Source organism: Megalops cyprinoides, chromosome 5 (assembly GCF_013368585.1).
Source record: "Megalops cyprinoides isolate fMegCyp1 chromosome 5, fMegCyp1.pri, whole genome shotgun sequence".
Taxonomy (NCBI): Eukaryota; Metazoa; Chordata; class Actinopteri; order Elopiformes; family Megalopidae; genus Megalops; species Megalops cyprinoides.
This window is the reverse complement of record NC_050587.1, coordinates 34,301,987-34,362,934: the sequence shown is the minus strand read 5'-3', so window position 1 is coordinate 34,362,934 and position 60,948 is coordinate 34,301,987. Positions and strand designations below refer to the sequence as shown.

Here is a 60,948-nt window from a genome sequence, read left to right as displayed (position 1 = left end):
TACAAATTGTTCTAATGAGCTCTCCATGAACGTGCCCACATTGTAAGCTTTGTGTCATTTCTCAGTGCCATATGATATTCACTATATGGCCAAAAGTATGTGGACACCTGACCATCACACCTATATGACCTTATTGGAAATCCCATTCCAAAACCATGGGCATTAATATGGAGTTGCTCCCCCCTTTTGGTAGCTATAACAGCCTCCACTCTTCTGGGAAGGCTTTCCACAAGATTTTGGAGTGTTTCTGTGGGAATTTGTGCCCATTCAGCCAAAAGAGCATTTGTGAGGTCAGGCACTGATGTTGGACGAGAAGGCCTGGCCTTCATCCCAAAGGTGTTCAATGAGGTTGAGGTCAACAGGAACGGACCTTCCCTAAACTGTTGCCACAAAGTTGGAAGCATACAATTGTCTAAAGTGTCTTTGTATGCTGTAGCATTAATGTTACCCTTCACTAGAACTAAGGGGCCTAGCCCAAACCCTGAAAAACAGCCCCAGATCATTAACCCTCCTCCACCAAACTTTACAGTGGGCACTGTGCATTCCGGTAGGTAGCGCTCTCCTGGCATCCGCCAAACCCAGCTTCGTCCATCAGACTGCCAGATAGTGAAGCGTGATTCATCACTCCAGACAACGCGTGTCCACTGCTCCAGAGTCCAGTGGTGTATTGTGCATAGTGATGTTGGGCTTGTGTGCTGCTGCTCGGCCATGGAAAGCTCCCGACGCACAGTTCTTGTGCTGATGTTGCAGCCAGAGACAGTTTGGAACTCTGTAGTGAGTGATTCAACAGAGGATAGGCGTTTTTTATGTGCTACGCGCTTCAGCACTCGGCGGCCCTGAGTGGTCTACTACTTCGTGGCTGAGCTATTGTTGCTCTTAGACGCTTCCACTTTACAATAATAGCACTTACAGTTGACCGGGGCAGATCTAGCAGGGCAGAAATTTCACAAACTGACTTGTGACCAAGATGGTATCCTATGACACTGCCATGTTTAATGTCACTGAGCTCTCCAGTACAACCCGTTCTACTTCCAAGGTTTGTCTATGGAGATTGCATGGCTATGTGCTTGATTTTATACACCTGTTAACAATTAATGTGGCTGAAACACCTGAACTCAATAATTAGGAGGGGTATCCACATACATTTGGCCATATAGTGTATAATATATTTAGATGTATGACATATTTTAGTAAAAAAAATACACCTCAATCAAGAGAATGGGCTGATGCTGAATATCTCCAAATGCAAATAATCAATATTGTATATCCTCCAATTATAATGATAATCTTATGAAATGGTATGTCGTTTTTTTCTGTGTCTACCTTCTTTACCTAAATGTTGGATCAGGGATAAGTCAGCACCTGCATATTACTTTGGTGTACAAACCTCCAGTACTGCTAGTTGTACAGCACTACAGAAGATTGTAGAAGATTGAGATTGTGTAATTTTTGTGTTTTTGAGATGGTTATAAATTATGTTTTGTTGTGAATAAGGGGGATAAGTTACTTATGTCATAAGTTAAATTTATAGATGAGTTTGGGGTTTGAGTGATAGCTTGAATTCTGTGCCTCTAAATACTACAGTCCTTCTATGCACTATAATAACCGCCATATTGATAGTCAGTGTTTTGTGCAGCATGGAAACATTTTCCTAAATGTATGAAGAGATATATGTTGCTGCTAAGATGATACACAAGAGATTGGTTTTACTTTTATCATCTCCGAGTGAGATCTGGTCAATGTCAATTTGATGTCTCTGTCAGTATGCAGAAAGAGAGTGTCTGCCATTAATTACGCCAGCCTACAAGCTCGAGCACACTGAATTGGTACAATTCACATTTTTTCCTTGTGGGTGTATCATTTGAAAAAACCTGAAGGCTCAAAAGTCATATATTAGCTTGAAGATCATTTCACTCATTATCTAAAATAACCCACCAGATTTCTAAATATGTTAATTGCAGAGATGTGTAAGTCACCCTTAAGCTGGCAATTATGGTGATCCCGTACGCGCGTGTGTACAGTGTAATTAAATGCTGGAGTTTTAAATGTCTCCCAGGGGGACGGAGCCTAGAGTAAACACAGGCATTTTGTATGCCGTGCCACATCCCCATTAGTGTGTGTTCTCCTTTGATGAGAAGCGATGGATAAAGGAAGGCTGAACAAAAAGAGCGAGAGAGAGAGAGAGAGAGTGAGTGAGTGTGTGTGTGTGTGTTAGCTGTCTCTGGGTCTTTGAACTCCTGTGTACCGGCGATGGTAAGGAGACACAAGGTCACACCCCATCACTGCAGATAAGATTCATCCGTTGGGGCTAGGACGAAACAGACTCCACTCCGGCAATATGCTGACGCCGGTTCCTCGCAGAGCGAGCCGCCACCACCGCCACCAGGCGCCGCGTCTCACATCTCGACCTTTCGCTGTCCGATCCGGTGAGCGGCCCCTTCCACCTGACACGGCTCCAGATTTCATCTGAAGCGCTCGAGCGGCTTGTGTTTTAGATTACGGGTGTTATTCGTCTGTGCACACGGATGCATGCTGAATGGAATGTTTACTGGGCAGTAAGCTCTACCCTCTGAGCAAAATCAGGATTTGAGCAAATGAAGCCCGCCTTAGTTTGTTGACATGGGCTTGGCATACCTGTCATGCTGTCTCTGACGAATCACAGTCTTGTCATTTTTCACACTTGGGTATACCACTGCTGCCTGCAAGTTTTGAGCGATTGGGCTGTCACTGTGGTCACATGTATTGTTTTTAAGCAGACAGTGGCGGTGCTCAGTGTTTTTTTTTTTCTATTTTATCTGATATTTCACTAGAATTCTATATTTTTAAGGCTTTCAGAGGAGACTCCCTGTGGACCTCCTTAGAGAGAGAGGTTTGTATGGGCTGTTGAATTCAGATCAGACAGTGCCAAAAACAATAAATATCAACATTAGCGTTAAGGCTTCAGAAATGCATTTAGCAAAACTTTGACCGCAATAAGTGTCAACCTTATCAACAGCAATACATTAGGAGTTTTACGCATTTTACGCATTTCATTAATTTCAGTCAGTGATGAACTGAAAAGTGATGATACATGAAAAAAAACATTTCTTTGACTCTGCTCAAAACAAAAAGCACAGATACAGATAAATATAAGCAATTACACAAACTAAAGCATTTCAAAAGTCATATACACTGCAGACAGAGAGAATACCTCTCCAATGGAGGTGGAGTTCCACCTTGAACAGCTGGGTATCTGCACTAAGCAACACCACAACTGCTAAAAAAGCAGGAGCCAGAAATAGGAAGTGACCTTGAAATGTGTACAATTATCTCACAGTTCAAGACACAGGACAACAGGAAGTGAGCTATACATATATGGGGGGGGGGGGGGGGGGGGGGGCAAAGAGCGGCACATTGGAGACACAACAAGCAGGAAAGAAATGCCCTTGTAGCTGAGTTCAAATGGGCATGTATAATTTTGTCTGAGTTGTCCTTGTTTAGCTCTGGCTTGTTGAGTTTCTTTTGCTCTCTCTGTAGGTGTAGTTCTGAAGCAATCTTATTCTTTCTTTTCCTTACAGAGTCAGAGCCGAAAATAATTGGCGACTCAACTGGAATACTTATGGAACCACCCTTAAACTGAAATAAATTCAGCATTAAAAAAATAGCTTAAGATAAATTTCAACCAAAGGTAAAATAATGCTTAAAAAATGTATTCATGATGTGATGTTACATTCAAGAAGGATTTACCCAAACTCTGCAAATCCTGTCAGAGAATAAAACAGAAAATCCTCACAGAAGCAATGTCAGAAAGGCAAATCGATCAATAAAGGTGGAAACTCTATCGATTTTTTTAACCACTCCAGACGTTATTCTAAATTGTATGTACTGTGACGGCTTGCATCAAATCTCTCTTCTGCACTGTCAGTGTTTCTTAGGTGCAAACTATATTTAAAAAATGTTGGGTTTTGTTTTTACTTTATCAGCACAGGCCTTATAGAAAATGAAAGAAAGTAGAATTATAAGTATCATCATCCTGGATCATCATCATCAACTGTATTAACACAAAGATATATTAACTGTTAAAAATGGCATGCACTACCTGCATACATAATTCAAAAGAAACAATTTGTCTTTTTCACCGCACATTTTTGTGTCCAATTAGCAATCAAACAAAATTTTTTTGCATTTTCATAAACTCAGTTTGCGATGAAGCATGTTGCAATGATCAAAAATGCAAGAAGCAACGCTAGTGGAGGATTGCTGATGAGCAACACCCACGAAATGCTGTCCTTACCCGGGGAAGCATTATTGTGCATTTGAAGTGTGGGGGGGGGGGGGGGGGCAGGCTTGATAACTTTCCTGGGCTGATTGTACCATTAATGCAGAAGGAGCAGCCTTGTTGCTTTGCCAGAGAATGTCATAGATCAAGTTGAATAATTTATTTGCAATGTTTAATATGTATAACCCAGAGTTTCTACCCACTGCTAGGGTGTATGGAAGCAGCCACTGACGGGTCTTTTATCTTCGGTTGTTGAACTACAGTGGATCAGATAGCGCTCTGAAGTGCGTGCTCTCTTAAAGGCAACAGAGGGACCGGGCGTTTGGAAGAGACTTTCTTTCATTGTGCGTTAGATCTTGTTTCCTGACTTTTTTTTTTTTTTTACATCCAACCGCAAAGGATGGAAATTCTCACCCCACGGCAAAGTAACGAGGAGCACAACCCACATCGCAACATAGAACATAAATCACGCCAAGGATCAATACCAGACCACCCCCCCCACACACACCCTCCCCACCATAAAAAAAACAACCTCTCTCTGAAATATCTTCTTCTGAAAAGGGTTTCTAATTTTGAAGGAACATCTAATCAAAATTATAGACTTCATCCTCTTTCCGCTGCCGAGGGAGCTAGCTAGGAGGGCTCCCCCCGTATGGCAACATGATAGAGAATGGCAAATTCGAACCATTCATACGAACACGATAAATGACATCCCTGGGACCTCCAGGAGAAGCACGGGTATCAATAATTGAGAAAGCAGGCAGTGGGAGGCTGGGATGTGTATCCTGCGCAGTTTGTCGCGGAGCCAGCGGCCCTCCCAGGCCCCTCCAGCTGTCTACCTTGTCTAAAGGTTCCGCCGGGTGCACCGTCCCGCTAAAAATGAAGAGCGACAGGACGGCTTCTGGGACGAGACGCCCGGGAGGGAACGGTTTGACCGCGCCTTAATAGACTACTGCCACAGCCTGGGCCCCTTCCCCTGCCAGCGGTGGTGCTTTCACCTCCACAGCCTTAATCTAAAGGATTTCAAACCAATTGATAGAATTCACTTACGATAACCTGTAACCCATTTTGTTCATTATTTTGTTCACTGGTGACATGACAATGAAATGTAAGCAAGCACCATCTTTAAACAGATATTACATTACATTACATTACATTACATACAGTATTACCCTGTATAGATGGTGTGTGCTGTATCACCATGACACCCCCCCCTTTCCTGGAATCCTGTTTCTACACAGTTTTCTCTGGCACAGTCTGGCCTGGTCTGGGTGAACTGAACCACTAAAAAAGAGCCCTAGCTCATTTTTATGAGGCAAAACCTTCCTCCAAGCCTTTTTGTTCCTATTTAGTTTCACCACCGACAAAAAAGAAGAGAAAATCAATAAGCAAAACAACACGCACGAATCCCCGGGATTGTGCCACGCGCTGAACACCCCCGGGGCAGGCCCCCGGATTTTTTTTTTTTTTTTATCTCTCATCTCTCCTGGATCCTTGCGCTCTGATGCAATCTTTTTTAGTGACCTTCACATTATGAAATGGGGAATTTTCCAGCAGTCAAAATCTGCCATAATGTCCCTGACACAAAAAGCTGCGACAGCAGATTACTCCAAAAGCGTTTTTTTTTTTTACCTGATGCACCTTAAAGTGGGGTGAGAGTTGGCCTGGCAAAGTGAGGGGGGCACGGGCAGAGGTGCTTTTTGACCGGCATGCAGCAGAGTCATGGCGGAGCAGCTGAGCAGTCTTAATGAAATGTTCTCAGGCTTCCTTTCTGCTGCAGCATTCAGACGGGTCCCATCTGGGGTGGCGAGAGTGAGACTTCACACCCCGGTGGATCTTATGCTTAATGCCACGCCTCTGGGCAGCGGAGGGTATGTGTGGGAAGGACGTGCATGGAGAGCACTGCGAGGAATGTCCCATGGTGCACCGGGGGAGACAGCAGCTTTGATGCCGGGACCAAAGGCCTCAGGATTTCCGACATCTGTCAAAATTTCCACCACGCCAAAGTGGCTTTTGAGGTTTTGCATTGAGCAAAATGGATGTATTTGTATGTTAAAACTGTTTTTCAGGGTCAAAATTGTGTGTGTGTGTGTGTGTGTGTGTGTGTGTGTGTGTGTGTGTGTGTGTGTGAATAAGTGTGCTTACATCTGTGAGTGTGTGTATGTGTGTGTTTATGTCTGTGATTATGCGAATATATGTGCGTTTGTGTGTGTGTGATTATTTCTGTGAGTGTGTGTTTGTTTGTGTGTGTGTGTGTGTGTGTGCGTGTGTGTGTATGTATGTCTGTGAGTGTTTGTGTGTGTGTGTGTGTGTGTGTGGGCAGCACCCTAAGGGTAGGAATGTGACATTAAGGTACTGATTGACAGCTGTAATGAAGTTTTTAACATAACTCAGCTGGCAGCTTCCTTTCTACTGAAACTAACACTCTCCAAAGCACAAAGTGTCCTGTGTTTGTGCTTTCATCTGATTTTATGGAAGGCTTGTCTGAACCGCATTGGCTCATACGGTAGGAAGCAGCTTGAATGAGTTTACTACCTGGATAGGACGTCTGTCCCTTACTTGGCAAATACTCCAATAAATCCCCAATAACCAGGCATGGATGCAACAAGTACTGCATCATTGTTACAGTGTGTGCTATAGCTGACCTGACGCTGGGGACTGAACCCACAACTTTTCCTGTGTCAGACTAGACACTAATAACAACGCGCTTAATTTGTTGAAAGCACCTGGATCATTTGGCCCGTGCCTGTATCTGAATGATTTTCAATTACTGAGCCACACTTCACGCTCATTGTTAAAAATTGGCTTTGGAAAAAAAAAAAGCAAGACAAACAAACATCGGCTCTCCCCGTGAACACCAACCACCTGCTCCCGCACAATTGAATGAGGACCACCTGCCTTCTGTAGCCCATTAAGGTGGCGGCGGAAAAAGCCTCTACCAGCAGTAGTCTGCCCAGCACCTGCTGCTTGTTCCCCACAGCAAGCCGCCCACAGAGCGGGGATGAATTTGGGTGTGGTGCAGAGCGCCCGTTGCCTCTCGCCGATATTCTCTGGTTAGACTGGTCCCTCTAGTGGCATCGACACAGCGACTCCCCTCTTATGTTGAGCCAGCAACAATAACAGATGAAATGTTGGCGATGGCAACGAAAATCACATTCTGGTTTTGAGAAAACACATTGCGGAGCTTGGGGGTGGGGAGGGGTGGGGTGCGGGGGAGAATCTGTGATAGGTGGCACGCTGAAGCCTCAGAGTAATCAACTGATATGAGGTATAGGCCATATTTGGTTTGGAAATGATATCACAGCAGTGATAGCCTCGCCTGTCCATTTACAAAAGAATATATTTTGAAATGCACTTTTTTGCCATAGATGTGCTGCCATATTATTTGCTCCACCATATATCAATGGAATTTATAAAATGAATATTTTAGAATATATTAAACGCTTTTGGGAATGTTACAGAAAATATATTACATTTGTTATATTTTGACATGAGCCAAATATGAAAATATTTATAATAAATCAGTACATTGTATTGACAATCCCACAATCCTTTATTCAATGTTGATGCTGTGTTCATTGTTCAAATGCAGTGGAGTATATCAAGTCTAAGGGACTTCCTTCATTAAATCCCTCTGTCGCAGGCATTAACTAACAGTTGAGCCGTGAATAGGATTATATTAGTTATTCCGAGACAAGTACTCCATATTAGAGAGTGTGTGATGGACGGTTTCATGCAAACGTTACAGATCTGCCCCCTAATCCACAATACGGTAAAACTGAACAAATTGGTAAGAAAATCAATTCGCAAAGAACGCGCTGACAGACTGTAGACACATCCACTGCACAAACACTGTGAGCAATCATACCAGAAATAAATACACACGAGTTCATAATTCAATCTATATAGGCAAACAACCATCCAACATTTTCGCCGTGTCGCTCCACTGATACAAAAGCCCCTGCCATCAGATCAATAAGGGGGGCTGTTGCCAGAAAAATCGACATCAAAACGAAACCCCGACGAACGGCATAATGCGGGAGGGGCGCTTCCCTGACCGTGTGGTGATGGTATAGGAGGCGCGTGGAGGGAATGCCCGGTATTCCAACTCCTGTGGAATCCTGATGCTTACGGGCTGCTTCGCCGTGCCGCGTCTCTCCTCTCCTCACAGCTGCGTCGATCCCCACACACACACATACACTCACACACACACACACACACACACTCACGCACAGGAGGCGCCAGGCGCAACTGTGTGCGCTGAGCTCTGGGACTCTCGTTTTAATTGCTCACGTTCCGTAATTTTTTTTTGTTTGTTTGTTTGTTTGATTTGAGTTAGCGTACGCGATTGCAGCCGCTGTCAATCCTTAGAAGGACAAGTGCAACATTTTAGCTTGCATTTTCTTTTTTTTTCGTCCTAGTCGTGCTCGCTGTGTCTATGCTTCTGCTGAGGTGGAGGGGAGAAGGTAGAATGGGCGAAACCCTCAGGTTTTCTCTGTAACTCTGGAAATGGATTCGACGTTCTCGCGGGGAGACAAAGGTATGCGCCATGCATTTTCACTTTTCTTAAACAGCTTTCGCCTGTGTCGTGTGTGGCTAACACACCCTTTTGGTTAGCTCTTGTGCTTCTAAAATAGGGGATAGAAAGACGTCCCCTTCAATGAGACCAACATCGCATGTGACAGTTCCGTGTTCACCGGCTGCTCGGCGTAATTGCACTTGTTGAGCTGACACAGGAATTACCTTGTGTTTACGATGAATGTTGTCGGTGCGCCACAAAATGGCTATATTTATCATACCCTCTTCGTTTAGATGATGCCATCTTTTTATAACACTGAATCAAACTTGTGTGATTAATGAAAGTGGGATGTGGGTGATTGCGTTATAACGGCATAACTTGACAAGAGAGGAGAGATCAAATGTTTTAGATGTTCACGAATGTACCAGTGATCGCGAGAGAATCGTACCTTTGAAAGAGATTAAAATAAGGCGTGCTGTATTTTGTATGCATCTGTACAATATGTTACGGGGACATTGAAATGCTTTTGGTTTTATTGTACACGTTAAACGACTCGGTAGTTCTTCAAGTACCACGTCCCTTATATCTATCTAGTTTATAGTTGACATTATGCAGCCCTGTGACTTTTTAAATTACTTTCTTTTTTTACTCGTAGAAAGCATTATTTTCTGTGACATAATTGCGCCATTTGAGCAACCTGTGGACTCTGTCGCCGCTGAAAGAACACACTGGACAGTCTTTTTTATCGAATCGGAACATAGACGACAGACATTACTAGTATTCTTTTTACGTAACTGAACGCATCTTATCCTTATGGTTTCATGTTGTCAATAAAGCCAATGGGGTTATAGATGTCTTATTCATATGACTAATGAGGATTGGGGCATTTCACCGAAATCATATTTGGCTACATATATTGTTCCTTACCTTTTTATATATTCGATGTCATATTTCAGATTGATTCTAGTAATGCTGAACCGAGTCCCACAGCGTCTATATCATCTAGACCTTAGTTTAGGAGAACCAGTAAGGGCTGGAACCGCTGAACAGTCTTGAAAATAATTTTAGATGGAGAGGACACCTCCTGGTTTTGCCCGTGCGGGTTTGCGCAATTCCACAGCAGTTAGGCGACCAAAATTGTATTTACCGTTTTTTTGCCTTGTAAAATTTCTCAGACATAACAAAATATAGCATTTAATATGATGTAATATAACAGAATTGTTGAATTAATCAGATATCCAATAGAATGTGATGACATTTTCGATTTTGACAGTTATTAGGCGGGGGACTGACTTTGAGCATGTATGGTTGATTTGTCAGGTATGGACTGACGAGGCTACGTACTGCTTCAGAGCCTTCAACGGGCAACACATTCAGAGACATTTCGTTCAAAAATATTTTAAGAAATAAAATTCCCTCGCTCTTAAAACCAGATTGAAAGGCCGCTTAGGTGTGATAGACCCTCAAAGCATTCTTGTTTTACCCCACTTTCAGATTTTCTTGACATGGAATCCTTTTAGGTTCACGTAAACAGTTTTAGACATGAAAGACCACGTAATGAAACGATAGTGTTACCGAATGGGAAGTACGACATGTTTGTGGAGTGCTTCTTAAATTCGGTTACCAAGCAACACCAAAAAGTATGCATTGCAAGGAGCCCCCTTCATAAGTTTTCATGATTTCAGTTTCACACATAACCAAAACAGATTTTACGTTATTTTCCACTCTGAGACAAAATTCATGTGACCCCTATCACGTAACTAAACCGTCCTCAGTATAAACATTTGCACAACAACCTGTCGAACAGCCAAACATGAAAATTCTGTTAACGTTAAACAATTTTACTGCAATTGTGATTTCTCATGATGGCTTCAAACACATAGCACTAGTCTCTAGTAATGTCACCTCAACATACCATTACCCATTACATTACACTACAGTGGCCTAGTAGCCAGTTTTTTCCAGAGAACTGTAAATTGTTTACAATTTTTAAGTTATCCATTTACACAGCAGTGCATTAGGGAATCAAAGCAGCAACTTTTGGGTTACAAGCCCTGTTATTTACCACTATACTACACTGCCTCCCACTGATGTCAATGATTAAATTCAGTTTTGCTGGGATCAGACACAGGGCGGGGGAGCTGAAATCCAGATGGCTGAGTAACAGTTTAGCAAAGATGAGAGGGCAAAAAAAATGCAGGTGTTTTGGGAAGGGCACTTCCACTCCTGGCAGGTCTCATACTTGCGCTTGGCAGAGAGTTACTGTCCCATAACCACAGAGCACTGCCCACCGGTACTGCAGACTCACTGACCTCTTATCCCATGAAAGGGGACTGCATTTGTTTAGGAGGGTGAGCAAAGGGGGCAGGCCTCTCGACAGAGAACCTGAGCCGAAGTACAGATCACCCTCAAAATAGACCACCGTTTCAGCCCCCCATGATTAAAGCGCGATCCGTGACCTTGAGACTGTTTTTAACGTTTGAAACCATATCCACCGGGGAGGTGTGTAGCTCGCACTTACAATAACGATGAGCCTTTATTCACAGACTTTAGATTTTCCGGAAGGAATTGTCTCATTGTTAAAGTGTTTTCTGATACTGGAGCATGTGGGTGCTGATACAGGAGACAAGGAGCCACATTTTTCAGGTTTTCTGTGATGAATTTGCATATAAATCCTATCAGCTTTTTTGTATCTTGAATGCAGTGCAACCCAATATGTCCTTCACTCATAAAAAAAAAAAAAAAAAGCCTTGGCCCTGCTATGTAGTCAAGTCCACCCCTTCTCGTCCTCCTTCTTGTTGGCGTCTCACGCCTGCCATTTCACAGCTTCATGGACGGATGAACTTATTCACGCACAATTAATATTTGTCTCTTAGCCCTCTGGATCTAGCGCTTCGGTGTATAATCTGCATGGCAAATGCAACGCTCACAATGCTCACGGTCATGATGAACACTTATGTCTTTTCGCGGACTACACCTTCTGCTTATTTAACACCATGCTGCATAGCCGTGTCATCTGTGGTACAAAAGAGCAAAGAAAATAATGTCTTGCTCTTAGTGGCCACATCTGGATGTATGTCAGCTCAGGGCTGTTCCAAACACGTGCGTTCTGTGTGTTCACTCACAGATGCAGCTTTTAAGGTGCGCCATGCAATCTCAGGCTGCCAGGGATACATCATTCATCACTGTGTGACTCTTGATTGATCAAAAGAGTAGTCATCTATTGTATTTTCCATACATTTACCCTCCGTGTGTAACATTTCTCACAGTAATGCAGTGGAATACAAAGCACATTAATGCTACGCTAAATCTGAGAAGGTTGCGCATTCTAAAAGCATCCTGAATTCCTCATTTTACAGTGTCACGATAAGCGCACGATAAGCACACCCACTTCTGCTGGTCTACTTTAGGACACTGTAAGTATAATAACCCAAAGTGATCCGAGGTTTGACCTGGCCCGGGCTGAAGTGAACCATGTTGAGACATACCAGCACAGGCTAGTGTAAACACCATACTGAATATGGCTAAAAAGATTAGGTGTGGACTCAAGAGAGTGATACTGTGTTGTGAGAACTTGTACACACACTTATCTTTGTATAGACACTGTTTTCATTTTTGATGTGTTATTTGTGGCATTAATAGCCATCTGCAATACGCTAAGATGGTTTCATATCTAGCTCAGAAAACACATTCTGTTTTGAAGATAGCTATTCTGCAGCATGAAATTTTTTAGGACAAATGGGCTTACAGAAAGCCTTTCAATATAGTGATAAAACATAGCCATGTGACTTGCAGGACAATGTTTTGGAGAGTGTTGCTTCCTTTTTGTTCTTCCAGAAAGTTGTTCCACAGATTTGTCTTTGTAGTGTGCTAAATCCCCATCAATTCAAATTTTTTTTAGCAACAAGTCATGTACAGTAAGTAGGAGTGAGGATTTACCAGAGATGCTACAGTTGCTTATAGTCTTAGTTAAAGCACCCCAAAACAAGTTGTGTCTCCTAAAAAGCTTAACATTTCCAGAAGCATTTCCAAAATTCAATAAAGAAAAATGAATGGATGGAGAAGATACTGGAGGTGAAGGTCAGGTATTTTTTAGAGGTTACTGTATTATGCACTTTCCTTAATACAGACATATAGTACTGCTGTGTGGTAATACCCCCATGTTTCAACCTGCAGTCCACTACCTTTATAGTTTTACTAGCTGTACTTTCCACATAAGCCCAATAACCATAAGAAGAAAGCAAAAACTATTAATGAGACCACTCGGTGCGAAGACATTGAAGGATGGAGCAGATAGAACTTTCTACATCAGCAATGCAGAGTTGCTATATAAATCATGGCTAAATAATTGAGTAATCAGGTGTCCGTTCAGGGACAAGATTAGATGGGAAAAATGCAGAGACCAAGATACAATAAAGAGCTAGAGCAAGAACTGGCTGCACAGTGGGAACACATTGCAAACAGGATCAAAGGGTGCATGGCTGTGTGGCATGGCATTTATAATGTAGCGTTGGCAAGCATGTGATCTTTGTGGTTCAAATGGATTTCTGACTGTGTGTGTATTCTGATCTCGGTTTCAAATGGCTGGAAGACGAGATGTCATTTTTGATTGGCTGAAGCCATTCATATCTTGAATTTAACAGCCTTAAGCTGTTGATATCTCCCTTCTAACAAGTCATTTAATATCTGCATTTCAGTAGGTTGAGTCAGCTGATATCTTGATTTTAATGTACTGAACCAGTTGCTGTCTGGATTGTAATTGGCTGAACCAGTTGATATCCTGATTTTAATGGTATGAAGCAATGCCTATTTTTTGGTGGAAATGACACAGGCACTGACACAGAACTTATTCTAATTACCGGTCTAATGAGGCGGAACGCTCACGTTAATAACGTTTTGTTATAATTTACGACTGTGAGAAGGAGGAGGTGCGCGCATTTGCATTAAAACTCCTCTCCAGGTGCGCGTGTGCGAGTTGTGGGAGTGTCTGATATGCGTATCCGATGTACTTCTAAAAATGGCACGCACACTGCACTTGCATTGTGTTGTACCACCACTCGCAGAAAATGAGTTCATCTGAAATCAGTTTGCTGGCATCGAGGTTTTTGGCAAAAACCAAACCGGTCATAGACAGACCATCTATCATGCTTACACACCCGGTGACACAGTCCACAGTCTTGTGCTCTTCAGTGAAAGACAAGACCAGAGAGCAACGGAGGACTGTGCTGACGCAATAAACAGTAAGGAATGAGCACAATTAAGGTTGTACAGTCTGAGTAATTAGATGTTAGAGTGTTCTGTGGCCGCCAAGGTCGAACGTTCGGGCGATCCACCCCACACCCTTTTCTTCCGAGCTCTGTGTGAAACCGTAGAGCGCTTGCCGTTGGTAATGACTCACTGCTCAGGGATATGCATACACTTACACTTTCAGACAAGGAAATTAATCACATTTCATAATAATTAAATAATATTTACAATGTACAACTTTAATGTTACTTTCTTATGGTCTCCTACGTACCATTGGAGACAAATAATACATGACTCCTACACATGGATGTTCTTATCTTTTTTGGCTGATTACATTTCTAATGGTTCAAGCACTAAACATAATGTACAAATGAGATAAACTGTATTATAGAAATTTAATATACAACAAAAACAACCTCGTTTCATAATCTCATTGAAACTGTTTTAAAGGTCAAGCAGATACTGGATTTATTTTGCCAGCTTCATGGATATAAGATTTGTGGTCCATGTACAGCATCAAACAGGTCTCGGTTTTCCTTCAGCCTGCCTTTATTGTGTTTTTGAGACTGTGTTTCTAGCCCCTGATGGGACTCAGTCTCCTCAGAAGAAATCCTGAATTGTCAAGAAAGGATCAACCGGTCTTTGGTGCATGAAAATTTTTGCCAACTTTTAGCCAAGTATGCATTGATTTTAAGTCTGCTTCATCTTTCAGTTTCTTTATTTTCTGGGTATACAAACAACATTAGTATGATAACAATGATGTTAATGATATTATATAAGAATGATGATGATGAATTAAATATTTATTATTGAACTGTAAAAATATTGCAAATGATAAAGCTGTGGATAAATAAATAACAGTGACACCTTTCATACATACAGTATGTTGTGGTTTTTCTTACCTATATATTTGTCAGAGGCGTTACTCATCGTCTTTATCCTACGTTTAGCAAGAAATCAGACCATAACTTTGAATTGTCCTGTAACACACAAATAGGTTTCAGAGCCATGACCGGCATGTATTATTCAGTGCACACTGATATGATGAAAGCATCTGGGTGATGACCAGTAGGTGCTAATGGTGTGGGCTGGAACCAGCAAAGGCCCCTGGGAGATGGAGAGTTGTAACCCTTGAACGCCACTGTCTCATGGAGGGAGAGACTGGTCTGACAGCCACTGGACTGTGAATTAATTGCATTCCCCTCTCATTCTACCAGAGCTTAACCCCAAGCGACTGCCCATTAACATGCTCCAGTCACTGCTGCCGGGTCTCATGGAATACACACACACACCCACCCACCCACACGTACACACACAACACACACACACACACACACACACACACACACAAAACCACACCCACACACACACCCACCCACACGTACACACACACCCACACACACATACACACACACACACACACAACACACACACACACACACACATGCACACACACCCGCACACATGCAAACGCACACACACACACACACATACACACACACACACACACACACACACACGCACACACACACTCACTGGCTTGCTAACATACACCCACATCTACTGCAGCTGAGAGTGATCTTGTTTTCACTGCTCCATGCTACTGGATCATGTTCACAGCAGGCTAAAGGCCAAGTGAGAAACAGGGAGGCCAGTGACCAGAGCGACTCTTAGTTACTGTGCGGACGAGTGGGGCATGTTTAATTAGTTTGGATTGCTCTCGGTTTAAATTACTTCAAATTAATTATCATGAGATTGATAAATCATTGTTCAGCCTGGAACTTTTTAAAAATTAATCTCAATAAATATTGAGTGTGGTTTGTCTCCGGCCAGTCAGTTGGCGCTTGCTCAGTAAGGGAAGGTGAAGCTGCACCGTTGAACAAGTTGACACCCAGGTTCTCTCTAGGAGTCCACAGCAGAGAGATGGTTCTGGAAACAGGTGAAGTCTCATAAAGCTGTCATGGAGCAGGGAGGCCTTCCGTGCCAAAAATCCTCCAGGACTGTGCAGGCAGGAGGGGCAAGCACTGGTTCTCACAGGTGTCTGTCTGAGGGATGCGCTTGCGGTGACATAGATGTGTCAGCATGTCCCGGGGGGGGGGGGCAACCAAATTGCAGGTGAAGCTCATCTCAGCCAGATACTTCCTTGGCAAGTAAGATTCAACTGCTCTTGCTGGCATTGTAGAGAGGATCCGCTTCGGGTGCAGCCAGAAGAAGACAGATTAAGATGTTGAATGTGTGCAGTGATGGATATCTATTGCATTTGTTTGAGGGACCATTTCGAATGGCATTAGGAAAATACGTTGACAGATTAGCTCTGACCATGCAGTGACTGTAATACCATCTGAGTGCCACAGAATCACAGTGAATGTGATTAAAGGTATGTTTGACATGGTTTTCACAGCTGATACATTGTTGGAGTTATAGTTTTTCTCAGAGTCATCCAGGGTAAGTAATCAGAGCATGAGAGAGGTGGGAGGGGTCCAGGAGACATTTGACTGGGCGTGTAAATGAACCCATTTAAACCCGGAATTTTTTGACTTGAAGCTTTCTTTTGTTTTTGCTTGTCACAGGTTGTCACAGCAACTTGATAGAACAATGTACATCATTCTGCAAACCTTTGTCAGAATACTATTCTATTGGACTGTGTCCAACTGAATACTAATTTACCTTTCATCCCCATTACAACAATTATCTATGGAGGAATGAAACATATATTACAACAAAACACAGACACACATACACACACACACACTCGAGACTGACATGCAGAACTATCATGTGAGAAATCACGAGAATGCCTCGAATATGAGCGAGGTGATGCTCTTGAGTTCATGTTAGTGGCACGAGAGTGGCCTCTAGTGGGCATATAGGGATAATGCTCAGTTGTGGCTGACGGGTACCTGCTTGGCTCACATGTTGGGGTTGACTAGATATGCCTAGTCAACAAACGGTAATCTTCTGTAAATTGTAGAGAAATGAATCTTTACCAATGACATTGGTAAATACCAACGGTGTATATCACTGCCATTCACTGAAGTGAAATAGAACCGTAGTACCGAGGTCTGTAAAGCACCTGGTTGTGGTTGTGTGAGAGGGTGTGAGCGCTCTGGAGCCCTGTGGGGGGAACAGAGAGAGCCTTGTTTCAGCACAGATGTTGCAGCTAGAGATGTTGGTGGTGTCTGCAGCAGGCCTGGGGAAGTCACTGGCTGTGCACGGCTGTATACAGCTGCGCAGCCGTGCAGCTGTTTCTGCGCATGGAGGCCCGCGGTGTGAAGTAGCCCACGAAGGAGCCATGGATTATTCATACTTTTGGCCTCCCCGAAGAGTCTACCAGTTCTGGAATCTATTCCCAGCACATTTTTAATCACATCAATCCCAGAGGCCTCCCCCACTCTAACACGTGTGTCTCACGTGTAATGGCTTGGATTTTTATCCTTATTACAAACAGAAATATTATAAGCCTACTTAAAAAGAGTAGCTTAGTGTCCCATGGAATCACACATACTCATACAAATGAGGTCATCAAAGATATTTAAATTTCCTCCCACATTTCAGAGACTTCATTAAAAAATCTGATAGATTTTTATATATCCATATATAACAGAAACAGAGAAATATAAGAGAGGCTAAATCTCTGAACTATCTCTGTGACTATTTTAAGCAAGATTGTAAATCAGCAATCAATTTATAGTTCATTCAATGTCCCATAGACATATAGGCTTGTTAGCAAAGTTAGCTGTGTAGGAGAATGCAGAACAGCTCTTAACAGCACAGACCTTATGGGACGAAGTGGGTAAGTTCCCACAGTAATGGGATGGTACAGACATGAGCAGCTTCCGTGCCGTTCTAATCCTCAGTGAAGCTGAAAGCCGCGCGCCTCTGCCTTTTAGATGAAATATTAAAATAATGAAGAGTGGATGGACTAACTCTACCTTGATGTCTTCCGCAGAACCTGCTCCGCTACCTGGCTTTGATTTCCAGGCAGGGCCCCCTGCTGAGTTAATCCCGGTCTGAAAGGCAAAAACTGAAAATCCACTCACAGTCGGAGGGCTGTGGGAGAGTTAGAGTGACATCACCAACGCATTCACATTACGGCTAATCTAATACAGAGCATTTCAAGAATGACACATCAAATGACAGGTTTTCTTTCTGGGTTACATTTTTTGCTTTTGTCACTCAGCTGGTCAAAGGCACCTTGCATAATTATGTACTTTTTACACTGTTTTACAATGTTGTTTTACTGCACAACATACTGTGAGCAAATAGAATTACTTTACTCATTTATACTCTGCAGAGATACTCAGTATACTCTGTGTCCTACACTAATGTCCAACACACTTCTACTTGTTTCAATTGCGTTTGCTGCTGCTATAAATAGCATTCCCAAATTATAATAGATGGTTCCCAATTATCGTAGAAGAGTCTACATTCTGGATAAGAAAGGTATCAGAGGAATTTGGACAGCATCTCTTTTGGGAAATGCAGTCCAGATCTCTGCAATACCATTTAAATGTGTATGCAGAGATGTTTAGGACATTAAACCTTTCCCTATCTTTTGTCAGCCGTATGTACTGTTGCATATTAACAGAGGAAACATGATGCATTAATAATCCCCCCTTTGAATTACTGCAGAAGGGTGCTTTCATCAATCTGTATCTAATATAACAAAGCTTCTAAATCACCCTTAAAGGATTCACATGCAGCTTCTTTGAGGAGAGATTAAAAACAGGACTCTGACTGTGTTCGTGTAAGGAGGGGAGTGCGGTCCCAGCTACTCTGAAACAGGAAAGCTAAATTCTCAGATGTTGTGTCTGAATGGATTTCAGCATGCTTGAAATGTATAGCCTGTCAATTGTGCACTGTCTGACTCTTGGCATTTGAAATAACGTTAAATACATTTGAATGTCTGGTGCCTTTTCTGCAGATAACATTCACATATTGCCTTTATTCATTTAGCAGATACTATTATCCAGAGTGATTGACAAAGCAAAGGTACATAAGCCTACAGAAGAGAGGGCAGTGGTTTGTACAAGGAGAGGAAGCCACTGTACACTCCTTACAGAATGAGACAGCATGGCTTTTGTGTGGCTTCATTGTCTGGTGCTGTTAGTGTCATTATTAGGTCTTTATGTGGAGTGACCCAGGATGGTACTATCCTGTCACACACCCTACGTCCCTGTGCATGAGTAACCAGTGAACCAATCAATCTGCTCATTAAGTGATCCTGAGATACTCCCTGCATGATGAGTAGTGACGAGAAGGGCCCGAGGATATGGGAGCAGTCAACCTCGCTTACTCAGACGCTCCTGTGGACTGCTGGAGGAGGGAGAGAGGGGAGTGAGCGGACGCTGTCTGAGATGGCTCAGAACGGCGGCCTGCTTAGGTCACATTCTGAATCAGCTGTGACACTGCGCTACGCTCGGCAGCCTAGCTATATCGTGACGCTGAAGCTTTCTGCGTAAGGAGAGCTGAAGATTTGTCGGGGCTGTCATTTGAGGAGAACAGCACATGGCACAGGGGCAGCGTGGCGGGTGACGTTTACCCCTCAGGAGTCTCGTATACCTGTCACAGAACAGGTGCGGGGGGTTGCGATTGTCATTTTGTTTGGTGCTTGGTAGACCTCCCAGCTCTGATCCTGTGAAATGTTGCTTGGGGGCAGCATGCGAACCACTGGCCAGGGAATTTGTTTTGTGTTTGTGCTGAAGAAATGAGTAGGTCTTGTAGCCCAAAGTCTGCCAGTTCAATATCCAGGTGTTACAGTGTTCTTGTTCTTATTGAAGGTACCTAACCTGAATTGTGTCAGTAAATATCCAGCTGTATAAACAGTCGATATGCAGGCAGTCCCCTGGAATATGTATCATTTGACACATATAAAGTTGCTTTATGTAAGCCCTCTAAAAAATCTGGAAATATAAAAAAATCTGAGATGCATAGTGTATACACAAACACTACTTAATGTATTTATGAGATGGGAAGTGTATAAAAACAATGTTGATGCAAGGTTGGTAGAGGGTGATTATATAAATGTGCATCTCAAGAGTGGGATCCAAGTTACGTAAATTGCGAGTTATGGAGTGACTTAACATAACCAAAATGAAATCAGAACATAACCCTTACATAACTCTGCATTAGCAAGACTGTCTGTATTAGCTGGGTGAGCCGCTCTGGGTAAAGGAGTCTGCTAAGGAAGAGAATTATGTGGGTAATGAGTATCCGACCGTAGCCCTGAGGTATGGCCCAGGTAAGGCCCAAAAGAGCTGCTGGGAGAGCTCACTCACGCTTGTCACGCCCTTCTATTCCCCAGACGATGAGGTCCACCTGGGGGAGCTGGGACATGGCCGAGTGAGGATGCGAGAGCGGACCCTGTGGGACTACCCCCCGCAGTTCTCCTGGGCCATGGAGGGGGAGTCCTTCACCTCGCCGCTGCTGCAGGCGGGGGGCCCCCCGGTGGCCGACATTGGCATGACGCTGGAGCAGAAGACCACCTTCGCCTTCGTCATCTTCCTCTTCGTCTTCCTCGGCATCCTGATCGTGCGCTGCTTCCGCATCCTGCTGGACCCCTACCGGAGCATGCCCACCTCCACCTGGGGGGACGGCCTGGACGGGCTGGAGAAGGGCCAGTTCGACTACACCCTGGCCTAACGACACCGTGCCCACATCCCCCACCCATGCTCACATCATCGCCCCCCTGACTGACCCCCGCCCACACCCCGCCCACTGCCACACCCACACGCCATCTAGGTCGCTGCCACTGCTTCACGCCGGGTGATTGTTTACAGGGGTGGCTGGGTAGGCTGGCACCTGCCAGAGAATCACTGTGGTCTCTCTTGGCCTGGCTGGGAGGATCGCCACGCTTTTACAGGGTAGGACTCCTTCACCTGATACCTCACAGTCTTAATTCGGTGATTCTGCGTCTGTCCGCGCTGCGGTGTAAGGCTACCTGTACCGTCCACCTCTCGAACACGTGCGAAAAAGGCTCACGTCTCCATGCACATACTGACACGCAGCATCAAAACACAACAAATCTGATGAACAAAGGCATTCGGTCAATTGCCCCCAATCAAATTATGACTGTGACGCACCAGTCAACAGTAAATGACAAGTGCTGTTCTGATTCTGATTCATCCGGGAGGAAGGTACGCTGTGTTCATTTGACATTGACAGCGTTGCCAGATCAGATTCAAATTTGTCATTGACACTAGAATCAACACACGTCTAACGGAATCCCAGGGACTATCAGGGTATTACATATATATATATATATATATATATATATATATATATATATATATATGTATATATATATATATATATATATATATATATATATATATATATTCATAGATATACTGCCGCACTACCAAACCGAAACAAGCGGACACAATACGTTATGTGCAATCGTGGACGTTGTGTCACAGTGTGAAGATAGTTTGTAGCTGTATGAGGGCACGTTTTCGCCATAGGGGCTGTTTTTTTGTTAGTACTCAGATCACTGGCGGAGTCAGGAATGAGTCATAGCCTTCTGTCCTCATAGGCAACAATCTGCTGATGAAACCATCAGTGCTGCTTCGTCCCTTGTCCATCTGTCAGTGAAGCTGTCTCAGTAGTTTTACCCGTGAGGTTCCTGGTAGCGACGCTTAAGCAATGTCTTAAAAAAAGGTAGCTTCAACAGCATAGTGGTGTCTCGATAATGTGAACAAAACTTCAAAGCTCATGAGGCCTGCGTTGAAAAAGACTGTTATTCACTCCGTGCAACACGACACTAAAAGTAGTTCTTCTGATCTTACGGCAAATAGTAACGTTGTATTAGTTTGCAATTACACAATCTGCCATAACTTCTGACCTCCCAGCCCCTCTCACCTGAATGAAGAAGTAATGCTGTATATATCAACATTTGACAGAATAGAAAATCTCATAAGGAATATGATTTTTAATTTGTGTCAAAATGTGTGTATGGAAGATTCTGGGAGATTGGCATGCAGGGAGATTCGTATGGAGACAGATTCACCCGAGGTCTAGATTACACAGTCCAAAGCCATAGGCCAAGGGTCATTTGATTAGGATGGATCAAAACATTTTATCAAAGTTCCTTTGTTATGTAAAGGCAATGTTTTTTTTGCAGCCTAGCAATGGACTTCAGTGAATTCACATTGATTTTTTATGGATGGCAATCTGAAAATCAGGGTATTTATCTTGTTTGCAGGTACTGCAAGCTCTTAACTCTGACTTTGCCTACCTGTGTCACTGAAATGCCTCCTCTAGTTATGCTGTCTTTTCTAGTGCATTGGGCCAAAATGTAGTCTTTAACATTTGCCAGTGTGGAACTTTGTAAATAATTATTCTTTTTGTCATTTTTGATGCTCCAGTATTTTTGTTTTGTCAAAGGTCATTTTCACCAGGTTAACTAGCATTTTGGAGCACAGAAGGGCCTCTAGGTAAAAAAATTTGACTTCGAAGTTTAACACACTGGTGGACATTGCAAAATTGCAATGTCGCGTACCCTGGCAGCTGGGAGAGGGCAAGAATATTTTGCTTGCTCCCACATCCAATCAAATTGCAGTATCTGAAGTAATAAAATTGCATATTCTTACATTACACATGAATTACTGCTATTTTCAAATTTTGCATATATTTACAAAAAATATGTGCAAACAGTAGTCACTTCCATATTTTAGAGTGCATATGGTATATTTTGACAGAAGTTATAAATATATTCCTTAAATTCTGGATTTTATTCATTAACAGATATTTACAGATTACTTTTTCCAAAAGGTTCATTGTATTCTTTAGAAATTGTAGTATATTGGTATTTGTTTGTCTTTTCTCTTGTTGCATATCTGTAAATAGTTTTGTCTTTCCTCTTGTCTTCTTAGTCACTACTCAGCCTATAATGAACATATTGCACTACTACCACCACTTACAAACAGCATCACATATGTGCTCTTGCTGACTGAGACTTTGAAACCAGTCTTAAAGAGTGTCTGACATTGTCAGGGAGTTATATGGGAAATGAACTGCAGGTACGGGACTATAATTTGGCTGTGAAATGTCGGCAACAACACAATAACGTTGTCATAAGACTTTGTTTGAAAAAAACAGGACAGAACGGTTGCATGACCCTGATAATACCAGCATTGTGTTGTTATCATTGTGAATGACTGCCAGGCAAGGCCTGACAGACATTTAATGTAGCCAAGACTGTTAGTGTCCTTTACAGTGTTGTCGTTTGCACCTCTGTGGAAGTCTTTATTTCACCAGATGCTGGTTTTCGGTACAAATGTGGAGCACAAAACGAGGCTATTTTTAATGTTAGCAACAGGGGTCCTGTGAGTGCGTGGCTCAAAAGTGGGGTTCCAGAGATTTTGTCACGACCTGGCTACTGTTAGCGAAAACCGCCCTCAATGCTAGGCATAAACGGGTTTGCCTTTAAATGTTGTCTAGTACGACTCTAGTATTTTTTTGTTCGGCAAAATTTCACTATGTAAATGAATATGGCAGCCGTGGGTTCACTTCATAGACAACATGTGGTGATTATCGACTTATTCAGCCGTGTTACATGTTGAAGGCGTGTAAAAACCACAAACTGTGCCGCACAGCTAAACCATTCACTGTATTAGATACTGAAGAAGAAAAAATTTTCAGAGTGTTTGACTCTGACCTTGTCCCCACAAAAGCTTGTGTGATGTGAGTTTGACTTTGGAAGCTGTATGATTTAAGATGTTCTGCTTAGATCATAAAGGTCATTACTGACACCTGAAGGCTTCGTGTCGTTATTTTGTGACTCTTTGCCGTGCTGTGTGGCTGTGTGAAACAGCAAGTGAAATGCTGTTGTTTAAAGAGGTCAGTTCATGATCAAAATTTAATACATTTTATGATATGTACTAAATACTGCCAAAAGCATTTCAAAAATGTGCACTGTAAGTCCAGAATTTGTTGACAGTGGAAGCTGTCTTTTCTAAAAACCTGAGCTTTTCATTTTGAGTGAACAGAGAAATACAAAACACTGTTGATAAAAGCTTCTTTTTTCTGTGGGAACCACTCAGATCACTTCAAAACACTAAGACAATCTTGTCTGAATCTTGAAAAAAATCAGTGGTCATATCACTGTGCAGAACAGTCCAGACTGGGATGCTTAAACTTATGGAAATACTGTGTGGCTATCATAAAACATAACGGGTTTGGACTTGACTGGATCTCTCCGTTAAGGAATATGGGGAGCAGATGGCCATGTTTGAGAAGGTTTTACAGGAATATTAAGTCAAAGATGATGGAATTTCTCATCATCAGTCTTGGTACACAGCCTTGCAGCAAAGTTGATCTGCAGAAATTTGTGAAGCCCTACCACTGAAAAAGTCACAAAGACCACATTTCATAAAACACAAGCACATGGTCTGATAGGTTACACTTTGGTCTTTATAATTACATTCATTTTATGTATATATATCTGTGGTATTCAAAAAAATCATGGACATTTTGAGTCAGGAAGTGAGGAATGAATACCTTACTCTTACTTGCACTCTTACCAAAAGCCAGGATTTCTTTGAAGTAACAATTATATGGAAGAAAGAAACATATTTGGTCAACATTCTCATAAGATTTTTTTGACTTAGAAGAAAGGAAAGAAAAAAACAAGACAAATATTTTGAACCTACAGCTGTGTGAAAGTGCTGGCTGGAGACGTTTTTTGACAATATTTTTCTGGTATGATCAGTCCCTGTAAGGTCTCAGAATTTACAGACAGAATAGTGTTGCTGTGACTGTTTCTGTTGAGTCCCCAAAAAGGAAATCATGGAATCAGGAAATCAAATTCAGGGTGGGTTTCTCCATGTCCTGCCACTATTTGGATGCAAGGTTGCCAACTTTACGCATGTGCAATCTATCTATATGTGGTGTTAGAATCGCGACTCAAAGCAAACAGACAATGCACATTACACTTTGATTGAACAGAGTCTCCTATTTTACTTCAACCAGAAAGACTCTATCTGTAGATTCTTTTGAACTTTGTTAATTTTTGTCCACACACACACACCCACACATACACACACACACACACCAACCGGCACACACAGACAGGCTCATGATTCTGCGCGCAACAGAGATGGATCACCCACTCTGGCGACAAACCGCTTGCCCCCCGGAGTTCCACATTCACAGAAATAACAGTATCGACTCCTCTTTCCTAGAAGACCCTTTCTAAATTAACTTTCCCATCCCTGTGTAAATGTATCAAGGAGGATTCTGACATTTATTATCATGTGCACCCTGGATGTGACGACCTCTTTAAATTCCCCACACAACTGCGAGGGCGCGCGCGGGGCCCGCATTAGCATTCACTGCGCACTTGGCGTATGACTGCGAAAATCATTTTCTGCACAAACGGTTCACTGCCTCGCTAAGGACTGCCAGTCTTGCAGGGGAATCTTAATGGATCCTGAGCTTAATTGTTTTTTTTTATTTTTATTATTATTTGATTTTATGTTTTTGGCTTTATTTTTTTTAGGAATTCATTTACCATTTGATTAAATTTGAATTGCACAGATTGCGTTGCAGTTTTCCTACACAGACATGGACCTCTCGTGATAATGCATGCAGGATCCACATTTGAAAATGCTGACTTTTCATTCAGTAACTCAAGGACTGCAGCTGCAGAGCATGCGAGCGGGCACGCGTGTTCAGCGCTGAATACAAATAGCAATGAAATTCAAATAAAAGTTATAAAATAATCTTTGTTATGCCACAAAACAACACAGATTAAAAAATGTAGAGAATATGACTCAAATGCAAAAAAAAAAAAAAAAAAAACGCAAATATGACTCAAGTAATTTGTATTTGTCCACAGCTATACTGGCATGCTAAAATGGCCATTTCCAAACAGGGGTCACACTAAGCACATGCATAATTTGGGGGTAGGGGGACAAGTGCCTTTTACTGCTATGGGAACCATTGGACATGCCCCTTTTTAAAATCTGAGCTCCTGCCCTCATGAAAATCTGTGCAGGACCTGGGTTACCCAGTTCTTAATGTGGCCAGGTGTGGCCACACCAAATTCTGCAGGAGTAGCAGCGTTTATTAAACTGGCGAAGTTTGATTTGCAGACGAAGACAAGTAAATAGCATATATAAATACCGACCCTGCAAACGGAGACATTGTTCGTCATGTTGGAGAAAGACAGATGACTTTCTTGGTCATCACTTGTAACTCGCTTTAGATAAAAGTGTCTGCCAAATGGATAAATGTAAAAGTGATGCTCATTTTATGCACACTGCAGTCTTCCCTGTCTGCTTTTCAGTCAGTTAGCTGCAAGTGCATGAGAAAGAGACGACTAGCGTTAATTACAGACCAAATGATACAGGAGCATGCTAATATCCATAAAACTCTTTTTCACCTTGCTAAGGGTATGACATACCGTTTTTGCATACGAGGTTCAACAGGGTGTCCCAGCTTTGGAATGGAAATAAGGAAGCCCTGCTCAGATTAATGGATGGCTTTACATAATTCATTTCTTCGCTCCCGGGGTTAAAAAGAACGTCCATCACGCAAACAAAGGCAGCGTCCCGTTCCTGTCAAACGACACCCTCATATTTTCCAGTTGTTGCTTTATTACTTTCAGGGAAACTTAAGTTCAATTTTGCAGATGGGTGGTGCTCATCTTCGGCATTGACAAAACAAATCACTGTCGACGGGTTCAATTTTTTCCCCATTTTTCACGTTTCATGTCCAGATTAAGATGAAAGACCTGCCAAAAACACAAATGGAAACGAGTACTCAACCGTGAAAAACAATGTATCAATCGGTTAACCCATTTCACTCTGTTCTCAGCACTGGAAATGACCGTAAAGGTGCAAGGACGCCATCAGGCACATAAATTGCATTAAATCCTTACTGAATTCTTTATATCATCAAGATTTATAATAATACCAAGTACAAAATTGATACGTACACTGAAGTACAACAATAATACTTTTAAAATATAATTTTACAGTATGTTATGCGGTCAAGTCATGTCAAAGTAATGAACCAAAGAAAATTTAATGCCAGGGTGACAGTTTTTTGAAAGTGCTGCACGTAGAGGAGATAGAATGTCGTCCAAGGAAACTATTCAAATTTAAAAGGTTATCTTTTGTAAGCTGGGTTTCCGTTGACTTGCTTTAACTGAAGGCCACCTGTACCATGGAGGTACTGTAAAATGTTTTTGGCTAAACGAGAGGTGAGCCACATGTATTTTCTGCAATGAACTCATCCTGACTGAATATATCCACCCATTCCAGGTAAAAAAAAAAAAACTAGTTTCACCCTGGGCCCTGGCTATTCAGGCAGAAGTAGATTTGTTAATATTTGTAGAATACCACGTCCAAACAGTGTCTTTAATACAGCAGTACTACCCTCTGTGTGGGCAGCAGAGTTTTGTTCAGGCGTCATTGACAGTTCATGCCTGAGAATAAAAAAAGGATTTATTTCAAATGTGATACCCCCAAGTCGCAAATAGTCAACATCTTTCACTGTGAGCTTTTTGTTGTTGTCTCCGGAAAGCACCAATGACAAAAGCACAAACATCGGAACGTATTCCTCCATCATAAGCTGCTGATGAAATTTATAGGGGCTGGTTGCTAAGCAACCACTCATTGATTCACAAATAAATACAATGTAGATAGGTGTAGGAAGCAACAACAACAAAAACAAAAATAACAACAACGAAAACTCCACAGAGGTTCTGGAACCACCGTAATTTACAAAGTACATTAACATTACATTACATTAATTTAGCAGGCGCTCTTATCCAGAGCGACTTCCAGCACAATAGAACATAAGTGTATCCACTCAAGTTGAATGAGCAACAGTGTCAGACCAGGCTAACAGCACTCCCAGACCTTTGAGTGAGAAATAAGTACGTCTTGATCAGTTGAATCACAGTCTGCCATATTGGGCTGCATTTTGGTCACACATAAACATAAGGTACATTCATGGAGTGGTAATATCAAGAGGTGAATCCAGGCCAACATATACTGGGAGTGTATTCAAACCCTACAAAAATCATATCCACTTTGAAATATAGCTGAATCCAGGTAGCGTGAACACCCCCCCTCAGCAAGTTTGGGTGTGTGACACAACAGCGGTTGGTAAGTGCAGCTGGCCAAGAGTTTATTCCTTGAGCTAGACACAACTAATAAGGTTAATGCACAGTCTCCACTCATACCTATGACAAGTGCCTCCTATATGAATAAAAAACGAGTGCCGCATTTTTTTTTAGATATTTTTCCAGCAAACTGCGTTGCCTTAGTAACTGCAGTTTCTTTTATCTCAAGCATGCATACCGGACCAATTAATTGAATCCCACAGCAATAACCTCCAGTGATGGTTTCTTATTGTGAAAAATAGCTCATTATACAGACCTTCTCGGCCATGTTGGCTGCTGTTGCACACAGTTGCCTGTTAATGGTGAGCTTGGAAAAGTTTTGGTAAATGGTTACACCACTTTTGGACGCTGTGCAGCACATTTTGGAGCACTTTAGCATCACAGCGGCTGTTATAGCTGCTCATGAACGTGATTATTTCTTCTCTAGAATCCATATTCTAAACGTTTTTGCATTTGTGTTGTATTACTGTTGTATTTCTTAACAGATTTCAACATCACAATTTTATATTAGGTTTCAAAAGGTACATTAGGGCTTCTTTTGATATTTCATATTAATATGTATTGTGTTGAATTTTGGAAATGTCATTGTAATCTGTATTTGGATTTGAGAATGGCAGCTTCAGAATCAGATTTCATTTTGAAGTTTTTTAGAAGGTAATTTTATGCACATTTTGCTCTCCACTCTATGATTACAGGCATGGTTGCGTTGGCAGAAACTGTGCTTTAAAGACTAAATAGAAAAGGGATGTTCATTAATTTGATTGTGACTCAAAACACATCACAAAAGCAGCAATTACAGATTAAACTATTGCATTTGGAGCACACATGCTGTAGACACACAGAAGTCTTCCGATGGCATCATATGGCTTCAAAGAGATGGATATTGTCAGTCTGAAACTAATTCTATGTAGTTTTCAACGAACAGCTCAGCTTACATGGGGGTGGTAGTGTAGCATAATGGTAAAGAGCAGGGCTCGTAATGGAAAGGTTTCTGGCTTGATTCCCTGTTGGGGCACTGTTGCTGTACCCATCGGCAAGGTACTTGACCCAGAAATGCCTCTGTAAATGTCCAGCTGCATAAATGGACAACAAGTAAAAAAAATTGTAACCTGTGTGGGTCACTCTGGATAGGAGTGTCTGCTAAATGACAATAATGTAATGTAATGACGTGGGAAATGGCAAAAAACTCATGTGGATCAGAGAGCTGAAAACAAAGCAATGCCAAAAGGAAACTTCTCCTTCAATAATCAGTTCTCATAACTATTACATCACCGACACTCCCAAACAAATGACATGAGAACTATTTTAATCCTTGTGAAAGCATTAAAATACATCATCCAACCCGCAAGTGAATTCTAACTTCTCCCATGATTCTGGAATTCTACAGTGAACAACATTTGTAGATTTTCACTGATTGCTTCAGTGACATTTTGGTAAGAACCTTCACTGTGCGATCTGTACATGGTTGCTTGAACGTGGGTATACCCGAGAAACAAGCGATTCCACCTCAGTGCAGTTTCAGAAAGTCCACCAGGTGCCACTATTAGACGTTACTCAAAAAAATCTTTAGGTATTAGGTGTCTAATGTTAATTTGGAGTCACTGTAGTCGGAAAGGCAAAGCATTCTCAAAGACATATGCTCAGAAGAATAAATTGAGTTAGTAAGCACAATCTTCATGAGTGAATTCATGAGTGAAATTTAACGCAAAGTCTGCTTGCACCGTCGTGTAAATTTACAGCCTGCAGCTTTGAATATAAATTGAGCACCACTAGATGGCATTAGAGTATAATAGTCATTCTTAATTTCAGTTTTTTGTTTATGACGTAGTGACATTTTCTGCTGCGTTTATAGCTTAACTCTTTACTCTAAAAACTAAAAACTATTTGTAAAATGGTGAATAGAGAAATGCTGATGCACATAATTTTTACACATAATTGTACAAAATTTAATTAATAACTTTGCATATTTCACATTAGTTTGAAGTTGGATCCCAGTCTCTGAGGATCTATGACAACATGTTTCCATTAGTTCTGAATTAATTAATTTGATTCTCCATTGATTACATCATTCTGCACATCGTGTTTGGGAGAAATTCAAATTTCAAATCCATTGTTTTTTTTTTTTTCATTTGCAAATCTGCACTCCGTGTCTTGAAGTTCCACACAACCTTGTCCTCTGCACTGACACTTCAGTATGACCCCCCTGCGATGATGTCACAAGGGTGTGGAATGCATCACGGTGGCTGTCTTTGATGCACTAAATCTTTCAGACACAGAGCTGAAGGAGGAAGGTAATGAAAGGTACATCAGTCTAAAACAGTCAAGGAAATGTTTTCAATTGGCCTGTGAAGGAATTCATCATGTATGTGAGCACCAGCATCTCTTTCCAAAGTGGTCTTTAAATGCATCAGAAGAAGAGGAAAAGATTTTTTTCATACACCGTAGTAGAAAAAGGTATCTGAGGCTGTCAGTCAAAATACAGACAGACTACTTAACATGACAATGGGTCATTCCAGCCATAAGTGAAATCAGCACAGGTAGTCTACCTTAGGGCAATTGTGTGGGTGGAAATGTGCTGAAAGCTTCCAATGCACATGTATGCTTACCTGTATGTCTGTATCTACAGAAAACAATTCTGACTTTGTTCATTGGGTGCTATGACGTGAGATAAACCTCCATTCAGAAACACTTTTGCTCAAATTTTGATGCTGTTTTTTCTTCATTGGCTTAAAGTCATTATTGAAACAGCACCATATGTAAGAGGTCTCGGGTGACACTGTTGATCTATGGGAAACTCATCGCTCTGTCATCCATGTGAGCTGATTGCAGATTTTTTTCGGTCCTTAGTGGTGAATGACAAAATAAATGACTGTGAACTGTGTCTAATCACCATATGTTGAATAATGCATTGGATTAGCGTGTTGTTAAGGTAGATGGCCGTGAATACTGGCAGATGTGACACATCCCAACCCCAAATTAAAAACCTGGAAGGAACTCACGCTTCTTCTCAATGATTGGCACTGGATTTATATCCATAACGAGTTTGTGTGTGTCAATATTTTGATTTATTCAAAGCCCGGATCCGTAGCTCCACATCCTTGCATGACGAGATTGTGTATGTTTTCATGGATCTGATTATAACCTTTCAGTCTGAGCTGAGGCATAATTGTGTAACTCCAGAGGGTTGGGTAAACAAAATGAAATCAAGCTTCCTGCTCAAAAAAAAATGCCGTAATCTTAAGACTACACAGAAAAAATAAGCAAATTTTCACTTCAAGCAGGTTGGATCGACCCACCTCTAATACGCTGCTCCGCTGTGTGGCGTCTCAAGGTAAGAGATTGCATTACGATTATGAACAAGCCGACAAAGCAGAAGGTGTTGATTGACAAGGCCGACTTCCAACTTTGTGAAGTTCAGGTCTGAGTTTCTGTGGAGGGTGCTTGTATAGTGAAATGATTATGGGAACTCAGTGGAATCATCTCTTTATTTGATACAGAGGTTTTGAAGCTTATTCTGGAACTGTGCCCGTTTTTGCTCAAGGCTTCAACACAGGTACCCTTTTATGATGTTTTGCCCTTTGATTTAACTATTTACGATTTTATGCTTCAATCCCAGCTATGCCCTACAACCCACTGAAGTACCCTTGGAGGTATTTGTATTGCTGTTTTCAAAAGGACTATGCTAATATACAGTTTAGTCTGCAACACGACTGTGCGCTCAGTTTACCAAAAAAAAAAAACTTTTCAAAATAAATAGATTATAAGAAAATATATTTTCTCCCTTGTCTGTAAAACAGAGCAGGGGTTATGCAGCTCCTGTGATAGAGGGCTGGAATGTAGCTTTTTCCCTTCTGACCTTTGACCTTTAGAAGTGAAACAAACAACAGAGGGGTTTGGCTAGTCAAGGGACCAACATGACAAGCCACAGGCATTGATGAATGAGGCTCTTTCCTCAGCATTTTGCTATACCTGCATTCCTCTTGTCTCACTTGTTCCTCTTACAGTAAGCGGTTCACAGTCCACACCTACAACATAACATCTTTTACGATACATTCTTCATTCTTCATTAAGGATTGAGAGATCAGTTCTGAAGCCAACCCCCCCCCTATAACCAATATGGAGTCTCAGAGCCTTCTAGTCTCCCCTGCCTATTGACGATGCATCTGAAGGGAGGTGCTGTACAGTAGTTTTTACGGGGTAGAACTGTAGACTCAAAGTTTGCAGGTTCAGTTTCCAGTTGCAACAGTGCTGTACTACAATTGCGCAAGGTGTTTAACCAACAGTGGCTTCAGTAAATTTCCATGTAATCTGTAAGGTGAGCAAACATAATGTAATGCCATATCTGCAGCTCATCACAGGTAAATCACTGGTCAGAAGACAAGGAAGTTCTCCTGTAGGGATCTGCAGCTCACCTGTAAGGTTTTCACCCTTAAAACACAAAGCGGTCTGTGGGAACATTATCAGTGGACAGATGTCTGGGTGAGTAAAGAATGAATGGACAGGAAGAACAGGAGAAGGGGGAAGGGGAGGCTGAGTGTGTGTGTTTGTGTGTGTGTGTGTGTGTGTGTGTGTGTTGTGTGTTTGTGTATGTGTGTGTGCGCATGTGTGCGTGTGTGTGTGTGTATTTTTGTGTTGTGTGTGTATGTGTGTGTGTTGTGTGTGTGCATGTGCGTGTGTGTGTGTGTGTGTGTGTGTGTGTGTGTGTGTGTGCATGTGTGTGTGTGTGTGTGTGTGTGTGTGTGTGTGTGTGTGTGGCGGGGGGCTTCAGTTGTGATGCACGTGCAATAACTCAGCAGGATGTGTGTGAGATGACCTTTGCCAGACTGCTGCAGATGCTCTGTCTCTGACTTTGGCACGGGAAGAGCTCAGCACCAGCTTGCTTTATCTGCCACACCCCGCCTCAGACCTGCAGGCTTTGTTTCAGGGTTTGACCTTTGCCCCTATTCTTCTGATGTTGCCAGGAGCGTGGTGTTCTGTCGCGTCCATTATTTGATATATGGGATCGTGTGAACTATCAACTATTATCGTGTTAACTATGTTCATCATGGAAGATTCCTAGCGAGCCTTTGCTCTGCTGAGATGTGCTCTGTGCGATGGAAGATTCCTAGCGAGCCTTTGCTCTGCTGAGATGTGCTCTGTGTTGTCACGTTCTGCTGAGTTTTGCGGTGATGCTGTTGAAGTGTGCAGATGCAATGAAACATTTATGCCCTCTCCCACCTTGGAAAACTCCAGATGCCTTTGATCTATTTGGAGTGGGAAAGAGGCAGTTTCTGTTGGTTGACAGGGCAGGGGAGTATAGTATTCGGGACTATATTTAGGTGCAAATTAATATTCCAAGTATTCCAGATCTGGTATACTCTCGGTTATGAGAAACACAAATAATACGTGCAGGGTATTCCTCAATTAAACAGAACATTACAATCATGTATACACCTTATTTGTAATAATCCAATAAGCTTACTTCTGCGCATGCTCTGTGTTTTGGAAGGTATCTTGGGTCATAATTTACTCGTTACCTACCTGTCAAGGCTAACAACTAAGGCTTGCAGTTGTGGAGTGATGAGAAGACAGTTGTTTGTGGTAAGCCATTTTGCAGAAGTGCCAAGAAAGAGACTGTAATCTTCAGAGTCATTGTCCCAGATCACACAATCATGGAGAAAACTTGTGCTTGTTCCTCACAGGATCTATTTAGGATATTCTAATTACCACGTACACAGGAACATCAGTGGTGTTCCTGTTTCGTGGTGCATGTAAACAGCTTTGGGATATAACTGTAACCAGGGTAAGGACCGATATCTGCAATACTGTGTGCATATAAACATACTGTTTGGCTGTGACAGAGAACAAGTGACCTCTAGGTGACCCTACCCCTCCAATGTCACTCACTCAGATTTGAATGCACACATTCCCACAAAACAGATAATATTTAATATGCAATCTGTGTATTTGTCATGACCAGCCAGTTTTACCAGGCAATTTGTTATGACCAACTTCACTTTTCATTTTAAGCCTTCCTTTTGAAAATAAATTTTCAGCCTCCTGATTTAAACTGGTGGGCCTGACTGCAGATAGATGTCCAGCCTCACCTGGTTCATAAAATAACAGGAAATCGATGATAAACAGCACAATGTTCTAGTCATGAGCACGGATTTTGTATTGTATATTCCCAAATTTCTTGGAAACAGATACCTGAGGTTTAGCACACAGGTAAATTAATCACGGCTTAATAATCTATTTTGCCCCAAAGGAAAACTGGGAGTCATTTTAAAAATCATTGGTCAGCTTGTATGGCACAAACAGGATTTCTGGCGGCTCTGGGATAGTTGTTTTTCAGCAGTTCTTTTGGAGGCAATTAGCTGCCTCGCTCAAGGGCTCCTAGAACTTCACCGTGCCCCTTGTGGCCATGAAAGCAGAATGTTGCTGCTGTCTGTGTCCCTGTCAGGGCTTCAGCTCGAAGGAGCCTGCCATACGGGTTATAGGGGTCATCAGGGTGGAACGTGACCAATCCAGCGCCTTTTGTGTTCGGCATTTAGAGCACAAATACCCGCCTGGAGGAAAAAGAAGGAAAAAAAAAGAAAAAAAACTAAATATTTGTACTCATAATGTTTAGCGTGATTCAAAGTTCAAGCAGTGAGCGTTTCATCATTGCATGGCCGGTGTGCAAAGCTAAATGCTGGCGTGAGTCTGTTTCATGTCATAACACGGGTGTCTGAGCAAGGTGAATTGATTGCAATGCATCAGGATCTTTCCACACTTTTGACGCCTTGTTTGAAGCGGGGTGCAACCGTTTGGTAGCTAGGTGATGTCAATCAAACATTCTTCTGTTGTTTTATTAGGCGGTGATTAGCAGATCTTGCATGGTTTATTGCTGTCCCATTGACCACACTACACATAATGATGGAAACACCTCTCACTTTCAGCCATGATTGCAGAGTGTTTATGAGCGGTCTTCAAGAACTGGCTCCACTTGTACAGGGACATGTCATTTTTGACAAAAGACTGCCACAGGCACGTTGGTGACATGGTCCCTGCTGAAAAAGGAAAGGAAAGAAAAAATATTTATACACTTTTGTTTGGATTTCGTTTTTATTCCTTTTTGATAGGAATAGTTGGATTGCTTCTTTTAGAGCAGGACTTAATTTACTGTTAACATTGCTGAGGTAATGTTGAACTAAGAAGACTGAAAATCTTTATAATTTAGCACCTATTCAGATCTGACATACACACTACAAACCATAAAGGCCAATGCATTGTATGTGCACATTTGATAAAATTAAACCCAGGGTAACCGTATGATTGTCTGTGCTATTTTTCAACTACCATCGACTTATCTACCATCGACATCGATTTATTCTAAACAAGTCCAACTCAACACATTCCCGAGTTTTAATAGTATCACGCTTATTCAGTTGGTCCATGGAATGTCAAGCTCATACTGATCTGGGCATATTAATTCATGGTAGGTAGTACTAGTAATAATATTTCAGAAAAATACACAAGAAGCAGGAAAACTACGAAACATCCTGCAGTCTGTGCCACAAAGTCACCAGCTGATGCTTCCCTCTTTGCCTTTTTGGCGTTCCACTACCTGCTTGAAGCCAGTATTCCAGAGGCACGTCTTCTGTCTATCGCCCTGAGGCGAATCTGCACACATGCACTGATCTTTAAATGATGTGGATGACTCATCCATGCTTTGAGCCAGCTCACAGCCCATCCGAATAACGGATGGAGCGGAGCACCTGCACAGGTCAGCCGCAAAGCTTTGTCTCCAGATGACATGAGCCCTTTGAAGTCGTGCTTTGGTTCAGGTGTATCAGGTGTAACAAAGCTGCACTTCAATCCAAAAACCTCAAGGTCACTGATACTATGAATAATGATGTAGATGCAAAATTGTACATTTAATGTGATTTCATGTATTTACTGACCAAATACATTAAAATGTTACCCTAAGATCTGTTGATGGTGTTTGCCTTGTTTGTGAGTCAACAGAATAAATTTAATTTTACTTTGTAACACACTTTATTGAACAATTCAAGCTATACTGAATATACTGAATAACCTTATTTCAAAACTGGAATGCTGATTGCTGTCTACCAAAAATCCTCTTCAAGGCTGTTTTCTGTCTGTGTGACCTTGCTGTGTAACCTTACTTGTTAATTTCGCTCTATCCACTAGCTGTGAATAAATGCATTAAAATCCTCCCATGGTGACAACATGAATACATTCACGGCTCTGTGTAATAAATGGACTTTTGAAAAATCTGTGAATTCTTTTTCACACTTCCCGTGAAAAAAAAAATGTCGATTTTAGTTTTGCGAATAAATGGCCTACAAATGAGCAAAAGAAAGATTTCAGGGCATGTAAGGGTAATGCCAATTTGATTGCATAGTACTCATATTACAAATATTTAATGCTGTATAATACCCTGCACAACGCAGAGCGGACAATATACTCATTAACTGACACAAACATAGCCAAACATAATCCCCTAGAAGGGGTTGTAATATTTTAGTACTGGCGGTAACAAACTGAGAGATCACACTAAATCTTTCAAGAAGTTTTATTCACTGCCACAGAGACATAGCCGGTGTGAAATGTCATCATAGTGGCTGTCATGATAAACATGCATTGGTTAGAGTGGTGTGTCTGTGACCAATAGAATTACCCCAGCGCACAGGGTATGAACACACTCCACCACAGGAGTGAAAGGGATATTGGAGAGGGTACCTGGGGTGCATCTTTGATGAAAGGGACCCAGAGGAAAATGGCTGATTGGAAGCACCAAGCGTTTATGAATCTACTTTTCAAGGGCCATTGACTGGTATGTCCTATTAAGCATGTTCCCTGAGGATCACTCTCAAATACACACAGGCTTTTCTTTTTTAGCCGGAAATCGTAAAGTAACCTCAAAGATTTATTAAGATATGCATCTTAAGTGATGACTCTGAGGTGAACAACTGACCATATTTTTTCGAGAACGGCCTTTGGAGTCCTGTAAAGATGGGAGCGTTCCTGAGGATGCAGGAAGTGGCTTGTGGCTTGTCACAACCACCAGCCCTCATTGCAGGCTGAGCATCACTTTAAATGACATAGAGGAGCACCACTATAACGCTGCTGTACAATAAGGAAACTGTAAGGAACTGAGGAAACCGCTGTGGGCCCATATGTAAATAATGAGTTTAGGTTTATTCAGGGGAGCAATGTTACAATAAATTTCAGAGGATTATGGGAGAAAATGCAGCCACCCACTGCCAGCCAGGGTTTTATTTTCACACTGTTGATAAGTTTCAGCAGAGTGCACTGTACCTTTGCTTAGGTGTAAATATTGTCACCAGCATAACAGCTGTAATGGTAACCCTCTTGGTTTGTTGTGCTTTGCAATAGAGCCCCTCAATTAAAGACGAACGCACAGAAGAACAACCTTGTTTTCTTTATAAATGTTACTGTTTGCATGAAACAAGGACGCTGTGAAAATTTCCATGGTTTTCAGAAAGCGTGTGTGTGTGTGTACATTTTGTAAAGCTCCTTCTGTACTGTAAGGTTTGTCTGACGACACCGCCAATGTGCCCTATGTTCTAGAAGCACGAGTGCTGTAAGCAGGTGTTCAGACTGTCTGTGGCACAGCTCCTCATTATCAGGTATCTGCCATGTCTATAAGCAGGAGAACGGAGAAAGCAGCTTTGAAGGCACAAGAATTTTTTATATTGGATGCGGAAAAAGTAGTAGATTTTTATGATTCATTTTTATCACCCTTTGCCAAAAATGCCAATAGATGTTTTACAATGCACAGAATTTAGGACATTCATATGCAAAACTACTGTCCTTTGCCTCTAATACCTTTTCTAAAAATTCCTCATAAGAATTCTCCATTTAGGTAGTCACTGCTGAGTGCATTTAAATAGATATTTAAAACTGCTTGGCAATTCTCACTTATAATCTGAGAGCAATTCCTAGACAGTCCATGTTTTTTTTTTTTTTAATTTTTGGCTTCACTTACAAGCTTATTGACTTTCTCTGCAGTTCCAGCGTGCTGAGCTTTATAATACTGCTCCTAACTGAAACGTTTTCTGAAGTAACTCAAAACCAGCAAAGACAGGCAGAAGCTTTTTATCTCATTGGTCTGTATGTGAGAGGGGGTAACCTGTGTTAAAAGTCACAGAGCCCCGCTGGGGAAAAGGCCGGCAATATGGTCAAAACAAACCAGATACAGCATATAAACACAGCTGGGTGGTTCGGTCCTGTTGGCCTATTGTCATTTAGCAGTGCGCTCACAGGCCATTAAAAGAACGTCACTTTGAAGAGCCATCTGCTTTGCAATGGAACCCTCCGAAATGCATAATCGCCTACATTGTGATGTCTGACATTCCGTGGTGTCTCCAAGATGGAAATTCCGGAAGCTTGCAGAACTATAACGCCAAAACCGTGTAATTAAAGCTGGATGAACTGAAACTGGTCAGAACGATGACAAAACCTTTTTAACAATGAAACATAACCTGGTTAGGATTCCATGGCCCAGTTCAGTCGTAAGAGGCCCAAATGTTTAGCCCTAATGAGAGTAAGTATGTCTTAAGTGTGCATAAAGGAATTTATTACTGGGCTATACTAGGCTGAGCCTTTGACCTTACTGGAGCCCTTTGCTGCCATGGCAGCAGCAGACCTGGCTACAAATATGGTTTTAATTCCAGAGTGCTGGTCGATAGAAACCAGTTCAACTCAGTTATGGAGGCAGCCATTACCACAGTTAGAAACCATTCTTCTTTTGATTAAATGAGACCGTTAGTAAGTGAATTTGGTCCATATTGAGTTTTCAATTTCAGGGGCCGCAGGTAAACTGGCAGTATACTCAAACACTGGAGACGAGGGCAGAGAAGAACAGCACTCTGAAACAGCATTAGGTGTTTCTCTGATCACCTCCACGTGTGTCTCGGTGAGGCAGAAAAAATTGGCCCAGACGCATGAAATGGTGGTGGGTGGGTGGGGGGGGGGGGGGGGGTCGTTCAATTTGAACTGCTGTCGTCAGATGGGCTCTGTGCTCGTCTGCTTACAGATCACATAACAGGAGCTTTTCTGCCAGCACGACCGTGAGATCACGTCATCTGTCGTCAGATCAGACCCACACCGCTGGAACCGGTTGCTTATTAAATTTCTCGCCCAGTGAACCTAACACTGTGGCTCCCATTATGGCGTCAGACCTGCTCGGGGCTTGCGTAAAGCCGACCCTGTGTGTGGTTGTGCTGTGCCTGTGAGCGTGCGTGCATGTGTGTGTGTTCTGTGTGTGTGTGCTGTGTGTGTGTGCGTGTGTATTTGTGTGTGTGTGTTTGCGCGCGCGTGTGTGTGTGCGTGTGTGTTTGTGTGTGTGCGTGTGTGTGCGCGCTGTAGCTCAGCTCTGTTGACTACTTGTGTGAGCTAATCCCACAGCCCCCAGTGCTGGAGCGTGAAAGAGTGCTGTTTGTCGCTAACAGTATGTTAATGCGGTTGCATGTCATTATCTCTCAGCACTATGGACAATTGTTTTCCTTTGCCCTCATTTGGGATTTGTGTTGGAAACAAAGACACAGAATGGATCGCTGAATCACAAAATAGCAGGGAATGAGAGTATCATAGAGTTGGGGGGATGGGGGGATGGGTTAAAGGCTTACTTTATTTTTATACTGCGATATTTAAAATCACGTCATTGTTTACTCCACAACACCAGTGAACACCAGTGATGGTTCATTTACATAGTACACACATACCATACCCACATACACACAAATGCACGTGCACATACACAAACACACACACACACACACACACACACAAACAATTTTACAAAATTGACTAATTTCCTTTATCTTTAAGTGGTACACACAGGAAGTCTGCAACTACCCTTTTGAGTCTGATGGTACACATTCAGGCATGTAATGTGACACAGCTGCCAACTCAAAAGCATCCGGATCAACATCCTGTTTTGTTTAAAACCTTGGGTCTTGTTGGCATTTGACAGTACTTGCAAGTGAATATAAAATGTAGGTTACCATTGAGACAGCCTTAATTAATCAGTTTAATCTGTATCAGAGTGATAAGAACCACTCAGAATAGTTATCTTTATCACTTGTACAATGTTTTTCAAATGTGTTAGGCACAAACCTAACAAACCTTCCAGTCTGTCAATCTGACTATCGTGCTTCGTATTAGCTGTCTTTTTTAGCAATAATGCTGCACAATGGGCCTTCCAAGCTGAATTTTGCCACTTGCATTACATTACATTACTGTCATTTCACAGACGCTCTTATCCAGGGCAACTTACATTGGTTACAATTATTTTACAGTGTTCAATCCATTTATACGGCTGGATATTTACAGTTGCAATTGTGAGTTAAGTACCTCGCCCAAGGTTATAGCAGCAGTGTACCAGTGGGGAATTGAACTGGCAGCAGCCTTTCGGTTATGAGGCCTTGCTCCTTACCGCTATGCTACGCTGCCGCCCACTTTCTCCCTGCTCTGCCCTGGACGGCCTTGCGTGTTTTTCACGGCCGCGTGAGGGAGAGCCACGGGGCCCCGCAGAGTGCCTGCGAATGTGACAGACCCTCCTTGACTTCGCAGAGCGAGCGGCGCTTCAGCGGCCCGGGCTGACGGGCAACACACACACTTGAGAACGGTGGAATCTGGAGGAGGGTCGAAGGTGAACAACTGACGACTGGCAGGTTGTTGATTTAGGAGGACCGGGGCCCGTGGCTTTGAACAGAAATAGCCACAAACCTCACCCGGTAGAGGGGCCTGGGTGGGGTGGGGAGAAGGGGGAGGGTGGGGTTTCTTTTCTGCTCAGAGGAGATATTAAATCTAAGTCCTACAGTGTTTATGTCTATGTCCTTCACCCTTTCATTTGAACAACAAATTTTGACCAAGATTGATATATTTTTTTCAGACACTAGCACATCATGAGTTTGGTGGTTGCTGAAATTGTTGAAAACATCATTCATGCACTATTGTATTAAATGCATTATTATAAGATAAGGACAAGGCCCCATGACGGAATCAATTTTATCAATTTAAGCATTATTTTATCAAGTAGGGGCAATAAGGGAAAAAAAAAATCTCTCTCATGATGACAACCCAGGGGAGGGAATTATTTTAGTCATTTTGCCAAGGGCATTATTAGATGGCCAGAGCCTGACTGGGAATTTAGCCAAAACACAACGGAACCCTTTGTTCTTTGCAATATGCCGTGGAATCTTAAATGGCCAGAGAGTCAGGGCCATAGTGTAACATCTCATTCAAAAGAATCTCCTACAACACAGTGTCCCCTTCACTGTACTAGGGTATTGGTTTCCTGTAGAGTCCAGAGGGAAGACTGCCTCCTACTGGTCTACCAATATCACTTCAAGCAGCAACCTGGTTTTCCAGGTATCCCCTTTGAACAGTAACAAAGCCTACCAGGCAAGAGGGAATTAGAAGGTAGTATGAATCTGTCCTCACACTTGTAATTTATGTTTTTGTTTGTTAAAATGGATTTGATAGGAACAATAATAAGTTAGCTATATTTCTCGCTTTACTGGGAAGGATATTGTGAGAAAATTGATTTGATACTGGATGTGGCCGCACCAGTGTTTTACAGTCTTGGCAAATCAGGTGTGGACAGCATGGTAGATCATGTGGAAATGATATTGTCAAAAACGCATTGTTTTTTAGCTCTGATGAAAAAGGGCTAATTTGTTTATGAAGGTGCCAGCATCTTGATAATGAAATGAAAGTATTTTAAATTATTGGCTGAATTTTTAGGACATATAACCACACAGCTTTATTTTTTGCCATAGAATCCAATTAGGTGGCATTTTGATAAGTACTCCTTATTAAAGACACAATGTCCACACTGCAAATCAAACCTAGACAATAAAGACAGGTCAATGTGAGGCATTTAAATAAGATAAGTGACTGCGCACCTAACTGCAGATTAGTCAGCTCTTAAAATGCTTTAGGACATAGAAAGAAGGCTTTTTGGCTGATGTCACGGCTTTCTTTTCTTGTGTGCAGCCCCTAGTTTTGGGGATGCAGATGCTAATCTAATGTTATAGTAATCTAATTGCCCTTCAGGCAATAGGGGGACTGAGGAAATGAGAGCTATCTCCCTCAAGGTTTCAGCCAACCAAATTGGAGAAAATTGTTGACAGTGTTAATTTGTGACAATCCATATGTTTTTGTTTGAAGGTTATATATATATATCATATACATCTTCATCCTTGACATTTCTAGTGACAAGGGCATATAAAAACAATTTGCTTTGGTCTGTTTTTCCCATCTCATGGTATGTAAATTACTCCCAGTGTCAACGATGCTTATAATGTCTAGTTGTTTACTTCTCTTGATTATACATTACTAAGGATCCTTCCAAAAATGATAAGATACCATAGGAAATTAGTTAAATCCTATAGTATAAAAAAGAGGAGTAGAGACTGGAGACTGGGAGGGAAAGGAGAGCAGCTCTTTTTCATAACCAACGTGGCCTCGCTTACTGATGGTCAAAATCAGTTAGCCATAGCACCGTTGACGGCCTATAAGTGAAACAGTACCTTCTTATCCAAGAAGCGAAGGTCAGATGACTCTCCTTTTCACCCTAGATTTAAATCCCACTGTAAAATAGACTGTCTTACAGTACTTTTTATATAAGGGTGAGGACTTGGGTGTTATGCACAGTTGGAGGTTCCAGAACATACTTGTGTACAGCAAGTGAGAGGGCCAGTCATTGGGTAACATTGGGTTTTGTGGAAGAAATTACCCTGTGGGGTTGGGGTGGCCAAGTTAAGCCCCGAGAATCACATGTTCTTTTCATCTCAATACATAGACATAAGACATAATAGAAGTCATTGATTGGAAATAAACTGAAGCCATGTGTTACGTGCAGTGTTATTTAGCTATCCACTGGACTATGCATAGGGCCAGGCTACTTTCACACAATGTTCACTCATAAATGACTGACCTACATGGGTTATAATACAATGCATATCGACCAATCAGAGAACATAGCGCATTGGGTATGAAGAAAAATGTCATGCATCGTGGACCTGCTGGATTTTGACTGTCCAGTGCCAAACCCGGTCATCTACGCAGCTAAATATCATTAAGTTATCACAGACTGCTATGGTAACCGACCAAGTTTCAATAGCCCTGCCATTCACCAGCCCTAAGTTAAAGGAGAATTTTCAGTCACCAGCTCTGTGTTTTTAGGACAGAGTCCAGGTACCCTGGGGACATAATGTTATTCCTCAGGAGTTACACTGTAATGTTAAGTGTGCTTTGAAAGCATTCGAGTGGGACAAATAGTTCCAAAGTGTTACTGGACAGCAGAATAACTGAAATAATTGTAATCTAAAGATCCCTTTTAACAGCTACTACAAGGGCACCTAAAATCACTGAAGCATAAGACATTTACAGAGGTATCCAGTAACCCATTGTGCTTCACAGGTTGCCTTGAGCAATCCTCAGAGTATCAGATCTTTACCATATAATGACCATTTAACTCATATAAATGTAACTGTACACTGAAAGAAACTTAAGTTTCTGGAAAAAGGCAATAAATACAGTAGAATTTAAATTAGAAAATTTAAATTAAGAAATTAAGAAATTAAATAGAAATTGCCTCACCCATAATGGCACTACAAGGGAGATATGTTTTTATGTCCAACCAAATGCTCTACCTGGGTTTTACTTCCCAAATGAAACATGAAAAATAATGTGAGTACAGTAATTTTTTTAAACATTTGTGATCACATCACAATCATTGCAAAAATAGTAAAATAACAAATAGGGCTATGTAGAGAAAATAATGTCATCCACCAATTTTGATCCATTCGTATTTAATCTGATTTGCTGAGGGCATACTCAGGTCACATATTCATTGTAGGTATGGCCTTTAATGATGTCACACACTCTTACATTTTCAGTGTGCATGGATTTTATTTTTTCAGTGGGTGTAAGTGTAAAAAATGGATTCTAGTGGTTACTATTAGTTACTAGCCGTTAAGACTATTCTGATCAAATTAAGTTCTGATTCAAAGTAGTCATACCCACTTAGGCTTATTTACTGCTCTGAAAATTGTCTCCAGCAAGCATTTTCTCTTTCATTTTAAATGTAAAGCAACTGTATTACCTTTGTATTTATGCTATACCTTAGTTATAGTGTATACAGTGTAAACACTGTAAACATACACATAGTTACATACCACTTGCGGCTTGTATGACTACTGTTGTGTAACAACCACAATGTGTATGCACCTATGTGTAGGTACTTGTAAATACACCGATATCAGGGCCACAATGGAAAGCCGGACTAAATGTAAACATATTTAATATATTTGCCAATAAGCAACAGAAGTACCTCAAGCCTTCAAAAACCAGCAGACGTAGAGTAAAGTGGTTGGAATTGTCTGACAGACCAACAGACGGGAAACTGTCATTGTTTCATCCGTCTGCAGACACCTGCTTCTCCATTTGCACATCTGATGGGCATGTGACACGCCTCCTTCCAGATTCGTGTCAGGTGTAGGTGGAAGCAGAGGCGTCACGACTCCCAATTTCCAGCACCGCACCACCACCAAACCTCCAGCACTACACTGCCGAGGTGTGCTCTGTCTGTCGAAGCCGACACATTAACATTTCAGCCTCTCGAAGTGGGAGGAAGCGCGGAGCGTAGCTTTCGAGCACGTACCGTGCAGCTCCAGGCACAACACATCTCTGGCACTGGCGGCACCCTGGCACCACCAGCTGGCACTTGACCTCAGGTTTCCCAGGTGCCTTTGCAACGTTGCCAGGTAAATTCCTATTCAGTTTTAAAGAAAAAGCGAAAAAAAAAAAAAAAAACTTGGTGTGGGGTGAGACATCCCAAGCAGAACACTGAGTGATAATCTCAGTTATTCACTGTGACTCCAGGAGAGGCTTAATTGTGGGAAAGGATCTGGAGCCAGGCGATGACCTATAAACTCCCGGAGGATTGGCTTTGTGAATGCACCCCTTATTCTTCCCCAAAAATGGGCTTAGGTCGCGACACCCTGCTTTCTTCCACTGATGTGTCAAAGGCTCCTTTAACCTCCAAACAACAGGCTTTCTGTGGGAAGAGGCCTCCTGTCGCACTTCGAGGTATCACTCAAAAGGAGGATAACTACATAACAAAATAATTCACCGCCTGCAGTGACACAGAATAAGATTCATATATTCGTTTGAAACATAACAAGTGGCTGTGATGCCGTCAATGTTATGAGAGTTTATTCCTCGCAAGGTTGCATAAATATAGAGAAGACAAATGCACAAACACACACACACGCACACGCACACACACACACACACACACACACACACACACACATGCACACATGTACCATCATAACAACTTTAACAAAGCTTGTGTCCCATGCCATCCTTGCAAGACTGGACTGTGTGAATGCGGTTCTGGCTCAGATGTTCAAGTACGATGCGAAATGGCTGCTGTTATGGCAAGGGCCATGCTGTGACTTCTGAGTAAGAGGTGAGAATGATTTTCTGAGCGTGTGAGAGCAGGGTGATGGAGAGGAGCTCTGTCACATCACATGGTGCCAGTGGAGTTTTGCCATTTCTCTTTTTTTTATTTATTTTTTTTTACTTTACCTTACTTCTCCTCTCTAAGACCAGATTGTGTGGCCTTTTCAATGCAGATTGAAGTGTTACTTAATATCAGCCTGCATGTACTTTTAAAGCCTGCGTGCATTAATCTTAAATTCTGTTGATTTTCAGAATTCATCAGTTTTATGATCAAATGCTGTATGATTTCGGATAAGTCATCACTCACCCTTAATTTCAGTGGTCACAGACTATGCAGTTCACCAGATATTTATTTATTTAACATATTAATAAGGAGGACCATGGTCTCAATTCAAATGAATGGTCAATGCTATACCTTTAAGACAATGATAAACATATGCACAGAACTGAACACCTCAAACAGCACAGACAGATAACCCTCAAATGCATTACTTTCAGTTCTATACACTTTTTACTTCTGCTTGGCAAGATAATCTGAGTGGTAAATAATTTTCTTTTGAAATGCATGAATCTATGTTTTAAACAACCCCTGTATGTAGACGTTTTGACATCAAGGAAAAATACTGGCAGTCCGCTGGAACCAATAATGTTACCACTGTCTAGGTAAATATGAATAAAGTATAACACAACAACAATAAGAAAACAAGCAAAAAGAAGAAGCAGAAGAAGGAGTAGAGGAAGAAACATTGCATTGCAATATTAATTGCAAAATACTGCAGTAGACTCCCATACCATGAATGATAATATGTGGGACTAGCATGTTTTTACACATTGTATGTGTAAAGTAGCCTGTATTAACCTATAATGCTGTATTGAAGATATGGTTCTTTGTCTGAGTTAATGAAATTGGAAGAGGTTTGGGGGGGGGGGGGGGGTACCAATCTCTGCTGTAAACATACAAAGTTCATCACCACAGTTTTGAAACAATTAGCAAAAAAAAAACACATGAAAATGGATGCCTAATGTCCTTTGTTGAAACCGAACACCTCCAACGTTTTTTTTTCTCTGTTTCTGTTCTAATGTTGGTTTTAAAGGTCGAGAGTCCATCATTTATTCTCTTAAAGCTGTGGAGACACTGTAGCTGGGGACACAAATTCCATTTAAATGATCAGATGACCTTCAGCTAAAGTGGGGCCGAGCCCACACATGAAATAATGATAAAACAGTAGCCTAGGACTCATGCTGCCATGGACACTACAATATTGTTTTACTTGGATCGTATTCTGACGTTATTTTCATGTTTATATCTCTACCATTCTGAGGTGGTGATGTTCTTTTTTTCTTACCAGAAACAAAACTGGCTCCTGTCCCTACAACAGATTTGAAAAGTCTGAATTTATTGTCTAGTTACCATGATGTTTGCTTCACACATATGAGTGTGCATGTGTCAGAACATAAATCAGATAGAATTTTGGTAAGTGCTTGAACTGGAACTCAGCCATTCTGGCTGTGAAATGGCCACAGTATAAAGGAAGTTGTTGTCTTGAGGCTATCTTCTGCAGGGCAGTTCCAAGTTCTACTTTTGGCTCTCTCCATGGTAAATGTACAGTATCATTCCTTTGTGATTATTGTTCTATTAACTGTGACTTAACACAGACACATGGAACACAGAGTAAATACGTGGAAAATGTCAATATGTTGCACCAGAAGAACTGATCTTCCCTGAAATAGGAAACCGTGCCATAAAACGCACTCTGGATTTGATTCAATTACTAAAACAGCCTTCTTTTAATGGCTCTCAGATTAAATTTCTTCACTGGAGCGTGCTACCAACATGAAAGGGAAACAAGACCTGTGATACACTAATGAACTCTTGGTGAAAAATAATGGTATTAAAAGGATTACTGGGGAGCTGGGTAATGAGGGAGGGCAAATCTTTGCAGGAGCAGACCTCAGAAAAAAAGAGGCAGAATTCCCACCCATTCCAGCAGCCTTTGAAAACAGCCCATGTCTTTTGCTTTTAAACTGGGAACTGAACATTGCTGTTACAAACCATATAAATAACTACATGAAAATGAATGTTCTAATTTGGAAGGTTAGGGTAAAGGTCATGCACCTGTGCAGGATTTAAGTGCTCCCAAGTGTTCTATTACGAAACAAAAAGGGGTCTAACCCATTTAGGGTTCTGGTATACATTCCTGTTTAACACAGATAATGGACTTTCATCTTGTGTAATTGTAGATACTCTATCAACTTCTATACCACTCTCATTTTTTCTCTGGTTCCACACAATCCCAAATGTCATGTTACAGTATAGCAAATTTTCAAATATACCCTTAGATGCTCTGGAGAGCACAAAAAAACAAAAAAAACTAAATGTGAATTATGTCTTGTCTTAACAAACATCAAGTAGAAACTTCCACACATGCAACTTTTCGTGTATACTTTGATGGGATGAAATTCCCTCGTCTCCAAACAAGATATTTGTGCCCCCTGTCCTCAACAAAAAACTGAAGGAAAGAAAAAACATTAAACAAGCCACAACATAATTTATCTCTTTTTACCCGCCTTGCGAATCACAGCGAATTGCTTTTTATTTGCTCTACTGTGGACACGCATCAGGCAAGTATGGAGAAACTGTTAAAAAATCATCCATGATATCTGGAAAATCTTTGCAAAGTAGTTCCATTTTGCCATAAAGGTCGTCCCTTGTCCTTCGTCCCTGTGAAGAGCTATCAAGTGAAACCTTAGCGAACAAATGAGCCATTAGTCATGATGTCAACAAAGCTCATCTGGTTTCAACTGTATGCTTTGTATTGGTGCTATATATTCTCAGATGGGTTTGCATACCCACAGGCTATGTGTTGCTGCGATAAAGTGCATATAGATTAGGCTTACTTAGGAAACATACCTCTATTTAAATAAGAAATGAGTGTGGAATAAGTGTAAAACAGGTTGCTCAAACATTGGCTTGAATATATTGCTTCTCTTGATATCAGTTTAGTTGTAAACATTGTGGCTCATGTTTATTAATAGATTGTAGGACAGTCCTAATTGGGAATAGTGTTTATACTACTCACATAGCTTGGGGTGAGAGCTTTGAAAAGTCATATTGAACTAGAGGAGTCCTAAATGTTGTGTAAGAAAAAGGTACTGTGGAAATACCTTTCCATTTTTAAGCTTCTGTGAGTTTTGTGAACAGTTTAAAGGCTATCACTAAAAAGGGCTGTCCAAAAATGACTTTTACCCCTTCATGGTCTTCTGTTAGATCCCTGTCCTCTGCTTGATTATAGCAATCAGGCACGGATTCTTTTCAACGTAATCCTATAAAAAACGTTTTTCTTTATCAGATAACACAAATACGTCTACGTAATGCTTGGAATGACATTACAAGACGAACACACTAGGCTTTGTGTTTGATTTGTATCTAAATTTAAGTGCCGGATTCCAGAGATTACGGGATTCTGAATCAGTGCTCAAGTTAAGAAAAAAAAAAAGAAAAGTAATCCCCAAATACCAGTGAAACTTCTGTTTTACTTGACTTGCGTACATTCTTCTTTCATTGTTTACTGTGGACAAAGATGGAAATATGTGGACTGTTTTAATTCCTTTGTCTTGGTGTTTAGAGTACATGAGAAATATTTTCATAGCTTAAATATATATTTATATGTATATCATTAGCACACAACCTGTGGTCTGTTAAACATATTACATCTGTGCTGTGTTTTTAAAAATATACAAATATACACAAGATGTATAAAACACTCGAACAAGCACATCTATGCGCGGTGCTGAGCGAACAATGAACGGGTTTGTTCAATGAAACGCCCTAAACAAGTTTTCTCACGTTGTCCATGCTTAAAAGCTACCCATCATTGTCTCTGGTATGCTCCGCCTCCGAAACTCTCTGTACATCCCTTGGTGTATACGTCAAAACACGCCTTCCCCCCTCTCTCTCCCTCTTTATGCCTCCAAAAAAGATGACCGAAATCTCGCGAGTTTACCTCCTGTTGGAAGCCACCCCTACAGCGATGCCCCACTGCAGTGTGTATATAGCAGCCAGGGAATCATTGCGAGTCTAGGAGGAGTTGCGGCAAGGTCGGCTATCAGCATCCTTCGAACAAAAAAGCGCTGAAAAAAGACAAGACTGCGGACACTGTTTGAATCGATAGGAACGGACTGGAAGCCACCACGTCGCGTGCCGTCTCGGACCATTTAGCTATCCGTGCTATGAAATTTACAGCTGAAAGTTAAAGCCTTTTTTCTCCCCCTGACAGCCTGTTTAGTTAGCTAGCCAGCTAGCTAGCTATCTACCATTCTCCATTTGTATCCGCATGTCTAGGGCTGTGCTACCAGTAGCAGTTTGCGAAAGGCTCTGCTGAATTCGGAAGCTCTGCATTTTCCATGCACCCGCATCCAGACGGTCTACCGGCGAAGTAGAAAGAGTGCCTGATACCGCTACTTTTATGTTGGAACCCGCTGATACCGGCTTTAGAATCGGTGTTCAGATCTGGTTGCACACGAGCGGTGTCAGACAATTAGCTCACTAGATTGATATCAATTTAAAAAGAGCTGTTCTTAATTATTCATCGGTTATAGTAGCTAGCTAGTTAGCTAGCCATGTCCGCGCCATCATCGTCCACTTCTCCCGCCCCGGGAGAGAAGCCCCCTTCAGAACAAGAAGGACTGACGGTGGACGCTGGTTTGAAACCCGCGGGTCCGACGCCGAGCCAGAGCAGGTTTCAGGTGGATCTGGTGGCCGAGGCAGCCAGCGCCACCGCTGGGGATGCCAAAACGACCGACGAAGATGCCTCCCCGCAGACAGCTGACGAGAAGGCTTCTCCCGCCGCGGGTAAGGCACCCGAGGGGTCGGAGCAGCCGGCGGCTGGCGAGGAGGCGAAGGGCAGATTTCGGGTGGTGAACTTCGTGGATCCCAGCGGTGCCGGGAGCCCCCCGGACGCGGTGCCCCCGGAGGGCGTCCAGAACGGAGACACGGTGATGAGCGAGGGCAGCCTGCACTCTTCGACCGGAGGCCAGCATCACTACCACTACGACACCCACACCAACACCTATTACCTGAGGACTTTTGGCCACAACACTATCGACGCGGTGCCGAACATCGACTTCTACCGGCAGACCGCGGCGCCGCTCGGGGAGAAGCTGATCAGACCCACCCTGTCAGAGCTGCACGACGAGCTGGACAAGGTAAGCGTGTGTTTGCAGCACCGCAGGCGCACACATGGGCGAAGCGTGGGGCAGCGGAGATCAGCAGTGTACAGTGGCGTAGCCTGTTTGCCAGCGTCCTGTCCTCTGTATGAGCTAGCAGCAGCACAAGACTTCCGTTTGCTGAAACTCCGCCGTTAGATTCATGTAACGTCTTTCTGTGCTAAGATGGTGAATGTAAACTTTATTTAGCTAGTAAGATTTCCTCTTGTTAGTTTCACATTTCAGTAGTTATTGTAGGGAAGCTCAGCCGCAAGCAGCGTTTATACCAGGGATTTACATTTACTTGCATGGGCAGAGGTATTATTGCTCCAGTATTCACCTAAGCTGAGGTGATGGTGAGGTGTGCGTTAAGCCCTAGTGTGTAAAAGCAAGAACCGTGTGCGGAGATTCGTGACTATTTCAGAACGGTGACAGATGTCCGTGATTTGAGAACTGTTGCCATTTCCCTTTCATCATAATGAACGCTCTTAACAACAGTATCAGTGTTTTTGTTTTGCTGTTTTTTTGGCTAGGTTAAAGTCTTTCATATTTTTCCGTCAGTTACAAGACGCGTCTGCCACATAGTCTGTACAGTCGCGTTTGAGTCATACTTCTGCATGTGGCATTTCATGACCAATAAGCCCCATGCGTGTTTCATGGTTACTGCAAGTTTTTAATGGCCTGTAACCTTCATTAATGTTAGAAGTACACAGCAACAGCGCAGTCAGGGCGCACGGTACCGTTTAGGAACCTCACGCGTTGTTGATTAATTTCCTTGTTTAATCATGCCTCTGGAATTGAATTTACCCGCTGGTTGAGAAATGACTAATACCTAAAAACGACCTAATGCTAATATAATTGCCGCTGTTGCAAAACCATAATGAAGTCTTGTTGGTTACCTCGCACTCCAGCTGATGTATAGTCATGAAAAGTATTTGGGTGCGCAGACAGGTTTAACGTAAACTTCGACATCGCAGACGCTGAAAACCTTAATGTCCTGTAGCGGAATGGAATGCTGGCAAAGGTCTAGTACTTTTATGAGCAGTTTTGAAAACATATCGCATACGGTTTTATTAATGATTAATATTTCGTTACTAATTGGCTACTAATTTTCCACTTTTAGAGCGCCTTTTATCATAAATCTCTGCAGATGAGCTAAATGTGTTTGATCAAGGCATGGATACTGCTTGTGTAGGTAATGCAGGTAATATCCTACCTTTACTGCAGTAGTGTGGTTTAAGTTATGATAATAAAAAAACAGACTAGCCCTGTGAGTCCAGCGACTTGATATGTGCGGTCAAATATCCCACCCCTTCGCCCCCCCATCCCTTCCCTGTCCAATTTTATTCAGGCGTTTTAATGTACAAACACGAGTCGGCAGATGGTTGCCATTTCCATGTAGTTTCTGGAATGTTTCCAAAATATTTGGAATTATTATTATTTTCATCACATTCCTGACTTTATCCTGAGGGTTGAATATAGAGTGAATTTTGTTCCTTTTGGTTCATGCCTGCTGTCTGCTCTGTACAACTCACGGCCAACTGTGGCACCAACATCTGTGTAGAAAGTGAGGTAATCTTACTATTATAAAGATTAAGCTCAAACAAAATTCCACAGGACCTCTTTACCATAGGTTAAAGCGAGAGCTATGCATGTGATCTGTAAGGGGAAAAGTGCAGGGAGAAGCAGAAAGTGTGGACATTGATGAATCTGGTAGGGATTTCCTCCCCGAACGGCTCTAGCTTAAATGCCAGCCTAAGCCCCCTCGTCTGATAGAGGGTCTCCGCTGTGCCGTTGGAAGACGGGAGGAAGAAAACGACAGAAGGACGCGCCATGTTGACATTCCAGGAGCCGTTTTGTCTTGGACACAAGCTGCGAGGAAATGGGCCGTACCAGGCTGGAGAGGACGTTCAAGGTTATCTGTCACCCCGTCTCTATTGCTGGCACGCCTCTTTTCCATCCACTCCGTGTTTATTCTGAAAGAATTATTCATTTCCTCCGCACACAGCCATCACTGACCTACCCGTGAGGTGAGGTTTGTTCAACGTGAATTGATCTCATGGATAAAGTGGTGGGAGTTTACTTACTCCCAGTAACGTGTGGGGTGCGGCCCCACATCGAGAATCTCCTGACCCCTCGATAAATAATTTCACATCGAAGAGCGTGCCACTCCTCAGTGAAGTCTGGCATGTGGTATTTCCGTCACATTCCACAAAGGCCTTGTTTGTGGGGTGGGTAGCACATGGTGGGCCTTTTTCCCCCATGATGCAGTTCCCCGCCTGTAAACTTCACACCTCCATATTTTTGGCCAGCTTTGTTCCTGTGTTCATTTTCCCTAGTTTGTCTGGGATTTTTTTTTTTTTTTTAAACTACCATCGATCCCTCTGAAGAGGCCATGAAGCGTGTGACACGGCTTGCACGTTGTGTTGAAGCATTTCTTGAATGAAGTGTTGTGCTCTTGTGGTGGGGACAGTGTGCTGCGCAATGGGCTTTTGCACCTACTTTTATGCTGCAGCTGAGAATACTGGAAGCCTGTGTGGGCCTTATGCCTGGCTTTGTGCAAGGCAGCTGTAGGAAACCTGATACCCATAAAATGAATTGTCGCAGATCGTGTTTGCTATGAGTGTAAATATAGCTGTAGACTTTTTTTTCTGTGGGCATACATGGTTTAAGCTGTAGTGTTGTTTTTTTATATATATTTTCAGTGTTTCACAGCAGTGTTCCCTGTCCTCTCCATAAGCAGCTTTTATAGTCACATAAAATCGCTAACTCTGCATTATTTAGTCTGGCATGTGCTATTTCCAAGCCCTGCTGTAATTTTTTAAAGCCTTGCTCAGTGCTATGCGCTCTTAAAACTAAGCCAAAGAAAAGTAGATGCCGTTATCATCTTGCTCCATCTTATGAGTTTATTTTTTTGGTTAACCCAGAAAAAAAAGTTATTTCCTCTTTGGTGAGCTCCCTCCCTCCTAACCCTTTTCCCCCAGCCGATGACAAGTCACTTCAACTTGTCAAGAAGGCATCAAGCCGTTTTTAATGAAAGTAATAACCTCCAAGGTCAGCGGCTGGTGACTCAATTGGGCTGGCACTCAAGGGCAAAGGCTTGGACGAAAACAATGAAACACTTCTCAGACATCAGCACAACACTGAAAAATCTGACCTGCACATCCCTCACAAAGGGAACATTGAGAGTGCAGAAGTATCAGATTCACCCGCGAATGTCACATAACGCTGGAAAGAAGTGATACTTCAGTGGCTTCCACCTCAGTCGGTTGGATGCGGTTGCCTGTATACGCGTTTGTTAAATTTGATTCCCCACTCTATTTACGCACGCTTGCCGCACACTCGCTGTTTAGGCTCTCTCTAGGTGCTGTATGTGCTTGGGGATCTTGTGAAAGTGTTAAAGTGACAATTAAGAGGATAATTTACTGTCGCTAAAAGGGCACCCAGTCCTCCTGGGAAAATTATCGCTAGTCTGTCATACAAGCACACACCAAGTCCGTGACCTTTACAAGGTCGAGTGGTAAATGTTGGGTACAGTATTACTTTTCCACATGAATTCATCCAAGATGACTTTTAACCCCCCTGCCTCCTGTGTTGGGAAGCCTTCAGGTCCTCTTACAGAATATGGACTGATACAATAGTGCTGTAGTTTCCCTCCACATAAAGCTGTGCTACAGATGGTTATCGCCTGTTACCAGTGAGCATTCCATAAAGTTTGTGTTGTTCAACGTCTGCTTTTTAAAGATGGCACATTTCGGTTTGAGCATTCTTGCAGCCAAATGTACTTCCCCCTTCTGGTGTGAAGGTCGGTGGCAGTCTCTTCATATTGAGCTGTTCAACTGTGGCAAAAGTAGTCACGATGGTAACCATGGATCCCTGACCTTAGGATAGGCGAGTGAACCGGAAATGCCATTTCTTCCTGCTGCAGTCCACAAGTTGTACTCTTCAGGCAACGATCAATAGGTTCCACAATTACGGATGATTAATGTCATTCAAAGACTGATCGATAGTGTGCATCTACACTGAACCAACAGTGGCTGTGGATTATGTAAAACAAGATGCCAAAAAAAAATGTTGCCTGGCGCAACGCCGGTTCCAAATACCGAATGTTTTTTTTTCCTTCTCCTTCTAAATGAAAGCAGGATTTATGGGATTGACTACCCCGCAGTGACATCAGTGGAAGAGATGTGGCTGCAGAAAGATGATGCCAGCAGAGATATATTACAGTTTTATTACTAGATATTTAACTCCTGTTTTCCCTCCATCCAATGTCTAGGAGGTCCCGCATGGGGTTGTGGTCCTGTCTGTGTTGCAGTGTCAGCTACTGACGTTCTTTTTTTAACCACGCCCCTTCAAGAATGTTCATATGAGTCAGCAAATCGGGATGCTTGTGGCCTCAGAGATGGCGGAGACAGGCTTTCGGCATGAAGCTTGCAGAGCTGAATATCTGGTCACCGTTGAGAGAATGTCTGTGGCCGTGGTCCACCGGGCCCCGAGTCCTGGCGGGTCGCTGCACGACACCGGCCAGCCAAAGGGAAACCCTGACAGGGCAGATTTATTCAAGGCGGTGCAGCTGAGTGCTGGCAGATCGAGCTGAATTATTGATGCCTTCCCACCGCTGCGACGGCGTGGGCTGCAAAGTGCCATGGGCCTGAAAAAAAAAAAAAAACCCCACCACGGAATACTAACCTTCCTCACTGACGGGGGGCGAGGAAACGTTAGTGTGTTCTCTCAGCCGGGTGGAGCGCCTCAAATTTCAACATTCACTTCTGCTTGGTGTGTCTTTTCAGATTTGGTTTTATGTTTTTGCTCTTTTTTTCTTCTGAAGAAGCCATGTGGTTGTGTTTGTACCTGCATGTGATGCTCTTTGTCAATAGCATTGTGGGGATTTAGCACAGATGGTGAAAGTGTTGTGAAGGGAGCACGCCCATCTTGTTTTTCCTGCACATTTTACATGACATAATGACAGAATGCTCAATGATGCACCTGTGTACATGCAACAAAGGTTTTGGATACAAAATTCACAATTTTTCTAAATGAGTGATGCCGAAACACTCGTCAACCAGTTGGCACTTATTGCGATTTGCTGGATCAGGACCCAGTTCCACGGTCGTGTTTGGGTTGGTCCAGCTGTTGGAGCGGACCAGCCCCCACGCCACACGCGTAATCCAGCCAGTGATCTCCACCTTCCCTGCCTCTGGGTTCTGCAGAGCCTGGCCCCTCATGAATGCCGGCCTGTATTAATGGAGCATTGTTTTTGAAAGCTTACGTTTCGCCGGGACAAAGCTGCGCTCTGAATGGCCCCGGTCGGACACCCGACGGTGCGCTCCCGGTCATGTGTCACCCGAAGTGCGGGCAGGAAGTGGGCCATGGCAAGGGGCCAGGGGACCTGTCGCGTGACGGATCTCTTACGCCCCATAGTCTGGTTGTACCATTTTTAATGTCAAAAAGCGGTTAAACAGACAAGGTAACAATAAGCGCAAGTCACGTGCAGGATGGAAGAATGCCATGTTTCTACATGGAATTGCATTTCTACATTTCATTTTACATCTCCGGCTGCAGAAACCTCAAAGACAAGAAACGCTCTCTGCCGTTGCTATTTTTTTTTCCCCTGTGTGCTGATGTAAAGGATTACTCTTTTCATATTAATCGGGGACACCTGGATTGAGATGCTGAGCTCGTACCTAATCACTCAGCAGAGTTACAGGAGCACAGAAGAGCTGTTTCCACCGCTCCCACACCATATGCCCTGGGCTTCAACTTAAAACACAAGGCTAGATTAAAAAGAGAAGAGGTCTCCAAAGAGTCTGCATGGCGTCTCCATAACGATGCCAGTCCCCCGGGCGGACAGGGAGAACGCGCTGTACGCATCGCAGAGGTCAGGCAAGTCCTTTTTCCCTATGGCATTGCAGCTCATTACAGTCCAGATTGCATTCGCATAGGCAATAAATGGAGGGACAGTTACACCAGCGTTTCCCAGCCCTCTCCTGGAGGACCCCTTGTCCTGCATGTTTTAGATCTCTCCCTGCTCCTACATAGCTGATTCAAATGATCAAGTTGTTATGAACTCCTGAAGCTGCTTAATAACAGACTGATCATCTAAAAATCTAAGATAAAGGTCTAAAAATGCAGGACAAGGCGTCCTCCAGGAGAGGTTTGGGAAACGCTGAGTTACACTATCACTGAGCTATATGATTGTAATTGGAGGTTCAGTGCAAATGCTGGAATTGTGTACCACCTTGACATTCAGGGTTTTTCTTTTTTTATTTGTTTGAGGCACTGATGATGGCTCGGCTGCTGAAAAGATGTGCATTTATTTGACTGGGAACGAAAGAGCGAAAACGAGAGCGTCTTCAAAGTCAACAGCCGGCTCTTGAGAGCAGTGGCTCCTTCGTTGCCAACCACTCAGAGTGATGAAATTAATAAGATGCCGTCGAGACGCCGGTGCCTCGCTGCAGAAACAGGGCCCTCTGTGTGTGTCTTTCGCACGGGAAACCCGGGTCCTCTTATCGCGCTAGCCTGATCTTTGCTCAGCATGCCGCACGCTGTGTCTGAAAAGCAGAAGCGACTCGCCGCTCTTGCACAACTGCAGGCAGGATGGGGCGGGGGCCCAGCGGCTGCCTGTTTCCTCTCTCGTCCATGTACCCCAAAAGAGAGACCCATGTGAAGTCTGCCCCCCCCCCCCCCCCCGAACCCAGAAGCCGAACATGCCAGAGGTGCCAGCGCTAAAGTGACCATCCTTTCGTTCTTTCGGTGTCGCCATGCTAACCCCGTCAGAAGCCACCTAGCTGTGCGACACGGGCCAGATTAAGCCTGTACCACTGATTGGGTTCTGAGAGCGGAGATTATCCATCACTGTTAGCTCCGCGGGCGTTGGGGGGTGGTTGGTTTGGAGGAAGTGTGGCATGCGTTTTACACGATCCACGCCGTGCCCTTTTCCTCTGTGCGGCCTCGTGCTCTTGAAACGCCCTTCAATGCACAGTACACATCCACTCACCTCCGGCGTCCGCAGAACGACTGATTAATTCCTAGAAGTTGTTTGGCCAGCTGTGGGTTGGGACAGGAGGGGGGCCGTGACCGTGACATGTGACCCTGTGTGCAAGGCAAACGTGCTGCAGTCCTAAAACTGCTCGCTCGATGGGTGTCGACGCTGAGAGCCTGCAGTGTGGATGCTGTCACTCACTCCAGTGTGTGGTGACAAGGCCTTCTGGTGGCTGTCAGCGTGGGTCTCTCCAGGAGGGCGGGGGGGCTTGAATAATGGGCTGTGCGTGTGAGTGTGTGTGTGTGTGTGTGTGTGTGTGTGTGTGTGTGTCTGTGTGGGGGGGGGGGGGGGGTTGGTGACAATGACATTCTTAATTAGTCTGCCGTCTACCTGCTGGCGTGATGTAGCAGAATTTTCAGCATACTCCTGCCCTTTCTACTTATGTACACACAGACTGGTCTGGCCAAAATTGATCTGGTCAGGCCAACAATTGACCCAAGATCGGCTCACAAAACCCCAGTCCTGTCCCTGAAAAGTCTGAAGCTGATCTGGCATCAGTGATTGGAGTCAGAGTTTATTTACAGGCAGACTGGAGGACTTGAGTATCATTAGCGGTGGGGAGGCCAGCAGTTTCCAGGCTCCCCATATGAATGGTGCTGTGTGTGTGTTGCAGTGTGTATGTGTAGGTACACCCAGGGTTTCAATTTTCACTGTGCCCATTTCTGTTTTTCAAAGAGAGTAGCTCTTCAAATATTATGAAGCTGGCTGTGAGGCCAGCAATACCTTCCAGCAGAGAGGTGTTTTTGTGCTCAGGTCTACCTGGAATGCCCTGAGAGGTATATTTGCATTCAGGTGCTGTAGATTTAACAGAGAGCTCTGCAGAGCCTTCGGTGAATGAGAATTCTCCTGCCTCAAACTCTAAGATTGGTTTCTGTCGGGAAATATATCGGCTCTGGACGAAACATTGTGCGGCGGCTTGATAGCTTACTTTCACAGTAAACGCTTCTCAGAAAAGCCATTCACCGGTAAATTTACAGAGATTTGAAAGTCCTTATCGCTGTGATTAGCCTAATAGTCTCCAGCCCTCCTCTCCAAAAAGCTGATATCCTTGACCTTCAAATGTAAACAAAGCAAAAGCTTAAGTTGGAAACGTCTTTTTGGCACTCCTGCCAAAACATGACCTATTGACACTTTGCTATTTTTGTTCTGTTGCGCTTCTCTGACGTTCCGTTCGCCAGTCAGGTTTGTCGGGTTCGTGATGGGCACGTTCGTGCTGTTGAAGCTTCTGCGCATGAATTGCTTTGAGTGGAAGCAGAATTATGGGACTCATTCAGCTGAACGTAGGCAAACCCGGAGGAGTGCTTTTTAAACCGTCGAGATGTTGACTGTGTGCTTGCACAAGGTCGCGTTTGTGCAGAGCACGGCCCTTTGCTCATACCTTAACGAGGACACATTGTAGATGAAGCTTCTGAGCTTCAAAACAGTCTTTTCCGCGTCTGTGAAATAGTCCAGATACGCCTCGTGTATCGAGCTAAGTAGAGGCTGAAACAAGGTGAACGGCGTAAAATGACTGCATTACAGAGCAGAAACAAATGTTGGCATGACTCACGACAGATGGAATGATGAGCAAGAGACTGGGGGGGGGGGAAAAAACACAACTGGTAAACAGAATGAGAGAAATGCAATATAGATCATCTTAAATTTGGATGTAGTCTAGACTGTTTACACACGGCAGTGGCACCATTTGAGTCCTGGTAATTACTAAGGCGGCCTTACTGAGTGTTGTTTAGCGTGTGTTCACAAGACAAAGGAGAAATCTGTGACAGGCGCTCAAAGGGCTTATTGAACATGTTACACCGATGCCCTCGTGCAGCGGGTGATTCACTCCGGGGCCTGACAAGGGCCGCCAGGCTGAAGCAGGCTTGTGTTTGGGTGCAAGAGTGAAAAGGGAAGTGGCGGTGTGGTGAGCCCTGCACAGGGGAAGGCTGTGTTCCCCGGGCCTGGCTGTCCCCACCTCCACGTGGTGCAGTGTTTACGTTCTCGGAGGCTGCGCAGAGCGAACCGCGCTCCTCGCTGCACACGGCACGAGGAACAGGAAGTCGGCAGGCCCCAGAGCTCCAGATATGAACGGTGCCTGCATGAGGAGGGAGGGAGAGGGGGAGAGAGAGAGGGAGCAAGAGGGGGAAAGAAAGAGAGTGACAGACGAAGAGAGAGAGGGAGAAAGAGAGAGGGAAGGAAAGGGAATGGGATAAAGGGAGAAAGACGGAGAGGGAGAGAGAGGAGGGTTTTTACTCTGTCAAAGTAAGCGGTTGAGGCAAGCGTGCAGCTGGTGTAATGTTTACATGAACCATTTGGCACTGCCTCCTTGGGAGCACTTTTGGGGGGGGGCGTAGGGGGGTGTCTTGCCTTCTAACCACTCACTGTTCTTTTGTTACCCACAGGAAGATGAGCCTGATATATCAAGCAGTTACAGTGCTGTAACAGTTACAAGGTGACCACAGAAAAGTCAAACATGACATGGGTCTTTCTGATTGCAGATCTACTTCTGTCTTCTGTTTTTCTTGTTTTTTTTTTCTTTTCTTTTTCTTGCAGATCTCAACCATTTTGCTCAATTCTCCTTTAAAGGTCACCAACACATCACCCCCCTCTGCCAAAAAAAAGAAAATTGTACCCCTGACCTGTTAAGCACATTTTTATCATTTCAGATCAATGTTTATTTTATGATCGCTCTGGACAATGGCAATCTAAAAATTAAACTTGTGGTCAGTTGAGTGTACTCACTCACTACATCAGTGGTTCGTGCTGTTTGATTTATGCCTTGTAAATTCAGCTGGACACTTTCTCCATGTTTGTTTTTCTGAGGATTGTTCTAGGTGCCCTTTGAATGGAGTCATATGTTTGAGCCATGTTTTTTTTTCTACCCCCCCCAACACACACTTGTGTATTCACCTGGAATGCACTGGAAGATAAGAATTACTGTACACATTATAGTGTAAAATAGAAGCCCACACAGTTTAAGATTTATGATATGGTGGTTCTTATATTGGTTGGTTGTTTTATTTCTGCTTAAAGGACAAAGTTGTTCAATCCAGGTTCCCATTCCCTCTGTAGAG

The 60,948-nt window shown here is 42.9% G+C and overlaps 2 protein-coding genes across 2 annotated transcripts in view; both read left to right on the top strand.

Moving 5' to 3' along the window:
- Positions 1-8,494: 8,494 nt before the first annotated feature.
- LOC118778530 (cortexin-3) lies at positions 8,495-20,725 on the top strand. Its single transcript, XM_036530096.1, has 2 exons — positions 8,495-8,798; positions 20,329-20,725. The coding sequence occupies exons 1-2, from the start codon at positions 8,768-8,770 to the stop codon at positions 20,664-20,666; spliced, it is 369 nt and encodes a 122-aa protein (XP_036385989.1). The 5' UTR covers positions 8,495-8,767; the 3' UTR covers positions 20,667-20,725.
- Positions 20,726-49,710: 28,985 nt separating this feature from the next.
- slc12a2 (solute carrier family 12 member 2) overlaps positions 49,711-60,948 on the top strand; it is a 65,051-nt gene continuing 53,813 nt past the window's right edge. The window contains exon 1 of the mRNA XM_036528959.1: positions 49,711-50,853. Coding sequence (XP_036384852.1) covers positions 50,269-50,853 — 585 coding nt within the window. The 5' untranslated portion in view covers positions 49,711-50,268. The remainder of the gene's footprint in view (positions 50,854-60,948) is intronic.

What these genes read in the sequence shown, in the direction of transcription:
- LOC118778530 (XM_036530096.1), top strand. Translation starts at nt 8,768, where the DNA reads ATGGATTCGACGTTCTCGCGGGGAGACAAAG. An exon ending in GTTCTCGCGGGGAGACAAAG is followed by an intron (nt 8,799 to 20,328) that starts GTATGCGCCATG and finishes TCTATTCCCCAG; the next exon opens with ACGATGAGGTCCACCTGGGG.